Below are 72,089 nucleotides of genomic sequence, written 5' to 3'. Positions count from 1 at the left end.
ATATTATATATATTAATTTGTATATATGTATTTAAAATGATAAATATTTATATAGTTATATTAATATATATTTGGTTAGTAATATATTAAAAATATCTAATTTGTTATATATGAATATTCGTATAAAAATTGTTAATACGGTTGCTACATACTTATATGTAATATTTCTTATAAATACGTTTTATATACATAATATTTATTTAGTAAAATAATATTAATATTGGAAATCAAAAGTTGTATTTGATTATAATGGTAAAAAAAATACTGATAATCATGATAATTATAACAATAATAATAGTAATAATAATAATAGTAAAAATGATAATAATAATAATAATATTAATAATAATAATAATAATAATAATAATAATAATAATAATAATAATAATAATAATAATAATAATAATAATATAGTTTTAATATTAACAAAATAATAATTTTTGTAAGAATGATAATAATGATAATTCCTTTTAATAATAATGATAATAATAATAATAATAATAATAATAATAATAATAATAATAATAATAATAATAATAATAATAATAATAATAATAATAATAATAATAATAATAATAATAATAATAATATAGAAAACTACCTTAAAAGCTTTTCTTAAAAAATGCCACGAATCGGGCTTGAACCCTAGACCTCTCGCTCACCCGCAAATACACTTAACCATGAAACCATTTCTGTTTTCTGGAATTAAACTCACTCCATTTAAATATAACCCGTATATATTTTTCTCCCATTTTCTTCTTCTTTTCAATTCGACAGAAAACAAATAATCGTATCATCCAGTTTATGATTTGAATTAAAATGTTAAATTGACACAAAACAACTTATAATGGTGATTTAAATTGACAGACATGAAATAAAAAAAATAACTGCACAGCATTCTGTTTTGCATAAGAAAAAAAATAATAAACCCAATATTTGATTTCAAATTTGAGGCTGTTTTGGCTTATAATTCCTGCATGAATTAGTTTGAAAATCACTCTTAGAAACTACTGGAATCATTAATTTGACTTGAAACATCAAAACAATTACGAATTTCTTCATGAACAAATCGGTTGACTTTTTAATTTCAAACTTTGACTCCAAAATTCGAATTCGTTAGAAAGAATTGGAAGCTAAGATTTTTCAGATAGTTTGAACAAAATATTCCCAACAACACTGCATTATTAGATTTAAAAATAAAAATCGAAATCGATGTTTTGCTAAAAAGTGGAAGAACAGAGTACCGATGGTTTTAAAAAAAATAATATGTATATATGTGATTGTAATTGATAAGAGTAATAATGTACTGAATGATTTTCCTAATAACACAGAGTAATTGCTGGTTTTATAGCATAAGTACTCGACAGAAACAAAAACGTAACCAGTAAAAATAAATAAAAAAATATATAAAGCAGATTAAATAAAAAAAATGGAAAGTAGGCGAGAAAAATAAAAAAAATAAATCTTGTTCACGATAAAAAAAATTAAAAGCAATTAGGGAAGATAACGTATTTGGTACATATATTTTGACTTTTAATTTATTTTTAATTGATATTAATAATTAATATTAATAATAATAATACTAATAAATATAATAATAATAATAATAATAATAATAATAATAATAATAATAATATTAAAATGACAATATTAATTATAAAAATGATGATAATAATAATAATAATAATAATAATAGATTGTATTATTTTATAATAATAATATTGATAATATTAATAATAATAATAATTTTAATATTGTTAATTATAATAAGGATAATGATAAATATAATGGTATTAATAATAAAAAGATAGTGTTTAGTATAACTATAATAATCTTGATAAAATTATAATTTTACTACTAATTATGATATTAATAATGATAACAATAATATTAGTAATTATAAAAATATATTAAATTTCATATTTTTATATTATATATAGTAATATTAATAACACTGGTATTAATATTAATATTTATTTTAATAATAATAAAGAAAGTAATAATAATAATATTAGTATAACAATTAATACTTTGTTAATGTTTTGCAAGTTATTATATATACACACATATAATCATATACTACTGTTCGTGAATCGTCGGAATCTTATAAAAGTTAGGTTTAAATTTAGTCTAAAATTTTCGGGTTGTCACAGTACCTACCCGTTAAAAGAAATTTCGTCCTGAAATTTGATTGTGGTCATCATGGCTAACAATAAAAATGTTTTCGTGATGAATATGAGTTGATAAATAGAGTTTTATCACTATTGGGTATTATGGATGAAATGATTCGATTATAGGAAGAATATAAACGAAGCTATCACAAAAGTGTGAAATGAGGAAATTAAATGTTCGTCTTTAATTTTGACATAGCTAAAGTTGATTTTCGGAATTTAAGGGATTTAAAGAAATCTTCGAAATCTTTATAAGATTTGATTCTCCGGTAATTAAGGAAATTTGGATTTTCTTTGATTAAATGCGGTGAATTGCCTCGATTGCTGTGTCTGAAATTTCGTTATAAATTAGCTTCTTCCGTTTCATTATCTTCACCACTTCTATACTTTCTTCCTCAATTCATACTTCCAAAAGATTTAGGAAATGCTTAATCCAGTTCTGATCCTTGTTATTATATTAACCATATATACAGTCATTCTTCCTTTTCATTTACCACAAGAGGAATTTGTTTTCTTCTACTATTCCCTTGGGGCTATAATGTTTTTAATTCTCCCGTGTCTTTACGTTGCAATACGTATTGATATACACGGTTTGTAATTTCCGTGTTGTTATCAGGCTTTATATTTTCCCTTATATGTCGGAGCTCTCTACTCTTGTTTTCTCTTCTCGACTTTAAGTAAAGTGAATAATGGTCCAGAATTCGTAGGTATGAAGTTTCAAATGAACCTAATGTTCTAAGTAGAAAGGAACATAATATCATGATTTGATTTGTTAAATTACCAGAATTACTGAGGATAGAACTATCAAGAAAATATGTTCTTGATATGTTTAAAGATTAAATAGATTGTAAGAGTCGTGTAACATGGAAAATGATGACTATAAAGTCTATGAATCATCATCTTCCATTAAAAATTTAGCATGACTTACTGTAATATAATCACGTTGGCCTGACGTCATTATATTATACTAACTCATGCTTCAATTCCCAACACTTCTTCAAAAAATTTATAATTTAAACTTAAAATTTACAGAATATAGAAACTAAAACAGTTTCCTTTATGATGTAATAAAGATATCGCAAGGAGATAATTAATTACTGACAAGAATCTTTATGAAGATATCTTCAGAAATATAGAGGATATTTATAACGAAAGATACGATGATATCTTAGAATTTACTAAGATCAAATGATAATGAGAAAAATTCTTATGTAAGGATTTAAGATAAGTAAGAAGATCTTCTGTGATTTCCTTCAGAAATTGAATCATCTAGATTCTTTGGGTATAGGTTTAATCTTTGTGATTTATCCACAGCTTCCTTTATGTTTTGCTCAATCCATTTTTCAATACCAGATTTTCTTCTGAGCTTTTCCAACACACAATTCTTTATTATCAAGCTTCTGGTCATTAAGACCATCTACGGCTTTTGCTGCTTCATCAGCATTATTAGGGTTAACGAATCTGAATCGTCGGTTATAGTTCTAAGCTGTTTTCAAGGATTTTGAATTTGATCGTTGAATCAAAATTAAAGAATGTACAATGTAACATATTAATGTGAGATATAAATATTTCTCGGGTATTACCTACCCGTTAAAGTATTTTCATAATTAACAATTTGTACAAAAGAATTTTTAATTACAATCTTTATGAAAATATACGTACATATATATCTTCCTTCGGATGTAATTATAGATTTAATGAGTTAATATAATATTAAACTCATTTGATTTACGGTTGAAACGAGAATAAATAATCTCCAAAACTTTAGAGATTACATAATTGTCGCGGAAAATTTCTTTAATGAAGTTATGAATCAATACTTCATCATTCATTGTTATTGATATACCTCGGTATATGATGTTGGTGCTCGTGGAATCCTTTTGAATTTCGCAAGGCACGAATAATATTTTCAAAAAGGTTTCGAGTACATCAAAAATGAAAGTATACAATCAAACATGTATTTGAATAATGAACTTGGTTTATTATGAAATGGAGTTTATTGTGCTGAAGCAGTGATTAACGATTGTTAAGTCATTAACGAAGGATGTACATCATAGCATATTAGTGATATGAATTAACCAAGTAGTACATACTAGTTAAGATTTACACGAATAGCTTAGTACGAAAAAATTTATTGTTGTTCCAATCCATATATATATATATATATATATATATATATATATATATATATATATATATATATATATATATATATATATATATATATATATATATATATATATATATATATATATATATATATATATATATAAAGTATACATATATAATTCTTCAGGAAGAATGAGTTAATACATCTTAACTCATTATTACTAATATTTCTTGGTGTCTATGGGGCGTATGATGTTGATGTTTGAGGTAACGAGTGTGATGTTGAGGCGTGGGATGCGGATGTCGTTGTTGGTGGTACTGGTGCTGTTGATGGTGAGGCTGATGGTACTGGTGGTGCTGGTTATGCTGTTGGTGCTGCTGATGCTTGTAGATATTGCACCATATTCTCCAGAGCTGCTACTCGAGCACGAAGCTCGTTGACTTCTTATATTATTCTGGGATGATTGGCAGTTCGGACAAGCAGATGAATAAGATCTAGAATACTAGATATTATATACTCGTGACGGGATATTCTGGAAATGAGGGTGAAAATGGTGTTCCGGATTGGTTCGCCGGTAAGTGCTTCTGGTTCTTCGCCAATAGGGCAATGAGGTGGGTGAAAAGGATCTCCTTCTTCTTGCCTCCATTAATTAAGTCGGCTACGAACCCATCCCCAATTCATCCAGAAAAGGTGATGGCTGATTGGTTCGTTTGTTCCGGTTACGTTGCTGTTGGAGCTCGAGGAGTTCGAGGAATCCATATTATGTGTTTGGAATAGGGTTTGATATAAAATGGGTGTTGAATACTGAATGATATATTTGTCTCCTTGAATAAGTATATATAGCAAAAAGATTTCCGTAATTTACGGAGGAAGTTTAGGAAAAGTGTTTAGACAAAGTCTATTGGGATAGATATGATAAGGTATGATTTGTCTATACTCCATTTATGGAATAATTACAGTATGACGTGTCGAGATAAAAAAATGATAAGTATGTAATCAGATAAACTTTCGATTAAAGACTTTCAATTCGTAATGGCCTATTCAAGTCTAGGGGCTTGAGCTATAGGATCCTTTAAATCGGTAATCCAAACCCTTCCATTCTAGAGTTTCGTAGACGCCATCCGTCAAGAAAATTCAATGATCAAAAATAATGAGAAAGCAAAGATTTTTGAAAGTAATGAATATGAATAGTAGAGATTTCAAGAATTATGGATAACATTTCATGTAATACATATGTAATACACAAAACCATGATAGATGACAAAGGAATGTCGAGAACGGTGTCGCATTTAATTGTGGTGGTGGAATTGGATAGTACTTAGGAAAGTGAGCAGAATTCTTAGGTTGGCTTGGCATTCTAAGAAAGATTAAAGAATTTAATAAGCATAGTTTCTAAGGTATAGTGTAGTATTTAACAATTAAAGGCAACAATTAAAGGCACTATGGTCAAGGAAAGTTGTAGTCCTACATTGCTAAGGTACCTAATTGTATAAGGCACACATAAAATGCAATCCTGGTTCTCTACAACAATACTGCTCTGATACCAAACTGTCACACCCCCCAAATAGGGCATGGGGTATTTGTGACTAATTATATCAAATCACAGTTGTATAAACGAGAACGACTCTATATGAGATGTTTTATTGAGTTTTGCAGCGGAAGATAAATAGATTACATTGTATTTAGAGCATTAAATGTTTTTAAATGAATTAGTAAGTAATGCATGAAGACTCCAAGCATGGCAAGAAATCATCATCAAAGCAGCAGATATACAGCGGAAACAATATTTAAGTACCTGAGAATAAATATGCTTTAAAACGTCAACACGAGGTTGAGTGAGTTCATAGGTTTGTCATAAATAATGATTTCAGTAATAGATCACAAGATTTAATAAAAGACGATATATCATGTATATCAAAAGTATGCCATGAGCGTATAATATCAAAACTAAACGATTTTACCCCGTAACAATACATATGTAATTGTCGAGATCATTATTATACCACCAATTGACCCGAGGTCAACAGTGAGGGACGTTACTCCCAATAGCTCTATCTATAATAATTCTGTTTGCCACTTTAGTTCATCTAGCAATTAATGATATTACAAAGTAGGGATTTGCATGTTTCAAATGAACACAATAAAAATACTCATGTTGGTTGCATAATAGTTTGTACTTGTGTCTATCATTTATAAAAATAGTACATGTATTCTCAGCCCAAAAATATAGATAAAAAGGGAGCAAATGAAAACTCACGATACGATACGATAGTTTGTAGTAAATATGCATAGGATGGCACTGAACAGTACAGAGTTGACCTCGGATTCACGAACCTATATCAAGTATATATATTAACACATATACTCGTAATCGAATAATTTCCCATATTATAACTTATATTACTATACTATATATATTAATTTGTGTATATGTATTTAAAATGATAAATATTTATATAGTTATATTAATATATATTTGGTTAGTAATATATTAAAAATATCTAATTTGTTATATATGAATATTCGTATAAAAATTGTTAATATGGTTGCTACATACTTATATGTAATATTTCTTATAAATACATTTTATATACATAATATTTATTTAGTAAAATAATATTAATATTGGAAATCAAAAGTTGTATTTGATTATAATGGTAAAAAAATACTGATAATCATGATAATTATAACAATAATAATAGTAATAATAAAAATATTAAAATTGATAATAATAATAATAATAATAATAATAATAATAATAATAATAATAATAATAATAATAATATAGTTTTAATGTTAACAAAATAATAATTTTTGTAAGAATGATAATAATGATAATTCCTTTTAATAATAAACATAATACTTAAATACTTGTAATAATAATAATAATAATAATAATAATAATAATAATAACAATAATAATAATAATAATAATAACAATAATAATAATAATAATAATAATAATAATAATAATAATAATAATAATAATAATAATAATAATAATAATAGTAATAATATAGAAAACTACCTTAAAAGCTTTTCTTAAAAAATGCCACGAACCGGGCTTGAACCCGAGACCTCTCGCTCACCCGCAAACACACTTAACCATGGAACCAATACTGTTTTTCTGAAATTAAACTCACTCCATTTAAATATAACCCGTATATAATTTTCTCCCATTTTGTTCTTCTTTTCAATTCGACAGAAAACAAATAATCATATCATCCAGTTTATGATTTGAATTAAAATGTTAAATTGACACAAACAACTTATAATGGTGATTTAAATTAACAGACACTAAATAAAAAAATAACTGCACCGCAGTCTGTTTTGCGAAGAAAAAAAATAATAAACCCAATATTTGATTTTGAATTTGAGGCTGTTTTGGCTTATAATTCCTACATGAATTAGTTTGAAAATCACTATTAGAAACTATTGGAATCATTAATTTGACTTGAAACATCAAAACAATTACGAATTTCTTCATGAACAAATCGGTTGACTTTTTAATTTCAAACTTTGACTCCAAAATTCGAATTCGTTAGAAAGAATTGGAAGCTAAGATTTTTTAGATAGTTTGAAGAAAATATTCCTAACAACATTGCATTATTAGATTTTAAAATAAAAATCGAAATCGATGTTTTTCTAAAAAGTGGAAGAACGGAGTAATTGCTGGTTTTATAGCATAAGTACTCGATAAAAACAAAAACGTAACCAGTAGAAATAAATAAAAATATATATAAAGCAGATTAAATAAAAAATGGAAAGCAGGCGAGAAAATAAAAAAATAAATCTTGCTCACGATAAAATAATTAAAAGCAGTTGGGGAAGATAATAGATTTGGTACATATATTTTGACTTTTAATTTATTTTTAATTGATATTAATAATTAATATTAATAATAATAATAATAATAATAATAATAATAATAATAATATTAATAATAATAATAATAATAATAAAATGATAATATTAATAATAAAATGATAATAATAATAATAATAATAATAATAATAATAATAATAATAATAATAATAATAATAATAATAATAATAGATTGTATTATTTTATAATAATAATATTGATAATATTATTAATAATAATAATAATTTTAATATTGTTAATTATAATAAGGATAATGATAAATATAATGGTATTAATAATGGTATTAATAATAAAAAGATAGTGTTTAGTATAACTATAATAATCTTGATAAAATTATAATTTTACTACTAATTATGATATTAATAATGATAATAATAATATTAGTAATTATAAAAATATATTAAATTTCATATTTTTATATTATATATAGTAATATTAATAACACTGGTACTAATATTAATATTTATTTTAATAATGATAAAGAAAGTAATAATAATAATATTAGTATAACAATTAATACTTTGTTAATGTTTTGCAAGTTATTATATATACACATATATAATCATATACTACTGTTCGTGAATCGTCGAAATCATATAAAAGTTAGGTTTAAATTTAGTCGAAAATTTTCGGGTTGTCACATATGAGCTGGTCAAGCTTGACAGTCATTATCTCGGTGATAGATGACTCAGCACTTGATTCCATAATTTGGTTCACTTTAGCTTTTCCCTTAAGGGCAGCTTTCCTTTTAGAACCAGTACCATAATCATGGTGTACTGCTTTGCCTTTGTTGTTCGACTAGCCAGTGTGGGAAGTTACTGACCCGTCAGCTGATGCTGGCCAATTCTTGTGAATCTTGATTGCTGCCTTTGATTGCGTTTTGCTGGCTTGTCAGTAGCTAATGGTTGACCAGTACAATTTTCATCAGCTGGCTCAGCATTGGTGGAATTTGAACACGAAGGGGAATCAATTGATTTTAACTTTCTTTAATTATTTTCAACAATTTCCCTTTTAATGCGTCTTTCCTTTGGAGTCACATAGTAAATGCTTGAAGGATCAGTAGTTTCATCAATTGAAGTACTGATTTCCTTGGCTTTTACTTCATCCTCCAAAATTTCTTTCATGGACGGTGGTGGGGTCTCAGTAGGTCTGACAAACTTATTTATTAAGACCTTTTTACCCTTAACTATCTTGGCAAATGTATTTGGCAAGACAGCTTCAGGATCTGTTTCAAGAATGGGGTCCATGTAAGTAACTTCTGCGAGAGCAACAGCAGCAGCATAGTTACCAGCAAAGAAAGCTTCAACTTGGGCAGGCACCTGTGAAATGTCCCGTTCATATTGATTATAAACGTTCCATATTAATTGATTTCGTTGCGAGGTTTTAACCTCTATATGAGACGTTTTTCAAAGACTGCATTCATTTTTAAAACAACCATAACCTTTATTTTATCAATAAAGGTTTTAAAAACATTACGTAGATTATCAAATAATGATAATCTAAAATATACTGTTTACACACGACCATTACATAATGGTTTACAATAGAAATATATTACATCGACATATATTTCTTGAATGTAGTTTTTACACAATATCATACAAACATGGACTCCAAATCTTGTCCTTATTTTAGTATGCAACACGGAAGCTCTTAGTATTCACCTGAGAATAAACATGCTTTAAACGTCAACAAAAATGTTGGTGAGTTATAGATTTAACCTATATATATATATATATATATATATATATATATATATATATATATATATATATATATATATATATATATATATATATATATATCAAATCGTATCAATAGACCACAAGATTTCAAATTTCAATACACACATCCCATACATAGAGATAAAAATCATTCATATGGTGAACACCTGGTAACCGACATTAACAAGATGCATATATAAGAATATCCCCATCATTCCGGGACACCCTTCGGATATGATATAAATTTCGAAGTACTAAAGAATCTGGTACTTTGGATGGGGTTTGTTAGGCCCAATAGATCTATCTTTAGGATTCGCGTCAATTAGGGTGTCTGTTCCCTAATTCTTAGATTACCAGACTTAATAAAAAGGAGCATATTCGATTTCAATAATTCAACCATAGAATGTAGTTTCACGTACTTGTGTCTATTTTGTAAATCATTTATAAAACCTGCATGTATTCTCATTCCAAAAATATTAGATTTTAAAAGTGGTACTATAACTCACTTTCACAGATATTTCCTTCCTCGGAAATAAGACTTGGCCACGGATCGATTCATGAACCTATACAAATATGTACATATATATCAAATTATGATCAAAATATAATTACAACTATTTTTATTATGTTTTAAAGATTTGAGTGTATTAAGTCAGCTGTCCTCGTTAGTAACCTACAACTAGTTGTCCACAGTTAGATGTACAGAAATAAATCGATATATATTATCTTGAATCAATCCACGACCCAGTGTATACACGTCTCAGGCTAAATCACAACTCAAACTATATATATTTTTGGAATCAACCTCAACCCTGTATAGCTAACTCCAATATTACTGCATATAGAGTGTCTATGGTTGTTCCAAATAATATATATAGATGGGTCGATATGATATGTCAAAACATTTGCATACGTGTCTAGGGTATCCCAAGATTACATAATATATTAGAATACATGTATAATATAATATAAGTTAGCTAGGATATGATTTGTATAGATTTGTTAAACATTTCCCGTAGCTAAAAAGATCAAAAATATCCAATCTTGTTTTACCCATAAGTTCTTCATTTTAAATCCGTTTTGAGTGAATCAAATTGCTATGGTTTCATATTGAACTCTATTTTATGAATCTAAACATAAAAAGTATAGGTTTATAGTCAGAATTATAGGTTACAAGTTGTTTTTGTAAAGGTAGTCATTTCAGTCGAAAGAACGACGTCTAGATGACCATTTTGGAAAACATACTTCCACTTTGAGTTTAACCATGATTTTTGGATATAGTTTCATGTTCATATGAAAAACCATTTTCCCAGAAGAACAACTTTTAAATCAAAGTTTATCATAGTTTTTAATTAACTAACCCAAAACAGCCCGCGGTGTTACTACAACGGCGTATATCCGGTTTTACGGTATTTTTCGTGTTTTCTGGTTTTAAATCATTAAGTTAGCATATCATATAGATATAGAAAATGTGTTTGGTTGATTTTAAAAGTCAAGTTAGAAGGATTAACTTTTGTTTGCGAACAAGTTTAGAATTAACTAAACTATGTTCTAGTGATTACAAGTTTAAACCTTCGAATAAGATAGCTTTATATGTATGAATCGAATGATGTTAAGAACATCATTACTACCTCAAGTTTTGTGGATAAACCTACTAGAAAAGAGACAAATGGATCTAGCTTCAAAGGATCCTTGGATGGCTTGAAATTTCTTGAAGCAGAATCATGACACGAAAACAAATTCAAGTAAGATCATCACTCGAAATAAGATTGTTATAGTTATAGAAATTGAACCAAAGTTTGAATATGAGTATTACCTTGTATTAGAAAGATATCTTACTGTATATAAGAAAGATTTCTTGAGGTTGGATGATCACTTTACAAGATTGGAAGTAAGCTAGCAAACTTGGAAGTATTCTTGATTTTATGAAACTAGAACTTATAGAATTTATGAAGAACACTTAGAACTTGAAGATAGAACTTGAGAGAGATCACTTAGATGAAGAAAATTGAATAATGAAAGTGTTTGTAGGTATTTTTGGTCGTTGGTATATGGATTAGATATAAAGGATGTGTAATTTTGTTTTCATGTAAATAAGTCATGAATGATTACTCATATTTTTGTAATTTTATGAGTTATTTCATGCTAGTTGCCAAATGATGGTTCCCACATGTGTTAGGTGACTCACATGGGCTGCTAAGAGCTGATCATTAGAGTGTATATACCAATAGTACATACATCTAAAAGCTATGTATTGTACGAGTACGAATACGGGTGCATACGAGTAGAATTCTTGATGAAACTAAACGAGGATGTAATTGTAAGCATTTTTGTTAAGTAGAATTACTTTGATATGTGTCTTTAAGTCTTTCAAAAGTGTAAGAATACATATCAAAACACAACATGTATATACATTCTAATGGAGTCGTTAAGTCTTCGTTAGTCGTTACATGTAAGTGTTGTTTTGAAACCTTTAAGTTAACGATCTCAATTAATGTTGTTAACTCAATGTTTATTATATTAAATGAGATGTTAAATTATTATATTATCATGATATTATGATGTATGAATATCTCTTAATATGATATATACATTAAAATATCGTTACAACGATAATCGTTACATATAAGTCGCGTTTCGTAATTCTTGAGTTAGTAGTCTTGTTTTTACATATGTAGTTCATTGTTAACACACTTAATGATATATTTAAATATCATTTTATCATGTTAAATATAGTGTATCAATATCTTAATATGATACATATGTATTTAGTAGACGTTATCATAACGATAATCGTTATATATATCATTTCGAGTTTCTTAACTTAGTAATCTCATTTCTTATGTATATCACACATTGTTAATATACTTAGTGAGATACTAACACATCATACTCTTATGTCAACCATATATATATATGTCTATATATACCACAACATGTTGTTTTTACAATTTTGTAACGTTCGTGAATCGCCGGTCAACTTGTGTGATCAATTGTTTATATGAAACTTATTTCATTTAATCAAGTCTTAACAAGTTTGATTGCTTAACACGTTGGAAACATTTAGTCATGTAAATATCAATCTCAATTAATATATATAAACATGGAAAAGTTCGGGTCACTACAGTACCTACCCGTTAAATAAATTTCGTCCCGAAATTTTAAGCTGTTGAAGGTGTTGACGAATCTTCTGGAAATAGATGCGGGTATTTCTTCTTCATCTGATCTTCACACTCCCAGGTGAATTCGGGTCCTCTACGAGCATTCCATCGAACCTTAACAATCGGTATCTTGTTTTGCTTAAGTCTCTTAACCTCACGATCCATTATTTCGACGGGTTCTTCAATGATTTGAAGTTTTTCATTGATTTGGATTTCGTCCAACGGAATAGTGAGATCTTCTTTAGCAAAACATTTCTTCAAATTCGAGACGTGGAAAGTGTTATATACAGCCGCGAGTTGTTGAGGTAGCTCCAGTTGGTAAGCTACTGGTCCGACACGATCTATAATCTTGAATGGTCCAATGTACCTTGGATTCAGTTTCCCCCGTTTACCAAATCGAACAACGCATTTCCAAGGTGAAACCTTAAGCATGACCATTTCTCTAATTTCAAACTCTATATCTTTTCTTTTACTGTCCGCGTAGCTCTTTTGTCGACTCTGGGCGATTTTCAATCGTTGTTGAATTTGGATGATTTTCTCGGTAGTTTCTTGTATTATCTCTGGACCCGTAATCTGTGTATCCCCCACTTCATTCCAACAAATCAGAGACCTGCGCTTTCTACCATAAAGTACCTCAAACTGCGCCATCTCAATACTAGAATGATAACTGTTGTTGTAGGAAAATTCTGCTAACAGTAGGTGTCGATCCCAACTGTTTCCGAAATCAATAACACATGCTCGTAGTATGTCTTCAAGCGTTTGTATCGTCCTTTCGCTCTACCTATCAGTTTGTGGATGATAGGCAGTACTCATGTCTAGACGAGTTCCTAATGCTTGCTGTAACGTTTGCCAGAACCTTGAAACAAATCTACCATCCCTATCAGAGATAATAGAGACGGGTATTCCATGTCTGGAGACAACCTCCTTCAAATACAATCGCGCAAACTTCTCCATTTTGTCATCTTCTCTCATTCGCAGGAAGTGTGCTGACTTGGTTAGACGATCAACTATTACCCAAATAGTATCATAACCACTTGCAGTCCTTGGCAATTTAGTAATGAAATCCATGGTTAATTTTTCCCATTTCCATTCCGGGATTCCAGGTTGCTGTAGTAGACCTGATGGTTTCTGATGTTCTGCTTTGACCTTAGAACACGTCAAACATTCTCCTACATATTTAGCAATATCGGCTTTCATACCCGGCCACCAAAAGTGTTTCTTGAGATCTTTATACATTTTCCGGGATGTATTAAATATCTGGTTTTATGTGCTTCTTTAAGTACCATTTCTCTCACATCTCCAAACCTTGGTACCCAAATTCTATCAGCCCTATATCGGGTTCCGTCTTCCCGAAAATTAAGATGTTTCTCTGATCCTTTGGGTATCTCATTCTTCAACTTTCCTTCTTTTACAACCCCCTGTTGCGCCTCCTTTATTTGAGTAGTAAGGTTAGTACGAATAATTATATTCATAGCTTTTACCCGTATAGGTTCTCTGTCCTTTCTACTCAAAGCGTCGGCTACCACATTCGCCTTCCTCGGGTGGTAACGAATCTCAAAGTCGTAATCATTCAACAATTCAATCCATCTGCGCTGCCTAATGTTCAGTTGTTTCTGATTAAATATGTGTTGAAGACTTTTGTGGTCGGTATATATAATACTTTTGACTCCATATAAATAAGGCCTCCAAGTCTTTAATGCAAAAACAACAGCACCCAATTCCAAATCGTGAGTTGTATAATTTTGCTCGTGAATCTTCAATTGTCTAGACGCATAAGCAATCACCTTCATTCATTGCATTAATACACAACCGAGACCTTGCTTTGATGCGTCACAATAAATCACAAAATCATCATTCCCTTCAGGCAATGACAATATAGGTGTCGTAGTTAGCTTTTTCTTCAATAACTGAAACGCCTTCTCTTGTTCATCCTTCCATTCAAATTTCTTCCCTTTATGCGTTAATGCAGCCAAGGGTTTTGCTATTTTGGAGAAATCTTGGATGAATCTTCGTGGTAACTAGCCAATCCTAAAAATTGACGTATATGCTTCGGAGTTTTTGGGGTTTCCCATTTTTCAACGGTTTCGATCTTTGCCGGGTCCACCTGGATACCTTCTTTGTTTACTATGTGACCTAGAAATTGAACTTCTTCCAACCAAAATGCACACTTTGAAAACTTAGCGTACAGTTTTTCTTTCCTCTACACTTCTAGCACTTTTCTCAAATGTTCTTCGTGCTCTTGATCATTCTTTGAGTAAATAAGTATGTCATCAATGAAAACAATGACAAACTTGTCAAGATATGGCCCACACACTCGGTTCATAAGGTCCATGAACACAGCTGGTGCGTTAGTCAATCCAAACGGCATAACCATAAACTCGTAATGACCATAACGCGTCCTAAAAGCAGTTTTTGGAATATCATCCTCCTTTACTCGCATTTGATGATATCCAGAACGTAAATCGATTTTCGAATAAACCGACGAGCCTTGTAGTTGATCAAATAAGTCGTCAATTCTCGGCAGTGGATAACGGTTTTTGATGGTAAGTTTATTCAACTCTCTGTAGTCAAAACACAACCTAAATGTACCATCCTTCTTCTTGACAAACAAAACGGGAGCTCCCCATGGTGATGTGCTTGGTCGAATGAAACCACGTTCTAATAGTTCTTGCAGTTGCCTTTGCAGTTCTTTCATCTCGCTGGGTGCGAGTCTGTAAGGAGCACGAGCTATTGGTGCAGCTCCTGGTACAAGATCTATTTGAAATTCAACAGATCGATGTGGAGGTAGTCCCGGTAATTCTTTCGGAAATACATCGGGAAATTCTTTTGCGATAAAAACATCATTGATGCTCTTTTCTTCAGTTTGTACTTTCTCGACATGTGCTAGAACAACATAGCAACCTTTTCTTATTAGTTTTTGTGCCTTCAAATTACTAATAAGATGTAGCTTCGTGTTGCCCTTTTCTCCGTACACCATTAAGGGTTCTCCTTCTCTCGTACAATGTGAATTGCATTTTTATAACATACGATCTCTGCTTTCACCTTCTTCAGCCAGTCCATGCCAACTATTACATCAAAACTCCCTAACTCTACTGGTATCAAATCAATCTTAAATATTTCGCTACCCAGTTTAATTTCTCGATTCCGGCATATATAATCTGCTGAAATTAATTTACCGTTTGCTAATTCGAGTAAAAATTTACTATCCAACGGCATCAATGGACAACTTAATTTAGCACAAAAATCTCTACTCATATAGCTTCTATCCGCACCCGAATCAAATAAAACGTAAGCAGATTTATTGTCAATAAGAAACGTACCCGTAACAAGCTCCGGGTCTTCCTGTGCCTCTGCCGCATTAATATTGAAAACTCTTCCGCGGCCTTGTCCATTCGTGTTCTCCTGGTTCGGGCAATTTCTAATAATGTGGCCCGGTTTTCCACATTTATAACAAACTACATTGGCATAACTTGCTCTGACACTACTTGCTCCGCAATTACTCGTTCCGACACCATTTGTTCCTTTCGTTCTGTTAACCCCTAGTCCGTAGACCTCACACTTCGCCGCGCTATGACCATTTCTTTTACACTTGTTGCAAAATTTGGTGCAGAACCCCGAGTGATACTTTTCACACCTTTGGCATAGCTGCTTCTGATTGTTGTTGTTGTTGCGGTTGTTATTGTTGTTGGGATGATTGTTGTAGTAGTTGTTGTTGTTGTTGTTGTTGTGCCATTTGTTGTAGTTGCGATTGATGTTGCGATTATTGGGATAATTGTTGTTTTGGTGACTCTTATCACCGTTTTCCTCCCACTTTCTTTTGACTAGCTTCACGTTGGCCTCTTCGGCCGCCTGTTCTTTAATTCTTCCCTCAATCTGGTTCACTAGTTTGTGAACCATTCTACATGCCTTTTGTATGGAGGCAGGCTCGTGTGAACTTATATCTTCTTGGATTCTCTCCGGTAACCCTTTCACAAACGCGTCGATCTTCTCTTCCTCATCTTCGAACGCTCTCGGACACAATAGGCACAATTCTGTGAATCGTCTTTCGTACGAAGTAATATTGAATCCCTGTGTTCATAACCCTCTAAGTTCTGACTTGAGCTTATTGACCTCAGTTCTGGGACGATACTTCTCGTTCATCAAGTGCTTGAATGCTGACCACGATAGCGTGTAAGCAGCATCTTGTCCCACTTGCTCTAGATAGGTATTCCACCATGTTAACGCAATACCTATGAAGGTATACGTAGCGTACTTCACTTTTTCTCCTTCAGCACACTTACTTATGGCAAACACCGATTCAACTTTCTCGGTCCACAGTTTCAATCCAATTGGTCCTTCGGTCCCATCAAATTCTGAAGGTTTGCAGGCAATGAATTCCTTGTAGGAACATCCTACACGATTTCTTGCACCGTTAGCTGTATTGCTAGATTCAAAGTTATTGTTGGTATGTAGCGCGGCCTGTACTGCAGCTATGTTTGAAGCAAGAAAGGCACGAAATTCCTCTTCGCTCATATTCAAGGTGTGTCAAGTAGTCGGTGCCATTTCCTTCAAAATAGTCAAATGAAACAATTTAATCATACAGAATATTAAGAGTAGTCAATAGTATCTCGTAGCATAATATGAACTCATTTATAAAAGCTTTTTCTTCATATTAGCGTTTTATAAGTTTAAATTCGGGTACTACCTACCCGTTAAGTTCATACTTAGTAGCTAATATACAATTCAACTACTAGAATTCCATATGAAAAACTGATTATAATAATATATCACATACAAATATTCTTCAACTTACAACTTCGCTATATTACATATAACATGAAATATAGTACACTATGATACAGGACAGTTTTGAAGATAAATCTAGTTAATACGCAAGTTGTTCAGCAAAGGAAATAAAGACACGTAATTCATAAGTCATAAACAAGTCATGCATTCTGGTTTTACTAAGACGACTTCCCATCCTTGGTCTTGTGGAAAATAAACGTTATGACCATTGGCTAGGCAGCGTGTTGTAATGTCATCAAAAGGACGAGGGTTTCGTAATGTCCAACAGCCCCGTAATAATCTAAAAACCTTGTTTCTCACCCCAACTACTGAATCCGTCACTTGTGGGAAAGTTTTATTTAAAAGCTGCAATCCGATGTTCTTTTTCTCACTTTGGTAAGAAGCAAACATCACTAACCCGTAAGTATAACATGCTTCTTTATGTTGCATGTTAGAAGCTCTTTCTAATTCACGAAATCCTATGTTGGGATATGTTGAGTCAAAATAGGTTCTTAACTCGTAGCGTAAAATTGCATTTGGGTTCCCCGCATTTAATGCTTTAAAGAAAACACGGCGTAACTTACGGTCTCCCCAATGTGATATACCCCACCTATTAAAGGAAATCCTTTTATAAACTAAGGCATTTTTGGAAAGTCTTTCAAATGTTTGACAAGTTAATTTCGCCATAACTAAATGTGCTGATGAATTATGACCGACTATAGACAAGATTTCCTCAATCATATCCTCTGGTAGGTCTTCTAAAATATTCGGTTGTCTACCCTTAACGTCCATTTTGTTTTTATACTGTAAAATAGACAAGGATTAGATTCGTAAAAACAAACAATACAAGCAATTTTTTACATAGAACATAAAAGTACAAGCACACTACAATACATTTATTACACAACATGCTCACACCCCTCTAATCTGAATCACTGGTTTCTTCTTCTTTGGACTTGGTTCTTTTTCCTAATCTTCTAGGGATATATGATGTTCCTCTAATACGAGTCGTCATTTTCCACATTGGTTTAGAAAAACCTGGTGGTTTAGAGGTTCTCGGGTTATTGTCACGATATTGAAAATACGGGTGTTGACGGTACATATAAAGTTCATCGGGGTCGGAATCAGATTTCTCTATTTTGATGCCTTTTCCCTTATTATTTTCTTTTGCCTCATTAAATTGGGTCGGGGTAATTTCTATAACATCATCAGAATCCTCTCAGGATCCGATTCATCGAAAAATTGGTAATTTTCCCAATATTTTGCTTCCTTAGCGGAAACACCATTGGCCATTATTAACTTTGGTCCATTGGTTGAGGATTTTCTTTTATTTGACCGGTTTTCTGTGGTTCCTACTATTTCCCCCTCCGGAACCTCTTCTTCTTCCGGTTCCTCTTCTCCTGGTTCCTCTTCTTCCAGTTCCTCTTCTTCCGGTTCTGTTTCCTCTTCTTTCGGTTCTTCGGGAACTTGTGAATCTTGCCAATATATATTCGACTCTTCGTTATTATTAGGTGAGTCAATGGGATTTGTGCTAGAGGTAGACATCTATCACACAATATCAAACATGTTAGGAGATTAATATATCACATAATATTTACATGTTAATAATATATAGTTTCCAACAAAAATGTTAAGCAATCATTTTTAAAGAAAACACGGTCGAAGTCCAGACTCACGAATGCATCCTAACAAACTCGATAAGACACACTAATGCAAATTTTCTGGTTCTCTAAGACCAACGCTCGGATACCAACTGAAATGTCCCGTTCATATTGATTATAAATGTTCCATATTAATTGATTTCGTTGTGAGGTTTTGACCTCTATATGAGACGTTTTTCAAAGAATGCATTCATTTTTAAAACAACCATAACCTTTATTTTATCAATAAAGGTTTTAAAAACATTACGTAGATTATCAAATAATGATAATCTAAAATATACTGTTTACACACGACCATTACATAATGGTTTACAATAGAAATATATTACATCGACATATGTTTCTTGAATGCAGTTTTTACACAATATCATACAAACATGGACTCCAAATCTTGTCCTTATTTTAGTATGCAATAGCGGAAGCTCTTAGTATTCACCTGAGAATAAACATGCTTTAAACGTCAACAAAAATGTTGGTGAGTTATAGGTTTATCCTATATATATATATATATATATATATATATATATATATATATATATATATATATATATATATATATATATATATATATATATATATATATTTATATATATATCAAATTGTATCAATAGACCACAAGATTTCATATTTCAATACACATCCCATACATAGAGATAAAAATCATTCATATGGTAAACACCTGGTAACCGATATTAACAAGATGCATATATAAGAATATCCCAATCATTCCGGGACACCCTTCGGATATGATATAAATTTCGAAGTACTAAAGCATCCGGTACTTTGGATGGGGTTTGTTAGGCCCAATAGATCTATATTTAGGATTCGCGTCAATTAGGGTGTCTGTTCCCTAATTCTTAGATTACCAGACTTAATAAAAAGGGGCATATTCGATTTCGATAATTCAACCATAGAATGTAGTTTCACGTACTTGTGTCTATTTTGTAAATCATTTATAAAACCTGCATGTATTCTCATCCCAAAAATATTAGATTTTAAAAGTGGGACTATAACTCACTTTCACAGATATTTCCTTCCTCGGAAATAAGACTTGACCACGGATCGATTCACGAACCTATACAAATATGTACATATATATCAAAGTATGATCAAAATATAATTACAACCACTTTTATTATGTTTTAAAGATTTGAGTGTATTAAGTCAGCTGTCTTCGTTAGTAACCTACAACTAGTTTGTGATGACCCGGGAATTTTCGACCAAATTTAAACTTAATCTTTATATGTTTTCGACACGATAAGAAAAGTTTGTAATGTTGAGTCTCGAAAACTTTGGAACAGTTACATGATTGCATTTGCCCTTTTGACCATTCCCGACGATTCACGAACAATTAATTTTAAAATAGATGTGTGTATATATACATACATATATATATAAAAATAATAATTGAAAATATAATTTTAAATATTATATGTTGTTGTGATTAAAAATAATTATGTAACATAAAATAAAAATAGGATAATATAATAATAATTATTTAAAATATATTTATATATAAAAATAAAGTATATAAAAAAAATATTAAATGATTGTGATACTCATTTGATGTATCGATTGATATTAAGTAAGTTAAATTCAAACTTATATGATTTTAAAATAAACGGTGATTCGAAAATGAGTTTTATAAATTTTAGGCTTAATAATCATATATGTAAAAGTTGTTTGTCAAATTTTAAAATTTTTTATATTTTACTTGGGGTTGGGAGTGAATAATTAATGTAATTTTTATTTATCCGCTACTGATTAACAACGGGACACGAAATCCAGCAATAATTGAAGGCAGCCCTTTCAGTGACACCTCCTTTATATTCTGTGTCAATATCTATTACTATACCTAATTGATAAATCCTTTGAAATTACTATGCTTAATTGGATTGAAAGCAACTCATAACAACCTCAATTTTTAATACGCATCATTTAAGAAATACTGTGCCAATGATTTGTGTTTACTGTTTTTGTTTGAACTCCATATCTACTAACAAATTCACATCTTTTTATATATATACAAATACTTATTACAATTTATGAGAAGAAAAGATAGATATATTAAACCATCATCCATTTTGTTCCTTCTTCCTCTACTTCTAGTTCCATCGCCACCACACTAACCATCACCATTACCACCTTCAGTCTCCATCATCTGCACCTTATTCATCACCACCCTACCACCTCTCTAACACTCTCTTTCTCTCTCTCTCTCTCTCTCTCTCTCTATCTCTCTCTCTCCCCTCTTACTATCTTTCCTATATATAAACACACACACACACACACACACACACACATATATATATATATATATATATATATATATATATATATATATATATATATATATATATATATATATATATATATATATATATATATATATATATATATATATATATATATATATATATATATTCATATAGATGACAGTGATATATATAAACCACGATCAATCCTAACCCTCTTGAACAACCATAATCCGTCGCCACCACCACCACTGCAGTCTGAGATCAAACCCATCACCACCTCATCGTCACCCTCAACCTCTCTCCTCTCTCTCTTCTATAGATCCCTTCGTAAACCCGTTAAATACCCACCATAAAAACCTGCTGAAAATTCGCTGTCTTTATTTTATAGCTACTGGGGTGATTTAATATAACCCATGAAAGCCTACTGCAAACGTTGCAGTTGCTATTTTCGATTCAAAACCCGACATCACAGAACCACTTAATCGCCATTAATTTCTGGCTATTTCACTTTACTCCTGCTGCTACAGCCCCCTTTGATGTCGACTGCAGCTGCTACTCACATTCTGTTTCGATTTTAAGATAATGATGATGACGAGTACACTACGTGTAATAGACTAAGCATGATGATAATTACTCGATGATATGAGGATGGTCACGAGATGAGTCGATGTATCAATGTGATATATCAAGGTTACGGTTAATACTTTGTAATAATGACAACCGTATGATACGAAAATGATGAAAATTGCGGATGATGATGAACGCGGTTGTGATGATAGATTTAGATGATGATAATGTTGTTGAAAGTGTGTTTATGATGATGATGATGATGATGATGATGGAGGTGACTATTGAAAATTTTAATACGAGTTATAAAGAACTCAGTTCGGAACAAATCAGAAAAACTTGAGTGGTTGAGTAGTTTGCGAGTGTGATATTATAGAGGAGGTCGCGGGTTCAATCCCCGACCATGGCCAAATTATTTTTAATTAATAACAGAAATGTTGGGCCGTGACTAGTATTTCTCTGTTGGGCTTCAGTTTCGTTGTTGGGTCGTTAAGGTTTATTCTGTTGGTCCGTATAAGTACTTGGGCCATGAATTGGTAAGTGGGTTCATATAAGTTGGGTTTTAGTTTAAGAACAAGGAAAACAGAAATCAGACGAGCGGTTAGGAGGTTAGCGGGTGAATGAGGGGTCTTGAGTTCAAACCTGATCTGAGGTATTTTTTTTATAAAAGCTCTTGAAGGTAGTTTACTAATTATGATGATGATGATGATTATTATTATTATTATTATTATTATTATTATTATTATTATTATTATTATTATTATTATTATTATTATTATTATTATTATTATTATTAGTAAAGGTACTATTATAGATACTATAGTTATTATTATTATTACAATTATCATTATTATTATCATTAGTAGAAAACTTATGATGTAGTTTTTGTTATAAGTATTATCATTACTATAATTATTATTATTATCAGTATGGTTATCATCATAATCAAATACAATTTTTATCACTATTATAAACGTTATTTTACCACATAAATATTATTTATATAAAACTATACTTAAAAGTAATATTACATATAAATATGTATAAATCATATTAACAATCTATATATAAATATTTATATATAACAAATTAGGTAATTTTAAAATAATAAGTTATATATATTAATAAAATCATATAAATATTAATCTTTTTGAATATTTACACAAATTAAATATATATATAATACATGAAATTGTTCGATTACAAGTATATGTATTAATATAGATATGAATGATATAGGTTCGTGAATCCGAGGCCAACCCTGCATTGTTCAATATTGTCATATGTATTTTTACTACAAAATACATTAGGTGAGTTTCATTATTCCCTTTTTATATATATTTTTGGGCTGAGAATACATGCAATGTTTTAATAACTATTTTACAATATTTATATGCGTGAGTTTCATTTGCTCCCTTTTACTCTTTACATTTTTGGGACTGAGAATACATGCGCAACTTTTATAACTGTGTTACGAAATAGACACAAGTAATCAAAATTACATTATATGGTTGAATGATCGAAATCGAATATGCCCCTTTTATTAAGTCTGGTAATCTAAGAATTAGGGAACAGACACCCTAATTGACGCGAACTCTAAAGATAGATCTATCGGGCCCAACAAGCCCCATTCAAAGTACCGGATGCTTTAGTACTTCGAAATTTATATCATGTCCGATGGAGGATCCCGGAATGATGGGGATATTCTTATATACATATTGTGAAAGTCGGTTACCAGGTGTTCAATCCATATGAATGATTATTTTTGTCTCTATGTATGGGATGTATATTGATGAGAAATGAAAAATCTTGTGGTCTATTAAAATGATGGAAATGATTATTTTTGTAAACTAATGAACTCACCAACCTTTTGGTTGACACTTGAAAGCATGTTTATTCTCAGGTACGAAAGAAATCTTCCGCTGTGCATTGGCTCATTTTAAAGATATTACTTGGAGTCATTCATGATATATTTCAAAAGACGTTGCATTCGAGTCGTTGAGTTCATCAAGATTATTATTAAGTTAATTATCGTTAGATATATTATAAAATGGTATACATGCCGTCAACTTTTGTTGTAATGAAAGATTGTCTTTTCAAAAACGAATGCAATGTTTGTAAAATGTATCATATAGAGGTCAAGTACCTCGTGATGTAATCAACTGTTGTAAATCGTTTATAATCGATATGGACTTCGTCCGGATGGATTGGGACGGGGTATGACAGTTGGTATCAGAGCAGAGGTCTTAGCGAACCAGGTCTTGCATTAGTGAGTCTAACTGATAGTCGTTAAGATGCATTAGTGAGTCTGGACTTCGACCGTGTCTGCATGTCAAAAGTTTTGCTTATCATTTTTGTCAGAAATCACCTGCTTATCATCCTTAGGAAATTACTTGCTCATTATTTTTAGTCTAGACACATCTTACTGCAATGATTGCATGAATAGTGTATAGACAAAAATTCATATCTTAGCGTATCTGTTACTGTAGACTTTATCTGACACGTTTCCTTAATTCCCTCCGTAAATTACGGGATCTTCTGTACTATATTAGATATTCTATATATAGTTAGAATATCATTCGATATTCGAAAATCATTTCATATCAAAACCCATTAACGGATCGTGAGAGATGGATCCTACACCTAGTTTAGATTCCATTAGTTCCGGAAGCGATTTCGAGCTGTATATTGAAGCAGACTCCGAAGTCAATGAACCAGAAGTGCCTCAACCATTTAGTTATTTTTCTTTCTGGAGGAGATGGGGGTGGGTTCGAGACTTACTCACTTGATGGAGAAATGAAGAAGGCGAGCCCTACCACGAACCAAACTTACCTCCTAACATCGGAGAAAACGATGTACTTATCGGCGAACCTATGCGCAACACTATATTCACCCTTCTTGCTAAAGTTTTCCACCTCGAAGGTCGCATTACTGCAATCTCAGAAAATATTCAACCTCTACTTCCGAATACCAATCGAAGGGGAATATTAGAAGAAGTTAGGGAACTTCGAATTGATAATGAAGATCTATCGAATCAAATGAGTGGATGGATAGAAATGATAGAGGGTAAGATAGAAAACCTGACAAGAATGGTGCGTGATCTACAAGCTTTACTTACTACACCAACATCATCACCAACCTCAGCACCAACAACACTTGTAGCACTGACAACAACAGTACCACCATCAGCAGCACCAGCAGCATAACCAGTACCAACGACAACAACATCCTCACACGTCTCAACCTCGCAATCTATATCTCAAGCATAATCATCGTTCTACGAATCGTTCTACATAAACTATCTTCGTCCTTTATGGCAATTATGTAATCTCTAATGTTTTAGAGATTATGTAGTATAGTTCTAGTCGTAAATCTGATGAGATTAATATCCCATTGACTCATTAAATCCATGATTACGTCTGAAGAAAATATATATGTATATATGTTTTCATAGAGATTGTAATTAAAATTTTTATTGTACAAACTGTTAATGGTGAAAATATTTTAACGGGTAGGTAACACCCGAGGAATATTTAGATTCTACATTAATAAGTTACACTGTACATTCTTCGAATCTGATTCAACGATCATTTACGATCCTACTTACATCCATCGATATAAGAATCCGTTCACCACAGAATAACCATTTTCATTCAATTTCATATTTGGATTTTAATCTATAATAATCCAACAAGTGGCATAATGAAGAAAACATTTGACATAATAAAATTTGTTAGAAACAAACAAATTAACTATGAGAAATTTTGTTAAGAATCCAAGCTAACTGTTCCTAGCTAATTGTTCCCAACTAATTGATTACACTTTATTTATCACAATTTAATTATCGCAATTTACATTCTCGCAATTTTATTTATCGTCATTTAATTTCTGTTATTTACTTTATGCATTTTATTTATCATCATTTAGTTTCTGTATTTATTTCACGCACTTTAAATATCATGACACGTATACAAGGTTTTGACATATCATATCGACGCATCTATATATATTATTTGGAATAACCATAGACACTCTATATGCAGTAATGATCGAGTTCTCTATACAGGGTTGAGGTTGATTCTATAATAATATATATACTTTGAGTTGTGATCGAGTCTGAGACATGTACACGGGTCACTATACGTATTAATTAATTCGAATATTATATATTAAATTATATATGAAAATGAATTATTGTACTGTCAACTGTGGACTATCGACTGTAGACTAATAACATTGGACAATTAAAATGAATTAAAATATTGATTATAATATATGAAACTAAACAATTCTTCAAGTTCGCCACTTGATTTCATCTTAAACCTCATTTGTATCTTGACGATTACAATCTGCGTTCAAACCTTTCATGATTCTTGAAAACACCTCAATCGAGAGGATGAACCAACCACAACTTCATCTACGGAAGAAAAGATTGATGCATATAGTTATGTACCTGAAAAACTCTCGAAACCAGAGTCATAGTTTAACACGTATCCGCGTTAAATCTTGTGGCATTTATTAGCAAAAATAACTTTGCGATTCCTTTTCAAATTAGCCAATTTTGTCACAGCTCCAGCAAATCAACTTCAATTTTTCATTCGAATAAGCCTTATTATAACCTTGATATATTAGTTGCCTTTCGTCATCATTACCGAAGAACTTTTTATATTCCACCATATTACCATCAGCGTTTAATCATCTAAAAACACAATTCTCTGAAAACACCTCAAGTAGATAATCGGCGATTTAGATATGATAGAATTAAATGCAGAGGAAACAGTAAAATCGTAGATGGCCTAAACGGCCACGAGTTTGATAACAAAATAATGGAGTGTTGGGAACGCTCGATAGAAAATTTGGTACTGAAAAACGGATTGAGCTAACCATGAAGGAGACCAAGGACAAATACAATGACCAAACCCTATATTCAAAGGATTCAGGTAATTCTGGATCCGTTGAAATCTTTAGAGAATATCTTACTCCGAAGTCATGTTAAAATCTTGCGGAAAATCTTTCTCCATCAACCATCGAACTTAGAAATTCCAAAAATATCATCATCAATATCTTCGATATTTCTGAGAATATTTTCATAAATATTCTCGTCCGAGATTATATACCTCTTCGTGCTTCCTGTGTATCATTATATTGGAAACATTAAATAGAAAATTTAGTACCGAAAAGCAGATTATGCGAAACTATGAAGAAAGCCGTGGACAAATCACAAAGAATAAGTTTGACTTCAAAGAATCCAAATGATTCAATGTCTGCTAAAGTCTTTAGTGAATATCTTACTCCTTACTCTAAACCCTTGCAGACAATAGTTTCTATCATCCTCTGATATTAGATATTCAAAGATATTATCTTATCTTTCATTATAAATATCCTCCAAATTTCTGAAGATATCTTCATAACTATACTTATCTGAAATCATTAATCTCTTCATGCTATCAGTGTTACATCATATAGAAACTGTTAGTTTCTATATTCTGTAAACTTTCGAGCTTAAAATATGAATGTTATTGAAGTAATGTTGGGAACTGATGCATGAGTTAGTATAATATAATGACACTTGATCAACGTGATTATATTACAGTAAGTCATGCTGAGTTTCTAATGGGACGCGATGATTCACAGATTATAACGTCATCATGTGCCATGTTACATAACTCTTTCATTGTGCTTAACTCCTGAACATATCAAGAAAATATATTCTTGATAGTTCTATTCTCAGTGATTCAAGTAATTTCACAAAACAAATCATGCTACTACCTTTCTCTTCTACCTTGTATATTATGATAATTCGAAACTCCATACCTACGAATTCTGGATCGTTATTCGCTTGACTTGAAGTCGGGAAGAGAAAAACAAAAACATGTAGCTTCGGAATATAAATAAGAATAGGAACAACATCAAACAATAAATTACAAACCGTGTATATATATGCGAATAACAAGATAAAGACACGGGAGAATTAGAAATACTATAACCCCAAGGTAATAGTAAAAGTAAACAGATTTTTCTAGTGGAAGATTGAAAAGAAGGATGACAAAAATGATAATTAGGAAAATATCAAGAATTAGAACGGGATTAAGCATTTTCACAATCTTTTGAATGTATGGACTAAGAAAGAAAGTATAGAAATGGTGAGAATAATGGAACAGAAGAGTTTGATTTATAAGGGAAATATCAGACAGAATAATCAAGACAGATCACCGTATTTTATTATAGAGATCTTAATTTCCTTAATTGACGAAGAATCAAATTTTATAGATTTTGAAGATTTTCTTTAATTCCTTGAATTTCGGAATTCAACCAAGACAACGTCAACAGCTAAGACGCACCTTATTTTCTAATTTCCACCATGACTACGTCAAAAGTTAAATCTCTATCTCAATCTGTTGTGACAGCTTCATTCGTACACTTCATCTAATCAAATCATTTTATCTATATTAGTCAATAATGATAAAACTCAATTTATCAACTCATATTTGTTATGAAAACATATTTATTGTTAGTCATGACCACCTCACTCAAATTTCGGGACGAAATTTCTTTAACGGGTAGGTACTGTGATGACCCGGGAATTTTCGACCAAATTTAAACTTAATCTTTATATGTTTCCGACACGATAAGCAAAGTTTGTAATGTTGAGTCTCGAAAACTTTGGAACAGTTACATGATTGCATTTTCCCTTTTGACCATTCCCGACGATTCAAAAAAATTTTAATTTTAAAATAGATGTGTGTATATATACATACATATGTATATAAAAATAATAATTGAAAATATAATTTTAAATATTATATGTTGTTGTGATTAAAAATAATTATGTAAAATAAAATAAAAATAGGATAATATAATAATTATTATTTAAAATATATTTATATATAAAAATAAAGTATATAAAAAAATATTAAATGATTGTGATACTCATTTGATGTATCGATTGATATTAAGTAAGTTAAATTCAAACTTATATGATTTTAAAATAAACGGTGATTCGAAAATGAGTTTTATAAATTTTAGGCTTAATAATCATATATGTAAACGTTGTTTGTCAAATTTTAAAATTTTTTATATTTTACTTGGGGTTGGGAGTGAATAATTAATGTAATTTTTATTTAAGAGTTAATGATCGAATTTTATACCATAATGTCTGAAATAAATAAATATAGTTAATTTAAAATATGAGATTTTTCTAGAAACATTTATCCGCTACTGATTAAAAACGGGACACGAAATCCAGCAATAATTGAAGGCGGTTCTTTCAGTGACACCTCCTTTATATTCTGTGTCAATATCTATTACTATACCTAATTGATAAATCCTTTGAAATTACTATACTTAATTGGATTGAAAGCAACTCATAACAACCTCAATTTTTAATACGCATCATTTAAGAAATACTGTGCCAATGATTTTGTTTTCTGTTTTTGTTTGAACTCCATATCCATTAACAAATTCACATCTTTTTATATATATACAAATACTTATTACAATTTATGAGAAGAAAAGATAGATATATTAAACCATCATCCATTTTGTTCCTTCTTCCTCTACTTCTAGTTCCATCGCCACCACACTAACCATCACCATTACCACCTCCGGTCTCCATCATCTGCACCTTATTCATCACCACCCTACCACCTCTCTAACACTCTCTTTCTCTCTCTCTCTCTCTCCCCTCTTACTATCTTTCTTATATATAAATACATATATATATATATATATATATATATATATATATATATATATATATATATATATATATATATATATATATATATATATATATAGATGACAGTGATATATATAAACCACGATCAATCCTAACCCTCTTGAACAACCATAATCCGTCGCCACCACCACCACTGCAGTCTGAGATCAAACCCATCACCACCTCACCGTAACCCTCAACCTCTCTCCTCTCTCTTCTATAGTTCCCTTCGTAAACCCATTAAATACCACCATAAAAACCTGCTGAAAATTCGTTGCCTTTATTTTATAGCTACTGCTATTGTACATCGTGATTTAATATAACCCATGATACCCTACTGCAAACGTTGCAGTTGCTATTTTCGATTCAAAACCCGACATCACAGAACCACTTAATCGCCATTAATTTCCGGCTATTTCACTTTACTCCTGCTGCTACAGCCCCCTTTGATGTCGACTGCAGCTGCTACTCACATTCTATTTCGATTTTAAGATAATGATGATGACGAGTACACTATGTGTAATAGACTAAGCATGATGATAATTACTCGATGATATGAGGATGGTCACGAGATGAGTCGATGTATCAAGGTGATATATCAAGGTTACGGTTAATACTTTGTAATAATGACAACCGTATGATACGAAAATGATGAAGTTGTGGATGATGATGAACGCGGTTGTGATGATAGATTTAGATGATGATAATGTTGTTGAAAGTGTGTTTATGATGATGATGATGATGATGATGATGGAGGTGACTATTGAAAAATTTAATACGAGTTATAAAGAACTCAGTTCGGAACAAATTAGAAAAACTTGAGTGGTTGAGTGGTTTGCGAGTGTGGTATTATAGAGGAGGTCGCGGGTTCAATCCCCGACCATGGCCAAATTATTTTTAATTAACAACAGAAATGTTGGGCCGTGACTAGTATTTCTCTGTTGGGCTTCAGTTTCGTTGTTGGGTCGTTAAGGTTTATTCTGTTGGGCCGTATAAGTACTTGGGCCATGAATTGGTAAGTGGGTTCATATAAGTTGGGTTTTAGTTTAAGAACAAGGAAAACATAAATCAGACGAGCGGTTAGGAGGTTAGCGGGTGAATGAGGGGTCTTGAGTTCAAACCTGATCTGAGGCATTTTTTTTTTATAAAAGCTCTTGAAGGTAGTTTACTAATTATGATGATGATTACTATTATTATTATTATTATTATTATTATTATTATTATTATTATTATTATTATTATTATTATTATTATTATTATTATTATTATTATTACTATTATTATTATTATTATTATTATTATTAGTAAAGGTACTATTATAGATACTATAGTTATTATTATTATTACAATTATCATTATTATTATCATTAGTAGAAAACTTATGATGTAGTTTTTGTTATAAGTATTATCATTACTATAATTATTATTATTATCAGTATGGTTATCATCATAATCAAATACGATTTTTATCACTATTATAAACGTTATTTTACCACATAAATATTATTTATATAAAACTATACTTAAAAGTAATATTACATATAAATATGTATAAATCATATTAACAATCTATATATAAATATTTATATATAACAAATTTGGTAATTTTAAAATAATAAGTTATATATATTAATAAAATCATATAAATATTAATCTTTTTGAATATATACACAAATTAAATATATATATAATACATGAAATTGTTCGATTACAAGTATATGTATCAATATAGATATGAATGATATAGGTTCGTGAATCCGAGGCCAACCCTGCATTGTTCAATATTGTCATATGTATTTTTACTACAAAATACATTAGGTGAGTTTCATTATTCCCTTTTTATATATATTTTTGGGCTGAGAATACATGCAATGTTTTAATAACTATTTTACAATATTTATATGCGTGAGTTTCATTTGCTCCCTTTTACTCTTTACATTTTTGGGACTGAGAATACATGCGCAACTTTTATAACTGTTTTACAAAATAGACACAAGTAATCAAAATTACATTATATGGTTGAATGATCGAAATCGAATATGCCCCTTTTATTAAGTCTGGTAATCTAAGAATTAGGGAACAGACACCCTAATTGACGCAAACTCTAAAGATAGATCTATCGGGCCCAACAAGCCCCATCCAAAGTACCGGATGCTTTAGTACTTCGAAATTTATATCATGTCCGATGGAGGATCCCGGAATGATGGGGATATTCTTATATACATATTGTGAATGTCGGTTACCAGGTGTTCAATCCATATGAATGATTATTTTTGTCTCTATGTATGGGACGTATATTGATGAGAAATGAAAATCTTGTGGTCTATTAAAATGATGGAAATGATTATTTATGTAAACTAATGAACTCACCAACCTTTTGGTTGACACTTGAAAGCATGTTTATTCTCAGGTACGAAAGAAATCTTCCGCTGTGCATTGGCTCATTTTAAAGATATTACTTGGAGTCATTCATGATATATTTCAAAAGACGTTGCATTCGAGTCGTTGAGTTCATCAAGATTATTATTAAGTTAATTATCGTTAGATATATTATAAAATGGTATGCATGCCGTCAACTTTTGTTGTAATGAAAGATTGTCTTTTCAAAAACGAATGCAATGTTTGTAAAATGTATCATATAGAGGTCAAGTACCTCGTGATGTAATCAACTGTTGTAAATCATTTATAATCGATATGGACTTCGTCCGGATGGATTGGGACGGGGTATGACATAGTTGTCCACAGTTAGATGTACAGAAATAAATCGATATATATATATATATATATATATATATATATATATATATATATATATATATATATATATATATATTATCTTGAATCAATCCACGACCCAGTGTATACACGTCTCAGGCTAAATCATAACTCAAACTATATATATTTTTGGAATCAACCTCAACCCTGTATAGCTAACTCCAACATTACTGCATATAGAGTGTCTATGGTTGTTCCAAATAATATATATAGATGGGTCGATATGATATGTCAAAACATTTGCATACGTGTCTATGGTATCCCAAGATTACATAATATATTAGAATACATGTATAATACAATATAAGTTAGCTAGGATATGATTTGTATAGATTTGTTAAACATTTCCCGTAGCTAAAAAGATCAAAAATATCCAATATTGTTTTACCCCTAACTTCTTCGTTTTAAATCCGTTTTGAGTGAATCAAATTGCTATGGTTTCATATTGAACTCTATTTTATGAATCTAAACAGAAAAAGTATAGGTTTATAGTCGAAATTACAGGTTACAAGTCATTTTTGTAAAGGTAGTCATTTCAGTCGAAAGAACGACGTCTAGATGACCATTTTGGAAAAACATACTTCCACTTTGAGTTTAACCATGATTTTTGGATATAGTTTCATGTTCATATGAAAAATCATTTTCCCAGAAGAAAAACTTTTAAATCAAAGTTTATCATAGTTTTTAATTAACTAACCCAAAACAGCCCGCGGTGTTACTACAACGGCGTATATCCGGTTTTACGGTGTTTTTCGTGTTTTTCAGTTTTAAATCATTAAGTTAGTATATCATATAGATATAGAACATGTGTTTAGTTGATTTTAAAAGTCAAGTTAGGAGGATTAACTTTTATTTGCGAATAAGTTTAGAATTAACTAAACTATGTTCTAGTGATTACAAGTTTAAACCTTCGAATAAGATAGCTTTATATGTATGAATCGAATGATGTTAAGAACATCATTACTACCTCAAGTTTTGTGGATAAACCTACTGGAAAAGAGACAAATGGATCTAGCTTCAAAGAATCCTTGGATGGCTTGAAAGTTCTTGAAGCAGAATCATGACACGAAAACAAATTCAAGTAAGATCATCACTCGAAATAAAATTGTTATAGTTATAGAAATTGAACCAAAGTTTGAATATGAGTATTACCTTGTATTAAAAAGATATCTTACTGTAAATAAGAAAGATTTCTTGAGGTTGGATGATCACTTTACAAGATTGGAAGTAAGCTAGCAAACTTGGAAGTATTCTTGATTTTATGAAACTAGTACTTATAGAATTTATGAAGAACACTTAGAACTTTAAGATAGAACTTGAGAGAGATCACTTAGATGAAGAAAATTGAAGAATGAAAGTGTTTGTAGGTGTTTTTGGTCGTTGGTATATGGATTAGATATAAAGGATGTATAATTTTGTTTTCATGTAAATAAGTCATGAATGATTACTCATTTTTTTGTAATTTTATGAGATATTTCATGCTAGTTGCCAAATGATGGTTCCCACATGTGTTAGGTGACTCACATGGGCTTCTAAAATCTGATCATTAGAGTGTATATACCAATAGTACATACATCTAAAAGCTGTGTATTGTATGAGTACGAATACGAGTGCATACGAGTAGAATTGTTGATGAAACTGAACGAGGATGTAATTGTAAGCATTTTTGTTAAGTAGAAGTACTTTGATATGTGTCTTGAAGTCTTTCAAAAGTGTAAGAATACATATCAAAACACAATATGTATATACATTCTAATGGAGTCGTTAAGTCTTCGTTAGTCGTTACATGTAAGTGTTGTTTTGAAACCTTTAAGTTAACGATCTCAATTAATGTTGTTAACCCAATGTTTATTATATCAAATGAGATGTTAAATTATTATATTATCATGATATTATGATGTATGAATATCTCTTAATATGATATATACATTAAAATATCGTTACAACGATAATCGTTACATATAAGTCTCGTTTCGTAATTCTTGAGTTAGTAGTATTGTTTTTACATATGTAGTTCATTGTTAACACACTTAATGATATATTTAAATATCATTTTATCTTGATAAATATAGTGTATCAATATCTTAATATGATACATATGTATTTAGTAGACGTTATCATAACGATAATCGTTATATATATCATTTCGAGTTTCTTAACTTAGTAATCTCATTTCTTATGTATATCACACATTGTTAATATACTTAGTGAGATACTTACTCATCATACTCTTATGTCAACTATATATATATATATATATGTCTATATATATACCACAACATGTTGTTTTTACAATTTTGTAACGTTCGTGAATCGCCGGTCAACTTGGGTGATCAATTGTCTATATGAAACTTATTTCATTTAATCAAGTCTTAACAAGTTTGATTGCTTAACACATTGGAAATATTTAGTCATGTAAATATCAATCTCAATTAATATATATAAACATGGAAAAGTTTGGGTCACTACAACCTGCTCATTTACACACTTAGCTGTGCGTTGAGCAGATGTACACCATGAAGCAACAACCTTCTTGAGGTCGTTTAGCTGGTTCTTAACATCTGCTGCCTCAACGTGAAGAGACTTTAAAGCAAAATTTTATTTTTCAAGTTTTGAAATTTCATCCTTCAAGATCTTAATTTCATCAGTTTTACTTTTAAGTTTATCATTTAAAGATTTATTATCATTTTTCAAAACTTCTTCACGTTTACTGCCTCTACATAAATCAACTCTTAGGTAGTCAAACATTTCAGCTTTTTCATCATCAGTATAAGTTTGAAAATTATCAACCTTATACAGCATTTCAGATTTCCATTGAGGTGAATCCTTTTTCCGATCAGCTTCCCTCATATCAGCCAAAAACATACTACCATTATCATCCTCATCAGACTCCTCGACCTCCTTGGCCATCAAACACAGCTTTTTACCAGAATCATAACCAGCATCATCATCATCAGTATCACTATCAGAAGATGAAGAAGAGCTAGTTTCATACCAATCATGATGCTCAGCAACTAGAACCTTTTCTGGCTTCTTTCCCTTCTTATCAGCCTTTGCACTTTCTTCCATCTGAGCCTTTATAGATTTGTACTTGTTCTTGTACTTATCAGCTTTTGAGAAGGAGTTAGCATGTGATGTTGAAGGTTTTCTAGACATGCATTCAGCAGCAAAATGTCCAACCTTCCCACAATTGTAACACTCAGATTTAGGACCCTTGACTGATTTGCTGATATACCTAGCACTTGGTTTCTTACTCCCTTTGTATGGCTTGCTGGTTCTATTACGATTGAACCTTTTGAACTGCATAGCCAGCAAAGCCATACCTTCAGCAAACCCTTCCACATCATCTTCATCATCACTGCTTTCTTCAGAACCAGTACCACTATCCACCTCATCTTCAGCTGACTCATCTTCTGCAATCAACTTTTGAGCCAGTAAAGCTTTTTAAGCTTTCTTTTTAGCAGTAACAATAAGAGTAGTATCATCAGTTTTTGAGGATTTTGAGGTGGTGGGGGCAGAGTTAAAGTTTTCTTTTAAATTCAGTTCAAGTTTAGCTTTTGCCGTCTCATGGTTCCAAAGTGTACCATAAAGAGAGGACATGTTAAAGTTCTTTAAGGTCTGGGTGGTTTTTAAGGGGTCAGTGACAGGCTTCCATTTAGTAGGCAGTGAGTCAATGAATTTGTTTACTTGTTCAAAATCAGTATATGTGATTTTTAAAGTAAGCAGGTCAGCAACTAGGTTTATGAAGGTTTACTTAAGGGTCTCATTCTTATAGACAAAGAACATTTCATACTCTCTTTTCAAAGCAATAATCTTGTTCTGCCTAACCTCATCCATGCTTTCATAAGTAACATCTAGATAGTCTAACATAAGCTTAGCATTCAGCTTTCCCTTAATCAGTTTGATCAGGTGGTTAGGTAAAGTTATAGCTAACAGAGTTCTGATCTTAGGGTCAAGTCCAACACGACGTTTGTCCTCAGCATCCCATTTGGCTGGAGTGAGAATAACCTCTCTGCCAGGAATGGCAGGAGTGTCAGCAGTAGCTGAGATGCTATCAATAGTCTCAGTTAGGACAAATGGACCATCTGTGGCAATACCAGGCATAAGTGGGTCAATAGACTCCAGGTGAAGCATGAACCTTGCCTTCTAAGTTTCATACTCATCTTCATCGAATTTGGGTGGTCTATTGGATGAGCCATTTTCAAGGTAAGCTGTATTTGAGTATGCAGCCATGAGAGAATTCAGATCCAAGATATTAAATTATCAAGATTGAAGCTCTGATACCAGTTGTTGGTCCCTTGATTAACAACAGGAGTATTGTAGGGGGAGATGAATACAATTTCTTTTGATTAACTAACCAATTAAACACAGTTTAGTATTCAAGCATGTAATTTAAATAGAGTCAAAGGTAATTTTTCAACTGTTATTCTTTATTGATTAAATCACAAAGAATTACAACTATCCTTGGCGGAATGATAGTTGGTTGATACAGATTTACCTAAGTATAGCTATGAGGATAAACTTAAAGCTATTACACGTTTTGGACTCTAAATAACAAAACCCACACCACTAGTTGTTACGATAGTGGATACAACAATTTATAGTAGTCCTATTAACCGTGTAATGGTTCTATTGTCCACTGGTACATAAGATGTCTGTACTTGTGGGGACAACTGTATCAGAGAGCGTGCTCTCCTCTTTCCTCTTTGGTAGCTATTTGCAGGAACACCCCAATTTGGTTTGGAACCACTATTCGTTTAAACAAATAGAATGTTGTGTTCCCTAGGTATTGACAAAGTATAGCACATGTCTGCACATCCGTTAAACTTCTGCATTCCCACGTGGTCTTGTAAGGTCACTTGTCAGCCGCTGACGCGTGTCCTTTCCTGTTCAACTTTGTCTTTGACTTCTGTTGAATAGTACAATTGATGTAGACCACTCGGGAAACCACCATGCTTGTAATGGAGCATGGCTGTCTTGTGTTGTATGTTGCTTACCAGGTTTACAGGTTCTTCTTATGCTGAGTCACTTGATATTCTTGAATTGCTGAGTACTCATCCTGTGCTGATTCGAAGAATACACTCTACCTTGTGCTGGTAGACTAGGCAGCGTACTGAACACTTGACATAGCAACATTTACTGTCTATACATAAACAAACTTGTGCTGGCTGCACATAACATTTTAGTGCAAATAAATTACAGTTTTGTCATAATTAAATCCTTAATTATTTTGGGGACTTAACAGAGAATACTATCAAGAATGGATCTGTCTTTCACATATGCACTTTGCAAGCCACCTATAAGTTTTGAGATTACATTCCGAAGTCTAAAGGATAGAATTTTAGATATAATTTTATAATAACTATTGATAAGACTTATCGAACGATTATCTCGAAGGCACATAGGATCTTTTTTCTTCGGAATGAGGGTGATAAAAGACGCGTTGCATCCTGGAGAGAATTCACAACGATCCCAAAACCAGTGCAGTGCCGACATTAGATCATCCTTAATTAACCACCAGAACTTCCGATAAAAGTTAAAGTTAAATCCATCCGGTCCGGGTGCTTTGGATGGTCCACAATCTTTTATTGCTTCCCACACTTCCGCCTCATCAAACGGTTTTTCCAGGTTCCTTGCATCTTCTGTAGAGATTTTTGACGTATTGAAACCTAACATACTAAGTCTCGAAGCCTCCTGTTCCTCAAAAAGATGCTTGAAATAATTGAACACTTCATCTTTAATTGCATTTGGACTTTCCTGCCATGACCCGTTGATGTATAGCCCACGTAGATTGTTCTTAAGGTTTCTTCTTTTTATGACCGAGTGAAAAAATTTAGAGTTCACGTCTCCTTCAATACTCCACTTAATTCTTGCCTTTTGCTTAAGCATATTCCGTTTGTCTATATCCTTTTCGAGCCATTTATTTCTAATGAGTAACCATTCTTCTCATTCCGAGTCAGTTAGTGATATATTTTCAGCTTCACTTTCCCACATTCGACTTTGTTCCATAAGTTCCATAATTTCATTGTCGATTTTCCCGTATTTCTGCAAACACCATTGCTTCAACTTATCTTTGACATTTTTGAGCTTTAATCTAAAAATAGTGTCAGGTTTACGAGCATTAACATTGGATTTTCAAACTTCTGAAATAATTGAATCATGTTTACGAGCATTAACATTGGATTTCCAAACTGCTGAAATAATTGAATCAGGTTTAAGACATTTTTGAGCTTCCAATTTTGTCTTATTATTATTATTATTATTATTATTATTATTATTATTATTATTATTATTATTATTATTATTATTATTATTATTATTATTATTATTATGTTTGTGAGAACTTTCTATTATATTTTTTCTTATTGTTTTATTTATTTATTATTTATCGAATTAATTATCTAATGTGTGCATTAAGGGACGTTTAGATCGTTATTACATATGATAATCAACTCAACAATAATCTCCAATAATATGGTATTCTTTTTCTCATGATTTTCTATGTTTGACCTTTTATTTTGAATGGTTTAATATCAATATTGTAAATAGAGAAGTGTATAATTGAAAGAAATATGTGTAATAATCGTTAAGAGTTTGAAATTTAGATGTAATAATGACCTTATTATATGTTCTTAACGTACACAATAAACAATCTCTAAAAGTTAGTTTATAACAACTACTGAACCAAACCAAAAGATAGAAAGAAGAGTAAAAATGACGTTTGAAACAAAGACAGTAAAAGGAAAGATCCATAGTTTTTTATGTGTATTATTTGTATAATGTATAAAAACGAAGAAAAAAGACTCCCTGTCTTATTCAAACCGCAAAGAATGAAAAAATCTACCTTGACCCAACACTAAACCCTTTAAATTATGGATATTTATTTTCCTTGAAAACTTGAGTTGTTGACTTTATTATTCCCATGACTATTATTGTTGCTAATAGTTGTGCTGCCATTGTTGTTGCTATTGTTGTTGAAGTTTCCATTATTAGCATTGCCATTGCCATTAAAAACACATGAAATAGCTGCCGCTAAAGCAGCTGAGAAATTTGGATCAGCAGTGAGAGCGGTCACAGTGTCCGCCAATACCGTTGGTGATGCACCATGGTGCATCTGTTGAAGCCCGAGCTGCGGGCTCGAGCCACCTTCAATGTCATTTGACATTTGCAGCCCTGAAAATTTCGACTGGTTGTATAACGCTTGCCCGAAGATATGAGGTAGTAGGGCAGCGTTTTGATCGGTGAAATTTTGATTCTGGAGGTTGCAATAAGGTACTTGAAGCTGACCAGTCCCTGCCCGTTGTAACGGGTTTGGAGTTTGAGTCAGGTCTAATGAGACCGTAGGGAATGGGGCCGAAGCTGAAATCGTTGCCATATTCGAAGAGCAAGAAAGAAATGTTCTAGCTAAGTAATTCGAGTTCATGATTCCGTCTGAACTAGGCATGGAGCCTGAAAGTAGCATTCTTGCAGCCGAAGAGGTCGTTGACGCCATCGCCATGGCGGCTGGTGGTAAGGGGTGGTTGTGATTGCCTTCATATGTTGTGATCAAAATTGTTCTATCTTCTGCACACCTTTGAACCTACCATAATATCAATTATTTAGTCAAAAAACTTCACTTACCCACAAAAGACTACAAACTACAATCACCGGTGAATCTAGTATATGTCCTATGTGGTCATGGGACCGCACTTTCATTGAAATTTTTTTTGTTAAATATATTTAAAATGCTACAAGACACCACTAAAATTAACTGTGTGACCCCATATATTTATAAGATTTACTGTTTTTTGGAATTAAACAACTATTAATTATGAACCGTACTTTGAAAAAAAATTATGACCCTATTTAATTTTCACCTTAGATTCGCCAATTGCTAGTACTATATATGCCGCATTATTTTTTGGACAGTATTTGCTACAGTATAACTTTAGGGACTAATCCGTACAAAATTCATTTTCAAATTTCAATGGTATAGCAATATATAAATATGTTTTAAAATGTCATATACTGAAATACTTTTAAAATTATTTACGGATAAGAACTACAATAATTAACAATTACTCCGTAATAATGTACCAAAATTTTAAGATATTTATTATCCAGGCTACAAGCCAAACAAGAATCATTATTAATTGTGTACCAAAATTTCATAAAATCTCAGTCAACTAATTAAAATATTATACTAATTAATGATCGATCATGAAGATTAATCTTACTTGTTTTCTAACCGGACAACCGGCGGCCATGGTGCACCGATAATATGCTCGAGGAAACGGGTTTCCTTTCGCCATTTTCTGTCCATATTTTCTCCATTGACATCCATCAGCAATCTAAACACGTAACGAAATTAGCTCAAGATCACATAATTAATCAAGCTTAGTAACCATGATTAACAATTAAATAATCTATATACCATTGGAGCTTCTGACCGAGCTCGAACAGAAACCCTAGCTTTTCGAATAGTCGCTTCAGTAGCTTGATCAATACTCGTACTAGTCCCATTATTATCGTCTTTCAAAGAATTTAATCTCGGAATTTTATTCGAACCGCCTGATCTAGTCATCACTTGTTCGTTACTCTCATCGCGTTGATCAATTGTATTATTATTATTATTACTATTACTATTACGCTCATTGTTACTCCGTCCTTCTGAAGACTGAGAATTTGAATTTTCATCATTTTCGACTGTATTCGGTTGATCAGATGATAAAACTAGATCCATAAATGGTCTCGGTACAATTGCAAGTCCACCTCCACCATCATTAACAGTTTTACGATCTTCTTCTTTTTGTTTTTGTTGCATAATTGTTACGAGATGTGTTTGTAACGTGTTGTAATTTATGGTTACTTGATTCAACGCTTCTCTTAATTTTCTATTCTCTGTGTTCATTCTCTCTAGTTCCGCTTGAACCACTGCTAACTACAACCAAACTTAGGTTACAGTTTTTAATATCAAATTTAAAATTTAATTTTGTATTTATAAATTATAAATTATACAAGTACGGAAATTAGGTTAAAGTTTGTTACCTCGTTTTTAGCACGTTTATCGTCGGAATTGGATGAGATTCCGTCATCGACCACCGATTGATCACTGCTCGTGTTTCCGGTTACGAGATGTAAACCAGTCTATATACATGAATTAAAGTCAATAACAAAAAATTCGATAAAATTAAACAATTAAATTGAATTGAATTACGTACGTTAATATTATAATCTAAGTCGGTAGCAGGAGCGGTTGTATCGGTGATAGAAACAGGCAACGTAGAAGAACGAATTTCTTCATCGTGTTTTTTATTGGGGAAGAAATCCATTTCGTTGATTTGATGATGATTGTGAACAACGTTGTTGAGGTTGAGAGGGAAGTGTATGGTGGTAGGTGGAGGTGAGTTGGTGGTGGTGGTGGTGTCCATAAATAAGGCGGTTGCGGCGGTGGTGGAAATGGTTATGGTTGTCTGAAAAAGAGTTGAGTGTATGAAAATTGAAAAAGTAAAAAGAAGAAGATGATGATATTGGGATCTGAATCAAACGAGAGTCCACTGTCCATTTATGAATGAAAGAGAAATCAAGTCTTTGAAAGGGGCCAGTGGACTCGGCAATTTAAAAGGGAAGTTGAGACTCAAGACTTTCATAGTAATAAATATAAATAATTAAATATATAAATACTATAAACGCAATTTCATATATTGCTTTTATTTATATTGAATTATTTATTATTTATATTTATTTTATATTTTTGTATCGCTAGTTCTTTAAGCAGAGAAAATGAAATGGAAACGAGAATAAAAAAAATGTAATGCGGAAATTAAATAAGATAAATGTATTAACGGAGTGAAAATGATGTAAAAGAAAAATAAAGGAATATAAGTGAAATATACATATACATATTTATAATTAAATCATTTGCAATATTTGGATTTGATTGATTGAAAATAAACCATATGATCAATATATAGAATTTAGTCAGTATCTAATGGTTAGTTTTATAAATATTGTTTTGAACTCGAGAAACGTTAGAGAAAAACGACTAAGTTAATTTTTATTTCATTATTTGATGTTGTGTATAATAATAACATGTTGATTGTGAGCTAATAAAAGGATTAGAGTTAACATTGAAATATATACAAAAGTTTATCTTTTAATCCGCTCTCAAATATGAGCCGAAAGTGTTTTTGACAAAAACCTTATGTAGTATCATTCATAATCGTATGTTTTACTTTCTTTTTCACTTAGAATAAAGAGTCAAGAATGCCTACTATTATATTTAATCCGCATAATTCTTTTACTTTTCACAATTAGAAGTAGATAAAATCGAGAATCTGTTAGAATTTTATGTATATATTCAATGTATAAACAAAGACTTAAAAGGTAATTATAATAACCGAATAGATAATTATATAAACGAAATTTAGTTATATAAACAAAACGATTATTTGTTAGAAAGGATAATTATATAAACAAAAACCTATTATATAAACGAAGAGTAAAAAAGATAATTACAGAAGTTAGACCTGTAATAAGACGTTAAGATACTTCCAATTTATTTGTAATAATCAGATATCATAACAAACTTTATATTCATTTAATACGGAGTATTATTTTATTTAAAATATACAATTATTTATTTATGCATATACCAACATTTTGATGACATTAGTTAAGTATGTCGTTAACAAATAAAAAATATTAATAAAATTATACGTTCATAATTTATTAGATGCAGGAAGTAAATTAAAGATTTTAGAACCAAATGGAATGAATGAGTGAGATTTTGGTTTCATGAGAAACTAATGGGATTTAATATTATTTGTTCTTTCTATTTTCGAAAGTTTGTAATTATTATGTTAGTCAGCATAAGACCAAGAAAGATCAATAAACTAAATGATAAATTTGAAAATGTAAGGAAATAATGGAGAAAGAAAAGGGCAAAAATATGAAAACTGACCACACAAGTTGGACATAACCGGGTTTATTCAACGAGATGGCCAATAAGAGCGGAAACTTGTTGTGGTGTTGATTGATTTTCACTTGGTATAATAATTAATAATTAATTAATTAATAAGTAAATTATTAATAATTATATTATATTAATATATCTACGAAGCTAGAGAATATTAAAATTATAAGGTTGAGACAAAAGGCTTGATTAGGAGACATATTATGTTGTTTTCATGGTTTTGGATGTTTATTAGTGTATAAAAAATATTAAAAGCTCATGTGATTATCTGAAATAATACATTCCTGTTTTATTGTATATATTATATATATAATAAAAAAAAAGAAGGTGATATATTCACCATTCTTTTTATTCTATCCATCAAATTTCATGTAATTTTCCAAAGTTACCCTTATACGGAGTATTAGTTTTTTAATTTAATTAATACTAGTTTATAATAGTTTATAACACGTGTTTTCGCGATACAGAAATATGAGCCAATAATGAATTGAGTAGATTGTTATAACAAATGTGGATGTCAAAAAGTACATAGGACGTTGAAATTGAATGATATCATGTACCTGTCAACAGGTTAAACTTTCGCCATTTTCATAACATGTGAATACTAAAGACCCCGAATTTATAAAAATATACAATATAACTAATCAATAATAACACAACGACCCGCGTTTTCATGACATAAATATGATTCAATAATAAATTAGGTAGATTGTTGATGTAGGAATTGGGCTTTCTAAACTTGGGTTTGCATGTTATGTACAAGAGCATATGGATAATTGTTATAGGCCTTCTTGGAGTATCATGAAGCCGAAGCCACAAAGAATACGGATGGGAATTGGTTGATTAATTAGTCAAAGAAAGCAAGGATAGAAAATAACAAATAAGGATTCTTTTATTTGTGTTTATCCATTTAGTTAATCTTTTATTATTTTAAGTTTATCCTTCGTATCTTTTGATATCTTTTATTAGTTTAAAAAGTCTAGTTTGTTTTATCTCTTAGTTGTCCTATTATTTTAGCTATATATAGCTATATCGATGTAGAGGATTATGTTAGAGTTGAGTTTTGATAAATAATAAAAGAAGAAGACGCGAAGTCTTATTTTCAGCCGAGAAGGCTTTGTTTTATCTTTTCAATTTCTTGTTTGGCCACGATACACGCATTATTTGGTATCCAGAGCTCAGGTTTTGGCCAAACAATGTTTCGTGGAAGTTATCGAGGAAGCTATTGCAGAATCGCCGATCGAGGCAGCAATGGAGATAATCGTAGACACGCCGAAAGAGGCAACGAAGACCCTCGAGACGTAGAAATTGAACGATTATATATGCGAATCGCCGAGTTGGAACTGAACCAACAACGATTCCCTGCGCACTACGATTCGGATAGAATCGATTCAGAATCCTTTTATGATTCAGAACCCATCTATGATACAGATGGTGAAGATGGAAAATCCGTTTATGATTCGGAACTCATCTATGATACAGATGGCGAGAAGGAAGAGGAAGGTTATGAGTCCGAGGTTGCGGTCTTCAACACTCCAATTATTAATAAAGACACAAATATGTCAAATGAAGACGTTACAATTTTCTTCCATGAAGATGCTAATGTTTTTATGAAAAGTGATTTGGAAAACACTCGTGTGGTTCTCGAGGATCGGTTATATGTTTCGGTGATTAACGTTATAGACTCGAGGACGAGTCTTCTCGAAGAAGGGGAGAATGATGTAGGAATTGGGCTTTCTAAACTTGGGCTTGCATGTTATGTACAGGAGCATATGGATCATTGTTATAGGCCTTCTTGGAGTATCATGAAGCCGAAGCCACAAAGAATACGGATGGGAATTGTTTGATTAATTAGTCAAAGAAAGCAAGGATAGAAAATAACAAATAAGGATTCTTTTATTTGTGTTTATCCATTTAGTTAATCTTTTATTATTTTAAGTTTATCCTTCGTATCTTTTGATATCTTTTATTAGTTTAAAAAGTCTAGTTTGTTTTATCTCTTAGTTGTCCTATTATTTTAGCTATATATAGCTATATCGATGTAGAGGATTATGTTAGAGTTGAGTTTTGATAAATAATAAAAGAAGACGACGCGAAGTCTTATTTTCAGCCGAGAAGGCTTTGTTTTATCTTTTCAAATTCTTGTTTGGCCACGATACACGCATTAATTGTTATAACAAATGCGGATGTCTAAAAGTAAATAGGACGTTGAAATTTAAATGACATCATGCCCCCGTCAACGGGTTAAACTTTCCCCCAATATCGTAACCCGCGAATACTAAAGACCCTGAATTTATAAAAATAACAATATATCAATATAACTAATCAATAATAACACAGTGGATAAATATTGTATCCGACTCGTAAGTTTTTATAACTAATATTAATTATAATTATTAACTTAATAAGAATCTCTTTTATATATTAAAAGAGGAGCAATATCTCTCCTCCTTAAAAAATGGAGCCCCTTTATGACCATAGGATTCGTTTAGGATGTTTTTCGATTTGGTGTTGGGTGATTGTTACTGATTTGTTTAGAGTTTAGTGTACTAATTGTCAATTGGTTGTGTTTGTACGTTATTCTGAGTTGTAGTCTATTGGGTCGTGATCAATTGTTTGTACTTTACTTTAGGTTGTTTACTTTAGGTTGTTGTAGTCCATAAAATAGAATAAAACTTTATCAGAGCTTGTATTCGATGCCATTGATTCAATTTCTTTGTTTGTTGTCAATGTTTGAGGAGTCGATTGTCTCAGTTGTGTCGTTCGGTAGAACGTTAGACAGTTTCAAATAGATCATACGATCTGTGTCATTTGTAACACATTCAAATCATCTATCATCTGTGTGTGTGTGTGTGTGTGTGTGTTCGGCAAGAAAATTAGAGCAACACAAACTATACCTCTTGACAATATTTTCTTTTACTTTGTAAAAGGACGATTCTCTTCATAAATAACAAAATTTCTCTATAATTAACGTTAAAACGACCTAAACCTTACCAATCAGATTTTCTTCCCATATCTCCTGTATGAATCTACGATGTCAACATTTTTAAGACAATATTTTAAAGTGTAGCTAGTGGATTGAACATAGATCTTCTTTATAAATTATATCCAACCACTTGACAAAAAATGTAAAAAGAAAAAATGATACGGGTTATTAATATTTAGATCACTCTCTATTTTAGTAAATAGAAATACAACTACGATGTTGTACAAGGAGTAACATATTGATATATAGTTGCTCATTGTGGTTTATAAGACCAAATAGTCCTTATATTTTGAAATTACACGGATCATCCTCACCTTTTATCAACTACATGACGCTTTTCATTATCGCCAGTTACAAGAGTTCATTAAGTACTTATAGGAAAGGTTGCAAAACTCGCTATTCGGAATTAAATGGTCGGGACCTTGAAGAATGATTCGACAATTCGGATATTATTCGGTGATTAACCAGATTGTATTTGTTTACATTTAAATAATATAGTTTAAAATTATATGTGTAAATATGGGAGAAAACCATAAACATAAACATACACATAAACATAAACATAAATTTTAACATATATAATTATCTAAAATCGTTCATTTTATTCCAAAACTTCAAAATTCAAGTTTAAATTCGTGATAAAATGTTGACCAATTTTAACTTTGACCGACCTTGATCAACTAATCTGATTTCGACTCATTAATCGACTTTGACCAATTAATTAAACGGTTTGAGAAAAATCGAAACGAACTGTTTTTAAAAAAGAATAATCGGGAGTTTTTACAACAGAATCGTATAAATAAACATAAGGTGGAAAAGACAATGAATCATATATATAACCATGATCATCAATCTTTTTTATTATTATTCTTATTATTGATCTTATTAATTACAAAGTATAATCATTAGTTACATATTCATATATTCATTAAGATAATCAATATTTAATGCCCATAATCATTTGATATTCTAGTTTTTAATTAATTTTATTACAGAATAGAATCACAATGAAATCAAAACAGAGACATTTAGAATGCAAACTTGAATCAAAATTAGAAAAAATAAACAAAAAATACAAATCCTTAGACCATCTCTTACGGAGCGTGAAAAGGGCGTAAGATTTCAAGTTGGCAAGATTTGGCGCAAGTAGCACTTTTACACTTCGACAAATTTCACGCCAATGGAGCATTAGTTTTGAATGCAACAGGCAAAATTTGAGCGTGAAAATACACGTGGCACGATATGATTGGTGGTTGCAATATGTTTGTTTGGAAACAATTTATATATATATATATATATATATATATATATATATATATATATATATATATATATATATATATATATATATATATATATATATATATATTAAAATTTCACTTTTTTAACATTACAAATAAATACTTTCTTCACACCTTTTATGAATAATTCACGTTCTTTTTCTCTCCGATCTTTTACAAAATTCTTTAAAAATTATACAAATAGAGTCATGCGATTTAATATTTGCAAATGAACAAGAAGACGAAATAATAATTGATTTCATTCAAGATTACGTTGGCCAATCTTCTCAACCACAAGTCCCTCGTACACGATTTTTCATTCCGAGCAAGCGTGAAGTTCCAAATAAATGTTTACGGGATGATTATTTTTCAGAGACATAAGTATATGCCGAATGTTTTTCGAAGACTTTTTCGTATGAGCTGCCAATTGTTTACACTGAATCACGCAAGGTATATCTCAATACTCTAGAGAATCAATTCCTAATCGCTTTAATTTTGGAAATAAACTTTTGATGCGGTCGGTCGTCAATCTTTGAGTACACTACAAAAGTCTACACCGGCCTTACGCCAATTGGCGTATGGCACTTCTGCAGATATGTTTGTCAAATAGTTACAGATGAGTGAAACATCGTAGATAATCTATTTAGACAATTTCTGTTAGTGAATTATTGAGTTACATCGTTCCGTTTATAAAAGAAAATCCAATGCACAATATATAACAAGTTTATTTAATGCAAACTAACATTTATTGGATGCTCGGAAGCATTCATATACATTGAGATTGGAAAAATAATCTCTACGCTTTAAAAGTTCAATACACAAAAGGTGATCACAAGAAACTGACGATTATGCTTGAAGCATTTGTTTCATATGACATGTATATAGGGCAATCTCGACGGGGGTTTGAATAATGATATAAATTGTTTTAAATAACTCCTTTTTATTTGATAGACTAAAAAGAGTCACAGCTCCACTTGCACCATTTGAGGTTAATGACCATCATTATAACAAAAGTTACTACTTAGTTGATGGTATATATCCGGATTGATTAACACTTGTCAAAGGGTGATCGTGTCCTATCGATGATTTACATGTCAAATTTGTAAGATTTCAAAAAAGTCCCCCAAAAGTTGTTGAGCGAACATTTGGGGTAATTCAAGGTCGCTTTGCTTTTTTGAAGACAACTTCCCGAGTAATGAGTGTGAACAAAATGAGAAGATAGTTGACATTTATGTTACACTACACAATATGATCCAAGAAGACAATGAGTTCGTTATGTTGGTTGAATGTTGGTTAATGGACTAACCGACAAAGTTAAGTATGATGCTTAACCAAAGAATATGTTTTGATGATGACACATACATATGCATAAGTGATGATCGACATCTTAACATAAAACACGCAAGTTCACTAATCCATACTTGATCTTGCAAATGACCAAGTCAAACAAAACTTATAGAATGAAAATAAAGTACACGGCCAAAGTACGGTCGACCGTATACTTAGCCGTAGAAGCCCAGACTGAATCTGCAGCGCAGTTTTGTGAAAACAAGTTGCACGGCTGCCACCACGGTCAACCGTAGTGCGATCGCAGAATTCTCTGTCACCATTTTTGATCAAATTTAGTTTGACCACTTCCCAATATCTATAATTCATGAAACCTTTCTAAACATGCTTAGATTATATGCCCTTTCCATACTCAATTGAGTTTTGGTCATAAAACACTAATCTTGGTTAATTAAACTTAATTACATCTTAATGACAAATTAACCATAATTAGGCATAACACATAAGTGTTAATCAATAACTTGTGATCTTAAAACTTGTCTAGACATTCTTAGGATGATCACCAAGTACCAACACACATAAGCTAATGTCACTAGAACACTAATTACAATTAAAGATTACTTAGTGACAAATTAAGGCTAAATGAAGAACAATGTTTTCAAGTATAACTAGTAAGAACTTGTAATCCTAAAATACACTTAGATACATTTAGGATGGTCACCAAGTCCCAACTAGATATTGCTCTTCCTTTGTGCATGTGTTGGACATTAATGTGTGCTTACACATTAATCATGCAATATGTTATATTGCAAGTATGCTTGCTAAAAGCTTAAACCATGAGTGTTGTGCAAATATCCATATGATTAATTTTAGAATGAATATCTCTTGCTATGTGTAAGTATCACTTGCTACTTGCTAATATGTTAAATACTCATTAATTTGACAACTTGATTAACATGCTTGCTATGTGTTACTTGTTAAAATACTAGGATTCAAGTAACTAGTTTACTTCAATGAATTAAGTGTAAAATAGTTCACAAAAGAATAATGGTCAATAATCTATTTGGTCTTGTCTAAATAATACATTGTGTAACATGTCCAAGTATGACTTAACATTGATGTCTTTATACACTTAATGTTTGATTTAGAAAGACATCATTCAATTAATCTCTACTTAGTCTTAAAATGAATATGACTTGTGATTAATTGAAACTAGGAAGTTAATGACATGTTGACTAGTCTTTAGGATTGAACCAAATGCATTAATGAACCTAACTAAGTCTTGACCAAAACTGAGATTATCCAAAATGTGACGCCCTGATAGTTAAAGCTAAGGGGTATAAAATACTATTAAATTTTACAAGGAAATACTATTAAATACGATACAATTTTACACAAGATATTTATTTATTTAGAGAATGGATATACTTAAACCTTGCTACAACACTTATAGGTAGTGTACCTAATCGTACAGTAGTGTAGTTTTTAGTAAGTCCGGTTCGTTCCACAGGGAATCTTTTTCACAAAGCTTAACGCTATATTAGTTTAAATTTATAAAAATACAAATATATATATAAGTAATATTATTATTATAAAGGGGGGTTTTTACCGTTTAATGACCGGTTTGTCGATTTTAAAACTTTAGTCGCAGTTAAAACCAAATGTAAAATATTAAATAAATAAAAGACTTAATTTAAAGCGTAAAGTAAATAACGATAATGAAATTGCGAATAATAAAAGTGCGATAAAATAAACTTGCAATAATTAAAAGTGCAATTAAATACAATAACAATAAATAAAAATGCGATAATTAGAAGTGCAATTAAATATAAAATAAAGGAAATTAAATATGAAATAAAAGAATTATGCTTATTTAAACTTCCGTAATCATGATGTTTGACGTGTTGATTTTAGTTGTATGCCCATGGGTTAATTGTCCTTTGTCCTGGATTATTTAATATGTCCGTATGGTTTTTGTCCATAACAGTCCATTACGATAATTAAAAGTGCAATTAAATACAATAACAATAAATAAAAATGCGATAATTAGAAGTGCAATTAAATATAAAATAAAGGAAATTAAATATGAAATAAAAGAATTATGCTTATTTAAACTTCCGTAATCATGATGTTTGACGTGTTGATTTTAGTTGTATGCCCATGGGTTAATTGTCCTTTGTCCTGGATTATTTAATATGTCCGTCTGGTTTTTGTCCATAACAGTCCATCAGTCATAAATATAAAGTGCGAGTGTCCTCGTCAAATTATCCTTATACCCGAAGTCAAATATTCCAACTAATTGGGGACTTAAACTGTAACAAGATTTTAATACTTTGTTTAATAATTACACCAGGATGTCGACTGAGTGTAACCCAAGGTTTTAATACTTTGTTAACAATTATGCCAAGTGTCCTTGTACATAATTTCACCCCTGTTTTAATAATTCTAGTGGCTATTAATCCATTCCCGTGTCCGGTTAAATGAACGATTATTCGTACATATAAATACCCCGCCCATCGTGTCCGATTGAGTGTATATGGTTATTTATAGGGACGTCCAATTGTAAATCTTTATATTAAAATTAACAAACTATCATTTAGTTAAACAAATATAAAGCCCATTAATAGCCCATAGTCTAATTTCCACAAGTGTCGTTCTTTTGTCCAAACCCCAATTATGATACAAAGCCCAATTACCCAATTTTAATATTTTTAACCTAACATCATGATTACTTCGGATTAAATAAGCATAATAATAACTTAGCTACGAGACATTAATGTAAAAAGGTTGAACATAACTTACAATGATTAAAAATAGCGTAGCGTTACACGGACAGAATTTTGACTTACACCCTTACAACATTCGCTAACATACCCTTATTATTAGAATTAAAATTAAAATTAAAATTAAAATATATATATATATATATATATATATATATATATATATATATATATATATATATATATATATATATATATATATATATATATTACGTATATATTGAGAGAGAGAGAGAGATTATATGATATTTTGATCGATCAAACTGCGTTTGCTTTTATAGGCAGTTTCATTTTTTGGGGCTCCGCGAGTCGCGGCCCATTTGGTCTTCGAACTCCGCAAGTCGCGGAGTTCCATTTTACAGCTCACTCAACTTTGGCTCTTTGTTTGCCGACGATTATATAAATAAATATAATATATAAATAATTTTAGTAATTATTTAAATATTATATTATATTTATGTGCATAGTTGACTTGTAATTTTTAGTCCGTTGCGTCGAGCGTTGAGAGTTGACTCTGGTCCCGGTTCCGGATTTTCGAACGTCCTTGCGAATAATTTAATATCTTGTACTTTGCGTTTTGAATCTTGTACTCTTGTAATTTTGAGACGTTTCTTATCAATAATTGGAACCACTTTGATTGTATTTTGTACTTTTGAGCTTTTTGGACCTTTGCGTCTTCAATTCGTCGAATCTGTCTTTTGTCTTCACCTTTTATTATTTAAACGAATATCACTTGTAAATAGAACAATTGCAACTAAAAGCTTGTCTTTCTTGAGGAATAATGTTATGAAATATATGTTCGTTTTTGGCATTATCAAATATTCCCACACTTGAGCGTTGCTTGTCCTCAAGCAATATAGTCTTGAAATACTAGAATCACTTCTTTATTCTTCACACTTTGTACTTCAGTGATTTCTATACGGCGGTATAAACAATGGTAGTAACGATATGGTTTACAGTCCCACATGACTATAAAATTTAGATCCTTTAAGGAAATTGGATCTTTATGAAAACATTTGATCTTTTGAAAATTTTAATCTAGCTTTTACCCTAGATAAGTTTTCCGGAATAACCCTTCACCGGTGTTTGCAAAATATTTTTGTGGATTTGGTGGGTTTCAGATTTGAAAATTTTAGCTCAAAACTTGCGGTTTTGTGTCACCCACTTGCTAACCTTGTATTAGGAAAGCAACACGTCCAGTATACTTGCTCCGTATATTACCTTTCGATAAACTACCGTCCGGTTGTAAAGGAAAGCGTTGAACAAGCAACTGTTAAGGCAATGTCCCCTGACATGCTTTTAATTATGGTCTATAACGTGTCAGACGCAGTTACTATCCTTGGTAGGAGCAATAGTAAAGCTCACCCTTATGATTTTTCGGTCTGGCACAAGGTCCTGTCTTCGACCATGCTATGCAACCACCGTTCTTACGGTTGACGCCCGATTTGGTTCAGATGACCTAATGAATTCCAGGTGAATTCCTAGGATTTTACGTTCAATGGTAATGAACGCATTGAAAATAGGGTTTTCAGAAAACAAATCGGTTTGTAATTTTATCAAAATATTTTCTTGTTCAAGCTCGAGTTTAGATATCATTGAATTCCATGAGTTTGAATTCTCAATCTTTAAGGTCAATCTCAAGGATTGAGTAATATCAGTCTTAAAAGCAGATTTTTGATCTTTAAGGAGATTATCCTTTCTGGGGATCTGATTCATTAGTCTTATCCAGCTAATTTGCACGGTGCCCCCCATTTTACGAGATAAATCCTTCTCATGGTTAGGATAAATCTGACCACTTGGCGACCCTATTTTATGCTGAGGTCCGTGGATTTCCTGCTGATTTTAGTGATGACTTTTCTAGATTTTTCGTCAACCTACAGCTGGTCTGGACGACAACTTCCTGACCTAAATCAAGAAGCGCGTTTCTTTTTCGGAAGACTTTACTTCCTTTTAATGATGGAATTGATTCATCGTGTAGATCCATCTTAAAACAGTTAATTTAGTCCAAAATAAAAGTATTTTCAATTATTTGTACAAAAATATGTGATATATATTTTGAATAACTTGGTGAAAATTTCCCACACTTGGCTTTTATTTTCCTTTTTGTTCTCCTCTATTCCATTTTAAATGAATTCTAACATTTTAGTTTGTTTCTCAATTTATGTCCTTTCCTAGGTAACAATAATTTCGGTGTTAAAACCTAGTTTTATCATTCATAAATATGTATAAACATGATTTTGATTTCATTTAATTGAAAATTTTAAAATTTTTTACTAGAATTGGGTAGTCAGTATATAAGACTAGGGCTGTTCTTTATTATCAGAGAGCACTAGATTCTAATACAACTACTGCTTTACTAGTATTTTTAATGGTAACCAAGTGTTTAAGATAAAAATTTTAAAAATCCGAAAGAATTTAACCCCTTCCCACACTTAAGATCTTGCAATGCCCTTATTTGCAAGAAATCAGTAACAATTTAAATTATTGAGGGTGATTTGTGTGAAAATGATTAAATTTTACCAAAGTTTCCAAATATATTGGCGTTTGTTTGCTGAATGATAAATGGTGCATATCATTTGTTCATTCCGTCTTGTTGTTATATCACATTTATTTTGCATCTTGTCGTCAAAATTAGTTGCTTTTGCTGAACTTAATGCCAGTCTTTGAAAATGCGTTGTTTTACCCTGTTGTGTACATAAGATAAACTGCAAACATATATACATATTTTTGAAGTTTGGTATATTACCCCACATTCAAACATTATTAAAATCTAAAAATAAAAATTTGTAAATTATAAAAACTAATACAATTCCAACATAAGTATTAAATGTATCAACATTACAAATTATAAAATAAATAAAACTAAGTAGACTAGGGATGATACTGATACCAGTAGGGGTTCCATGCATAACCATATGTGTTATAAAATGCTTCGGCTAGGTTATACGTAGGATACGGTGGTTGGATCTCTATAGACCAGGGAGGAAATACGGGCGATGGAGTAGGAATATAGTTTCTACCTACATGTTGGCAATGAGCTATGATTTGGTTTTTATGAACTTTCCAATCTTCAAATGCTCGATGTCTAGCATTTTCATACTCTTGTGAAGCTATAAACCTTTGCATTTCTGTCATTTCATTTCCTCCTCCCACATTACCTGGCTGTTGGTTTCTCTCAACCTGTGGATGTCTACCATGGTATTGTACTGCGGCGTTATTTCGCCTCTTCAAAACCTTCGCACCATGGTATACATTTAAACCTATTGTATCTCGGGGTTCTGGTTCTTCGACTAATAATCCCCCCCGACTTATATCCACACCGAGATATTCAGCAATCAAAGTAATAAATATACCACATCCTATTATGCTATGCGGTCTCATCCCCCTAACCATAGCTGATAAATAATAACCCACACAATAAGGTATACTTACAGCGCTTTGTGGGTCTCGAATACACATGTGGTAAAACAAATCCTGTTCATTTACCTTTTCCTTGTTCTTACCTCGTTGTGTAATCGAATTGGCTAAAAACTTATGAATTACTCTTAACTCTGCTCTATCTATATCCAAATAAGAGTAATTTCCCCCTTTAAATCGGTGATGGCTAGTCATTTGACTCCATACACCATGCGTATCAAAATTTTCGTCTATCTTTCTACCATTTAGTATCAACCCTCTACAATCGGCAGATGCTAACTCCTTAGGCGTATATATACGTAAAGCCTGAGCCATGTCTAGTAAAGACATGTGGCGCATCGAACCTCCTAACAAAAATCTAATAAAAGATCGATCGGTTAAACTAACTACCCGATCATTTATTTCTATACTACACAATAATTCTTCACACCATACTTTATATACAGGTCTACGCATGTTGAATAAACGTACCCAATCGTTAAAAGTAGAATTACCATACCTCTGTGTAAGTAATTCCCTAATTGGCCCGGCTAATTCTACAGCTTCTAACGGTGCCCATTCTATTACCCTAGGTACTTCAACAGCTTTAGAATGAAGAGTATGCAAACCCCTTTGGTATTTTGGATAATCTATCCAACGTCTGTCAAATCTCAAGTTCGGGTGCAAATCTTCTAAGTGCATATCTGAAAATGTCATGACTGGATGAGGTATATCTTGTTTGTAGTAGTTATCCACCTCCTGTTGTTCCGTATTCTCAGCAGGAGCATTGCAAGCTTGGGATGAAGATTCACCCCTTTCAGTCTGCAAAACACATCAAACACAATTTTTGTGCATCCAAATATGCATTAGTGTCAGCAAAATCATCAATCAAAATAATTACAATGACATGTTCAATTTATATCAAACATAAGCTCATTTTCATATTTTTATCAAATCTACACTTTTTCAAATAAGCATATACGAAAATGTTCACCAAGTTCATAAGCATTCAACTCAAATAACATGTCAAAATAATCATTACTAGCAATTAAACAAGTTTCAAATGGCATTATCTCTCAAAAATCAAGTTCATGAATTTTAGACTTGAAAAAGTCCACTTTAATTCTCAAAATCATGTTTAGGCTCAAAGTTTGGATCATTTAACTACCTAAACATGTTACACTACTCAATTTAGCAACAATTCATGACAAAAATCGGCCATAACCTGTTTATATCAAAAAGCCTCAAATTGCTCAAGAACACAAACTCTAGATTACTCAAAATTTGAAGTTTAAAGCTTCTAATCATGTTAAATAGCATCAATATAGGTTATACAAGCATAATATATAAACAATTTAAGCATAATTACACTAAAAAGCATCAAAATCGAATTGGGTATAAAATTGCTCAAGAACACTAATTTTCGGATTATATGGTGTTTAGGTGTAGAAATTTACCGTTTTTCTTGAGTAATTCCTTGATAGCATCCTTCTCAACATGATTTTGTGAAAGATTTGATGAAAATGGTGAAAATTTGCGAATTTCGTGTGTGTTTTTGGGTGTTTTTCGCAGTATTTTGTGAGTGGTAGTGTGCAACTGATCTGTTTCCAGCGTTTTTATTTTTTTCTTGAATTTCGTAAGCTCCGCGAGTCGCGGTGATTTTTTTTTTTAATGTTTTTGGCATATTTTAATTCAATAAGTTTAAAAATAATGATGATAAAAGTTCTCGTCCGTTCCTCGGGTAAAGCAATTTCGGTTCAACGACCTAGTCTTCAACTCACGACGAATTTTAAAAATCATATTTTTAACTTAGCGAAATAAAGTAAATTTTTGTTTTTAAATTCACACCAAACTTAAATTTAAAATGCATAAAATTAAGAATTCATATAATAAAAATTAAAAATTCACACCAAACTTATATTATATTTTTGTTTTTAAACATACAAACTGATATTAAAAAGATTAATTTTTCAAATATTTACAATTTTAAATATATTGATTTTACAAAGTTCAAAATATTAATTTAATATTTATATATTAATTTTAAAAACATTGTAAAAAAATAAAATTAAAAATCTTTTTGGCTTTTATCCCACTTTAATCAATCAAATATTATCAAAAATATGCGCCCCTCTTTTCGGTAAAGTAATTTCGGTTCCATGACCTAATTTAACTCATGACGAATTTTTGAAATATTTTGGGTTGATTGATTAAAGATATTTATACCTTAAGAATAAACGTTAAATTTCGCAGTGATGTAATAAATTTTTGAATGATATCAATAATTTCGGTCGCCAAACCTAATTTTATTCAATACCAATTTAATACTTTATAGCGAACAAATTAGCGTTTATTATCAAAAGATTAAAAATAAAAATAAAAAAAATAAAAACTGTACAGACTTACCTGTGAGATAGTATTCTTAGTTATATGATCTATCTCATTCATAAGATAGTCGGTTTAATTAGTTTTCTATAGCTACATAGGCGTAACCTCGAGCATTCAGTGTTTTTTCTTCTAAACATATGAACGGTCCGTCTCTGCATAAAGTAACAAATTCGGTATTTGAATAGGTTTGATTATTTGAACATTTACCTCCATGTGACCATTTTCCGCATTTGTGACATCTTTCTAGGTGTCATGCTCTTCTTTTCGCTGCGGATTTTGATTTTCCTTTACCAAATTGTAACTTATTATCTTCGCATCTGGATTCTTTTCTTACTCCGTCCAATCTTTCTCTGATTACTGATACTATTTCACTCGGAAGTGTGTCATTATTATGTTTAGTGATCAAAGCGTGTAGCATTAGACCATGGTTTAGTTCACAGGCAGTCTTCATTTCCTAAAAAAAATAAAAATTCAGAATGGGGGGAGAAGACTAGTTCTTTAGGGTCTGCTAGGGAAAGACCATTCGGGTTCCATTTTCGAGAACTACACGAAAACAGACAATCTAACTCTAACATAAATACATATTATCCTTTAAAGACTTGATTCTCCCCACACTTAGTTAGCTGTGGTATCGAAATTGTGATTAACTTCATTGTCAACTTTCATCAGACTATCTATGTAATGTTTAACTCTGTGACCATTAACCTTAAATTCAATCCCATTTGAATTTATTAATTCTATCATTCCGTATAGGAAAACTCTTTTGACTATGAATGGTCCAGACCATCTTGATTTCAATTTTCCAGGAAATAGCTTGAATCGTGAATTGAAAAGAAGAACTCTGTCTCCTTCTTTAAATTCTTTTGAACTTCTGATTCTTTTATCATGCCATTTCTTCGTTCTTTCCTTATAGATTAACGAATTTTCGTATGCTTCATGTCTTAATTCTTCTAATTTGTTTAGTTGACTTAACCGTAGACGTCCAGCTTCATGTAAGTCGAGATTACATGTCTTCAAAGCCCAAAATGCTTTGCGTTCAATTTCTACTAGAAGATGACATGCTTTTCCATAAACAAGTCTAAAAGGTGTGGTTCCAATTGGAGTTTTGTAGGCTGTTCTAAAAGCCCAGAGTGCATCCTCCAACTTAATGGACCATTCCTTCGGATTTGATCCTACGATTTTTTCTAGAATACGTTTTAAAGCTCGGTTGGTATTTTCAACTTGTCCACTTGTTTGTGGATGATATGCAGTGGAGATTTTATGAGTTACTCCATATCTTTTAAGAACTTTCTCAAGTTGATTATTACAGAAATGAGTTCCCCGATCACTTATTAAAGCTTTCGGTGTTCCAAACCTTGCAAAAAGACATTTTAAAAAGTTGACTACAACTCGTGCATCGTTAGTTAGGAGAGCTTGTGCTTCCGCCCATTTGGATACATAATCAATGGCTACGAGAATATAGAGATTATTATGAGATTTTGGAAATGGACCCATAAAGTCAATACCCCAAATGTCAAATACTTCACATACTTGGATGACATTTTGTGGCATTTCATCACGTTGACTTATTTTTCCTGTCCTTTGACAAGTATCACAGGATTTGCAAAGAAGGTGTGCGTCTTTGTAAATTGTAGGCCAATAGAATCCAGCATCATAAACTTTTCTTGCTGTTAGTTGAGGCCCATAATGCCCTCTTGTTGGTCCTGTGTGACAATGGTTTAAAATTTTACTAGCTTCATCTCCGAATACACATCGGCGTATTATTCCATCGGGACAACTTTTAAACAGATGTGGATCTTCCCAGAAATAGTGTTTTATATCACTGAAGAATTTCTTTCGTTTTTGGTACGATAATCCTTTTTCAAGAAATCCACATACTAAGTAGTTTGCATAGTCTGCAAACCATGGAATTTTAGTATAATCTATCTTCAATAGATATTCATCAGGAAACTTGTCTTGTATGGTCGATTCATTTAGAACTTCTAATTCGGGATTTTCAAGACGAGAAAGATGATCAACGGCGAGATTTTCTGCTCCTCTTTTATCTCGGATTTCAATATCGAATTCTTGTAAGAGTAAGATCCAACGGATTAATCTTGGTTTGGCATCTTGTTTCGAAAATAGGTATCTAAGAGCAGAATGGTCGGTATAGACCACCATTTTTGCTAGAATGAGATATGAACGAAATTTGTCAAAAGCAAAGACAATAGCAAGGAGTTCTTTTTCAATAGTTATATAATTTGTTTATGCTCCTTGTAACGTCTTACTAGCATAATATATAGGTTGAAATTGTTTTTCAATCCTTTGTCCTAAAACGGCTCCCATTGCAAAATTACTTGCATCGTACATTAGTTCAAACGGTAGATTCCAATTTGGTGTTATCATGATCGGCGCATTAGTAAGTTTCTCTTTAAGAATATTAAAAGATTTGATACATTCATTTAAAAAGATGAATGGAGCATCCTTTTCTAGGAGTTTATTCATAGGAGTGGCAATTTTAGAAAAATCTTTTATGAAACGTCGGTAAAAACCGGCATGCCCTAGAAAACTCCTAACTCCTCTAACATTGGTAGGATGTGGAAGTTTAGCAATTACATCTACTTTAGCTCTATCCACTTCAATTCCTTCTTTTGAAATTTTATGACCAAGAACGATGCCTTCTTTAACCATGAAATGGCATTTCTCCCAATTAAGTACTAGATTTGATTGTTCGCATCTAATAAGCATTCGTTCCAGATTAGCTAGACATGATTCAAATGTATCACCGAAGACTGAAAAGTCATCCATGAAAACTTCCATGCATTCTTCTATCATGTCGTGAAAAATCGCCATCATACACCTTTGAAAGGTTGTAGGGGCGTTGCAAAGTCCAAATGGCATGCGTTTGTAAGCAAAAGTACCATAAGGGCACGTGAATGTGGTTTTCTCTTGATCTTCGGGTGCTATTGGAATTTGAAAGTATCCAAAAAATCCATCAAGAAAACAATAATAACTATTTCCGACTAATCTTTCCAACATTTGATCAATGAAAGGTAAGGGAAAGTGATCTTTTCTGGTGGTGTCATTTAATTTTCTATAATCAATACATACACGCCATCCTGTTACAGTCCTAGTAGGAATAAGCTCATTTTTTTCATTTGTAATGACAGTCATGCCACCCTTCTTAGGCACGCATTGAACTGGGCTTACCCATGGACTATCAGAGATTGGATAAATTAAACCTGCATCTAGCAGTTTAATTATTTCTTTTTTAACAACATCTTGCATATTAGGATTTAGTCTTCATTGGCGTTGCACATACGTTTTATGACCTTCTTCCATAAGGATTTTATGTGTGCAATACGAAGGACTTATTCCTTTAATATCATGAATCTTCCATGCAATGGCTGGTTTATGAGCTTTCAACACAGAAATGAGTTGTGATTTTTCATTTTCAGTAAAAGAAGACAATATTATTACAGGTAATTCAGATTCACCATGCAAATAAGCGTATTCCAAATGGGTTGGAAGTGGCTTTAACTCTAATTTCGGAGATTCTTCTATTGATGATTTATATCGATATATGTCTTCTTCTTTTAGCATTTGAATTTCTTCTGTTGTTGGTTCATATCCATTAGCTATAAGTGTAGCTAACATTTCAACTTCATCAATTGGTTCAGTTCCTTCTCCTAAAGAACATTCTCCTGTTCCTTGTAATTCTGGAAGTTCTTCTAACAATTCTGCATGTGAATCTATAGTTTGAATATAATAACATGTATCATCTGCAGATTGCGGTTGTTGCATTGCTCTATCAACTGAAAAGGTAACACTCTTGTCCTCTATACTTAGGGTCAATTTCTTACCAAACACGTCTATCATTGCTTTAGCCGTGTTTAAGAATGGTCTTCCTAATATGAGAGGAACTTGAGAATCTTCTTCCATGTCCAGAACAACAAAATCTACTGGAAATACTAAAGTACCAACTTTAACTAGCATGTTCTCCATTATCCCTCTAGGATATTTTATTGATCGATCGGCTAGTTGTATGCTTATTCTTGTTGGTTTCAATTCTCCAAGGTCTAGTTTAGCGTATAGTGAATACGGCATTAAATTTATACTAGCACCTAAGTCTGCCAATGCTTCTATTGAACTAAGACTACCCAGAAAACATGGAATTGTGAAACTTCCTGGATCAGATAATTTTTCTGGTATCTTATTCAACAGCACTGCTGAACAATTAGCGTTCATAGTAACAGCCAAGAGTTCTTCCATTTTCTTTCTATTCGTGATCAGATCTTTCAAGAATTTAGCATATCTAGGCATTCCTGAAATCACATCAATGAAAGGAAGATTTACATTTATCTGTTTAAACATATCCAAGAATTTGGATTGCTTGGCTTCAAGTTTCTCTTTCTTCATTTTAATCGGGTAAGGAAGTGGTGGTTGGTATGGTTTAACATAAGGTTTATCCTTAACTGTGTTATCTTCATTAACCTTTTCAACTACCGGTTCTTTTTCTTTATCTTGTTCAGGTTGTGGTTCTTATGGAGTAGGAATAGCTTCATCAGAAGTTACAGGTATTTCAGGTGGTTTAAGTGTTGTACCACTTCTTGTGGTAATAACTTTAGCTGTTTCATTCCGGGGGTTTGCATTTGTATCACTAGGTAGACTTCTCGGTTTTCTTTCACCTATTAACCTTGCTAGGTTACTTACTTCTTGTTCTAAGTTTTGAATAGAAGCTTGTTGATTTCTAAATGCTTGAGCATTTTGTTCATTGGTTTGTTTTTGAGATGTGAAAAACTGCGTTTGAGTTTCAACTAGCTTCGTCATCATATCTTATAAATTCGGCTTTTTATCATCGGTTTGTGGTGGTTTGTTTTGAAAATTAGGTCTTTGCTGGTTGTAAGTATTGTTGGATGCTTGTTGATTGCTAGGACCTTGTTGGTTGTTGTATGAAATATTTCGATTATAATTCTGGTTTTGATTGTAGATCGGTCTTGACGGTTGATAATTATTCTGATAATTATTTCCAGGCCTTTGGTTTATGTATGAAATATTCTCTCTTTGTTCCATTATTAATTCAATACTGAGACAATCTTTTGTCAAATGTGGTCCTCCACACTGCTCACAACTAATTCGTATTGAGTGAATATCCTTAGTCATCTTTTCCATTCGTCTCTCGACAACATCTATCTTTGCGGAAATGGAATCTAAGTCATGGCTAGAATCGTCTCTAGCTGCTTTAGATGATCTAACGATATCTTTTTCTTGGTGCCACTCATGTGAGTGGGAAGCAGTGTTATCAATAATTTTATAAGCATCAGTTTCGGTTTTCTTCATAATGGAACCACCAGCTGCTATATCGATGTCTTTTCTTGTAGTGATGTCGCATCCTTGGTAGAATATTTGTACTATTTGACAGGTGTCTAAACCATGTTGCGGACATCCTCTTAATAACTTTCCAAATCTTGTCCACGCCTCATATAGAGTTTCATTCGGTTTCTGTGTGAACGTAACAATTTCTCCTTGAAGTCTTATGGCTTTAGATGCCGGAAAGAATTGTTTAAGAAATTTTTCAACTAAAACGTCCCATGTATCAATCGCCCCTTCAGGTAACGATTCCAACCAATCTTTGGCTTCTCCCTTTAAAGTCCAGGGAAATAACATGAGATATATCTGTTCATTCTCAACTTCTCTTATTTTAAATAGAGTGCAGATCCTATTAAAGGTACGAAGATGTTCATTTGGATCTTCCTTCGGCGCACCACTAAATTGGCATTGATTAGTCACCATGTGTAGAATTTGTCCTTTGATTTCATAATCTGGCGCATTAATGTCTGGATGAGTAATTGCGTGACCTTGGCCAGTACGTTTAGCTCTCATTCGGTCTTCCATACTTAAAGGTTCCAGATTCTCCATAATTGAATTTGTTGAATCGGAATCACTAGAGGATTCTGATTTAATGGTTCGTTCCTCAACAATCTCTGTTTGAATGATTGGTGGTTCCGGAGGAAAATTTAATGGTTCAGGATCTATGAATCGTCCCTGAATATTCTCCGGATTCTCAATTGTGAGTACTTGGTCGACTGATGACGATTCTAAAGAAAAATCAACGGCGGTAATATTTGCTAAATGTCTTGATCTAGTTACAGGTGGTGAACGTACAAAAGGTGGTGAACGTCTTGCTCGGTGCATTCACTGAATATCCTATTAGTTTTTAAAAGGAAAGAAAAATTATATAAGTTATCCAATTAATAGACTTTTCTGATTTTGCCCACGTTTCGAATAGCCAAAAGATGCAGCAGAGGGGCAGGATTCGTTTGGTCTCAATATAATTGAGTACTGTTTGGCTCCAATAACCCGGTCCACGTACAAATCCAACTATTACTACGAACCAGAAAATTTTGATGTCTATCAATTTAACCACTTAAAATAAATTTTCGTAATTTTAAGAAGTTTAGATAAGAAGTAGAATAAAAATCTATGTCCTAAAAACTAGAATAGCGAGAAATAAGAAAGAAAAAGAGCGCGTCGAAAAAGAAAAAGAAAAGGGTTGAAAAATAAAAGGCGTCGGAAAATAAGAAATAAAAAGAAATGACTTATAGAACTTAAAAATACTCGACTAACCCAACCTTATTACTATCACTAACTTAAAATTATAATCGCAAATTGAGATTACTAATTGGAATGATAATTGATACATAGGTAAAAGGCGTCTAAAAATATTAAAGCTTACAAGTAAAACTATATCCCAAATGGAAATAACTTAAAAAGGCGTCGTAAAATTCTAAAGCACTTAAATCTTAGTCTAAAGAAAAGGCACTTAAGGGATTTTACGGCAAAGCCTAAAAATCTAGTAATAAAAATAACTATGGCAAAAACTATAACTTAAAACTAAAAATGAGCGAAAAATACAAAAATTACGCTAAAACAATTAAAAAGGGACAAAATATAAAAATATACTAAAAGTTGTAAAAAGTACAATTTTTATAAAAATATTATTTTTATATTATTTATTTTATAAAAGTGTTAATTTTATAATTTATTTAAATTAATTAAACTAAATATACAAATTAAATAAATAAATTAAACTTAATTAATTAAAAATTAAAACCTAATTAGGGTTTTTAATTAATAATAATAATAATAATAATTACGTAATGATGCAGATTAGGGTTTCTGGTCACGTGTCAGAGAGAACTCCGCGAGTCGCGGTTCTCGAAGCTGGAAAACTCCGCAAGTCGCGGGGTTCGAAATTTCAGATTAGGTGCAGGCCAAAAATCGTTCGTTTCAGTTTTTTTTTTTTATTTTCTGTTTAAATATTTAAATAAAATATTTATAAAAACTAAATAAAACTTATGTTTTAAAAACTAAAATAAAAATAGAAATACTTTATAATTTTATAAAAATAACAATCTAAAAAAAATAGATTTATATATATTTATTTTTTTCGGTTTTTTTAAAAAAAATTTATATTTTAAATAAACACAAAATATTTAAATAAAACTTATATTTTTTTATAAAATAAAAATAAAGAAACTTTATAAAACTTAAATATTTAACAAACTCTTAAAAATATTTATATTTTTGTTTTCTTTTTATATTTTCGAATATTTAAAACGTATTTTAAAAAGCGTCTTTTTATAAAAGTAAACTAAAAATAAATTTTTTTTATATATTTATTAGCGTTGCGCTTCCGGCTTTTAAGCTAGATTGTCCCCGGCAGCGGCGCCAAAAATACTTGATAGTTAAAGCTAAGGGGTATAAAATACTATTAAATTTTACAAGGAAATACTATTAAATACGATACAATTTTACACAAGATATTTATTTATTTAGAGAATGGATATACTTAAACCTTGCTACAACACTTATAGTCAGTGTACCTAATCGTACAGTAGTGTAGTTTTTAGTAAGTCCAGTTCGTTCCACAGGGAATCTTTTTCACAAAGCTTAACGCTATATTAGTATAAATTTATAAAAATACAAAAATATATATATATAAGTAATATTATTATTATAAAGGGGGGTTTTTACCGTTTAATGACCGGTTTGTCGATTTTAAAACTTTAGTCGCAGTTAAAACCAAATGTAAAATACTAAATATATAAAAGACTTAATTTAAAGCGTAAAGTAAATAACGATAATGATATTGCGAATAATAAAAGTGCGATAAAATAAACTTGCGATAATTAAAAAGTACGATAATTAAAAGTGCAATTAAATACAATAACAATAAATAAAAATGCGATAATTAGAAGTGCAATTAAATATAAAATAAAGGAAATTAAATATAAAATAAAAGAATTATGCTTATTTAAACTTCCGTAATCATGATGTTTGACGTGTTGATTTTAGTTTTACGCCCATGGGTTAATTGTCCTTTGTCCTGGATTATTTAATATGTCCGTCTGGTTTTTGTCCATAACAGTCCATTAGTCATAAATATAAAGTGCGAGTGTCCTCGTCAAATTATCCTTATACCCGAAGTCAAATATTCCAACTAATTGGGGACTTAAACTGTACAAAGATTTTAATACTTTGTTTAATAATTACACCTGGATGTCGACCGAGTGTAACCCAAGGTTTTAATACTTTGTTAACAATTATGCCAAGTGTCCTTGTACATAATTTCACCCCTGTTTTAATAATTCTAGTGGCTATTAATCCATTCCCGTGTCCGGTTAAATGAACGATTATTCGTACATATAAATACCCCGCCCATCGTGTCCGATTGAGTGTATATGGTTATTTATAGGGACGTCCAATTGTAAATCTTTATATTAAAATTAACAAACTATCATTTAGTTAAATAAATATAAAGCCCATTAATAGCCCATAGTCTAATTTCCACAAGTGTCGTTCTTTTGTCCAAACCCCAATTATGGTACAAAGCCCAATTACCCAATTTTAATATTTTTAACCCAACATCATGATTACTTCGGATTAAATAAGCATAATAATAACTTAGCTACGAGACATTAATGTAAAAAGGTTGAACATAACTTACAATGATTAAAAATAGCGTAGCGTTACACGGACAGAATTTTGACTTACACCCTTACAACATTCGCTAACATACCCTTATTATTAGAATTAAAATTAAAATTAAAATTAATATATATATATATATATATATATATATATATATATATATATATATATATATATTACGTATATATTGAGAGAGAGAGATAGATTATATGATATTTTGATCGATCAAACTGCGTTTGCTTTTATAGGCAATTTCATTTTTTGGGGCTCCGCGAGTCGCGGCCCATTTGGTCTTCGAACTCCGCAAGTCGCGGAGTTCCATTTTACAGCTCACTCAACTTTGGCTCTTTGTTTGCCGACGATTATATAAATAAATATAATATATAAATAATTTTAGTAATTATTTAAATATTATATTATATTTATGTGCATAGTTGACTTGTAATTTTTAGTCCGTTGCGTCGAGTGTTGAGAGTTGACTCTGGTCCCAGTTCCGAATTTTCGAACGTCCTTGCGAATAATTTAATATCTTGTACTTTGCATTTTGAATCTTGTACTCTTGTAATTTTGAGACGTTTCTTATCAATAATTGGAACCACTTTGATTGTATTTTGTACTTTTGAGCTTTTTGGACCTTTGCGTCTTCAATTCGTCGAATCTGTCTTTTGTCTTCACCTTTTATTATTTAAACGAATATCACTTGTAAATAGAACAATTGCAACTAAAAGCTTGTCTTTATTGAGGAATAATGCTATGAAATATATGTTCGTTTTTAGCATTATCACGCCCCGTACAAAACCATCGTGTACGGATCATCAACAACAGGATCATCACAAGGTCAAACACTATATGCTCTTTGAAAACCGATTTGCATTCATTAAAAAGATAACGTTTTACAAAGATAACATGTCGTAAGACTTATTACAAACCATTGTTCCAAAATAACATAAGTTTACGAATGCAAAACATAAGTTTCATAATTTGAGACATCTCTAGCAATGCAGCGGATAACTAGTACAGTAGGTCCATAACAGCAATTCAATAACAGCATGACAGCAAGTGAAACAGCATGACATCAAGTCTAACAGCGAAAGCAATAAACCTCTAGGCACCTGAGAAATACACGCTTAAAAAGTCAACACGAATGTTGGTGAGCTATAGTTTAAGTTGTAACAGTAACGCAAGATAGGCTACGAGATTTCAGTGCTGCAACAGCGTATCAAAACAGTATGAAAAGTATATGTATAACCGTGGGCACCCGGTAACTAGACTTAACGTTTATAACCCCCTGAAAGTACACTTGGCGAGTGCGTATGTTCACGAAGTATTAAAAACCCATTAAATGCTAGTGCAACTAGCCCGAGTGGGGATGTCAAACCCTATGGATCCATATCTAAGATTCGCGTTCACCGGTTCAAAAACCAATGACTAAACGTTACCGTGCTAAGGGGAATATTTATGCCGTTGTATAACCCACACACATATAAAGTTTAAGTACTCGTGCCTAGTATGTAAAACGTAAAAAGCGCATGTATTCTCAGTCCCAAAATAATTAAAGTAAAAAGGGATGCTATAACTCACAGTACGCAAGTAGTAAGTCGGTCCGAAAGGTCGTCAACCTAAATCAAATGTTACTAGGTCAGTAGGTTGTCTTTATAAATTCTAATAGTGCATAAAATAAGTTTAAGTGTCTTCATCATCATCATTCATCATCATAAAAGCTAAGTAAGTTTGACGAGAATAGAGATCGAAACAATAGGCTGACTTTGGTCAGCTGCTACGACCTCTACGTAAATCGAAAAGACGCATGGTCAGTGGATATGGCTCCGTATATGAGTCCCCTAACAGCTGACCAATATTCAGAACCTAACTCGTCTTCGTTTGACCGTGGCGACGGTTTAAGTGCGAATAGGTCAGAAATTTCAGCACAACGTTAATAGGGTGTAGTGACTATCGGAGGGCCATAAATCCTAAACCGTAACTCGGATTAAGACGAGGCCTAAACGGAAAATCATCTACTCGAACTGAAATAACTGAAAATCAACTTTCCAGTAACCCAGGTGGTCTGATAAGATACAAAAAAACAGTGGACAAGTGTTTCGGTGGGGTTCTTGGTGCTTGATGCTCATCACGGTTCTCATCCTTGATGCTTGTAGCTTCAAGTGTACAACTCTTTGATGGTTTAGCATCACTTTTGACCAAGATTCACCATCAATACACAATATGTTAAGACTAAGTAAGAACACAACTCATTCATGAGTCTTAGATGGATGATGAACCAAGGTTACATCATATCCTTAGTCTTAACACAATTTCAATTCACAATAACAACTAAAGTTACAAACTTTATATTAATTCAACAAGTAATAGCACAATCTAAGTCAAATGAGGTGATGGAACCCTAAGCTAGAGAGCTTGGATCCATTTCACACAAGTTACAAGGTTGCAAAGCTAGAAAGCTTGAACCTTTAAGTGTTCTTGAAGATCTTGAAGCATAAAGCTTGGATCTTTAAGATATATGAAGATAACAAACACAAGTTTGAATCTTTTTCACAAAACAACATGATTAAAGCAAAAAGAACTTAGATCTAACAAAAAGATATGAAGATTCAAGCTAGAAAGCTTGCATCTTGATTGTTCTTGAAGATCTTGAAACATAAAGCTTGGATCTTGAAGATGCATGAAGATTACAAACAAAAGTTTGAATCTTTATCATAAAATAGAAAGATTAAAGTATAAAAGAAGTAGATCTACAAAATATATGAAGATTCAAGCTAAAAAGCTTGAATCTTTGTAACGACCCGGATTTTTCCGATCATTTTATACTTATGAGATTAATATTTACATAAAATAAACCTTACCAACATGATAAGCAATCCAAACTGTTGAGACTTATGTTTTTGAAAAGAGTTTCACACAACGTTTGACCGTCCAATTTGACCGATGATATCACGAACTATATAACACATGATAATTATACGATTATGTATATGTACATATCTATACATATTTAACATGATTTAAGGATGGTTTAACATTTCATTGTGAACTAACAACAATGAGTTATAAGTATACTTTGAGACCACTAACTTAAGTTATCAAAACGATAACTATATGTAACATTCTTTGACATATAGACTTTACAATATATAATGTGTTGGTGATCTATGTCACCAATATGATTTAAGTATAATGGGATTAATTTGTAACCAAAATAATCTTGATAAATATCGAACAAGTTTGGGGAAGTGTGGAGTGCACACTTGTTTGAACTTATCTTGATGATGACGGGGGTTCAGGGGCAGCGCCCCCGATAAGCGGGGTCCAAGGGGTGGCAACCCCTGGCGGGGTTTTGAGCCAATAAAAGCCCAGTTTTGAGGCTCTTTTACAGTTATAAACCCGTCCATATTCGAATTCTCGTTTCGATTCCTCAAAATTTCTACAAGTATATCTAGGGTATATGTAACCGTATCATACCCAGCTTCTATACGTATTTACTATTGGTATATACCAACAATAAACTTCAATGATCAGCCACTAGACATGATGTTACATGTGGGAACCAGCCATTTAACCTCATGTGTGACTTTTGTGCAAGAAAACAAACTAAATCTCCTATATATACATCCCATAATCATGCTATTTTGCACACACACATATACAATTTCATTTTCAATTTTCTTTCAAGTTAATTCATTCCCTAATCTCTCTTCATTTACTTACTCAAGGACGTATCAATATAGTCATCCGATTTCAAGGAGATTACTTTCAAATCTTTCAATCTCACTCCACCACTCTTTTGATTCCAAGATTTTTCTTACCTTTTCCAGTAGCTTTGTCCAAGTAACTTGAGGTAGTAACCTTATTCATAACCTTATTCGATTCATATTTATATAGCTATCTTATTTTGTGTTATAAAATTTTAACAACAAGAACATAGTTTGAGTGATTTCAAACTTGTTCCCAAACTAAATAGATCCTTCTAATTTGATTTTTTAAAAAACACTTCAAGACCTGTAATATATCATATTATGACAAAATCGGATTAATCATATCTTGGCTAATTAACATAATATTTAATATATATTTACTTATGATTTTATTTTATATATTTCAGGACCACCCGTAAACAACACGAGAAGATTAATCATAAGACCTCATGATTGTACGCAACACGTCATTTGACAACACGGTACTTTATGTACGCAACACGTCATTTGACAACATGGTACCATGGGTCAAGATTAATTCTGATCAACACGAATACGATGGGGTCTTTATTTATTTTATTTAAGCAACTAATTGTGGACCACTAACATCGGACTGCTAACTACGGACTAAGAAAATATTAAAAGTATTAAAAGTATATATATATATATATATATATATATATATATATATATATATATATATATATATATATATATATATATATATATATGTAACGATTACTTGAAAAGAAAATATGTTGATATATTATATATATGGTTAGGTTCGTGATATCTATCGGAGACCAAGTCGAGTTAAATACCTTCAAGACAAAAGTGAGTATATAGTCCCACTTTTAAACTCTAAATATTTCGGGATGAGAATACATGCATTTTATGATTTACGTTATGGACACAAGTGATTAAAAATATATATTCTACGTTGAGTTGTACCACTGGCATACTTCCCTGTAACTTGGTAACTACTATTTACATGAGGTATTGTAAACGCGAATCCTGTTGATAGATCTATCGGGCCTGACAACCCCAACCGGACTGGACGACCAGTATTCAACGGTTGCACAGTACTTCGTTTCGGTGACTACACTTGGTACGGTGTAGTAAGATTTCATAATAAAGGGAATATGCGACGTTGATTAAATGTTAAGTATGGTTATCAAGTGCTCAACAACTTAGAATATTTTTATTAAAACGTTTATATATGAAATCTTGTGGTCTATATTCATAACGCTGCCGGCATTAAACCTATATCTCACCAACTTTATGTTGACGTTTTAAGCATGTTTATTCTCAGGTGATAACTAAAAGCTTCCGCTGCAACATGTTGAATTTAAGCAAGATCTTGAGTATGCATATTTGTGTCAAAAATAAAACTGCATATCGGAGGATTTGTAATGTAAAATATGTTGGAGGTCGTATTGTTATTATCACATGTAAAGTTTGTAAGTCTAAGATTATCGCTAAACGATAATCATTATTAAGTTGTTTAAACCTTGTATTTGTAATAAAAGCTATGGTTTG

General features: G+C 31.5%; 1 protein-coding gene across 1 annotated transcript; it reads right to left on the bottom strand.

Moving 5' to 3' along the window:
- Positions 1-39,533: 39,533 nt before the first annotated feature.
- LOC139886202 (WRKY transcription factor 6-like) lies at positions 39,534-42,135 on the bottom strand. Its single transcript, XM_071869947.1, has 5 exons — positions 41,994-42,135; positions 41,821-41,919; positions 41,207-41,713; positions 41,010-41,123; positions 39,534-40,372 (listed from the first exon to the last, which is right to left on the bottom strand). Exons 1-5 carry the CDS (start codon positions 42,102-42,104, stop codon positions 39,674-39,676), a joined length of 1,530 nt encoding a protein of 509 aa, XP_071726048.1. The 5' UTR covers positions 42,105-42,135; the 3' UTR covers positions 39,534-39,673.
- Between the last annotated feature and the right edge of the window lie 29,954 nt (positions 42,136-72,089).

The sequence above is a fragment of the Rutidosis leptorrhynchoides genome, chromosome 1 (assembly GCF_046630445.1).
Source record: "Rutidosis leptorrhynchoides isolate AG116_Rl617_1_P2 chromosome 1, CSIRO_AGI_Rlap_v1, whole genome shotgun sequence".
NCBI lineage: Eukaryota > Viridiplantae > Streptophyta > Magnoliopsida > Asterales > Asteraceae > Rutidosis > Rutidosis leptorrhynchoides.
The sequence above is the reverse complement of the archived record's forward strand: the minus strand, read 5'-3'. Positions and strand labels throughout refer to the sequence as shown.

Bases quoted from the DNA above. Each gene is read 5' to 3' on its own strand.
- LOC139886202 (XM_071869947.1), bottom strand. From the start codon at position 42,104: ATGGATTTCTTCCCCAATAAAAAACACGATGAAGAAATTCGTTCTTCT. The intron at 41,714-41,820 runs GTAACAAACTTT...GTTTGGTTGTAG, and splicing joins ATAAACGTGCTAAAAACGAG to TTAGCAGTGGTTCAAGCGGA. The intron at 40,373-41,009 runs GTAAGATTAATC...ATATTATGGTAG, and splicing joins GTTGTCCGGTTAGAAAACAA to GTTCAAAGGTGTGCAGAAGA.